At 37.8% G+C, this 72,089-nt stretch overlaps 4 protein-coding genes, 1 long non-coding RNA gene and 1 pseudogene across 6 annotated transcripts; 1 reads left to right on the top strand and 5 right to left on the bottom strand.

The window, feature by feature from the left end:
• Positions 1 to 575: 575 nt before the first annotated feature.
• Positions 576 to 2,169, bottom strand: LOC121804350 (E3 ubiquitin-protein ligase PUB24-like). The gene has a single exon (XM_042203835.1). It carries the CDS (start codon positions 2,020 to 2,022, stop codon positions 775 to 777), a length of 1,248 nt encoding a protein of 415 aa, XP_042059769.1. The 5' UTR covers positions 2,023 to 2,169; the 3' UTR covers positions 576 to 774.
• A 29,274-nt stretch (positions 2,170 to 31,443) lies between these two features.
• On the bottom strand, positions 31,444 to 34,756 carry LOC121743351. 2 transcript variants are annotated; one of them, XR_006038243.1, is made up of 2 exons: positions 34,618 to 34,756; positions 31,444 to 31,655 (listed from the first exon to the last, which is right to left on the bottom strand). It is a non-coding gene; the product is annotated as an uncharacterized LOC121743351 (long non-coding RNA). The 2 variants fall into 2 exon arrangements; XR_006038244.1 differs by lacking the exon at positions 34,618 to 34,756 and adding an exon at positions 33,542 to 33,680.
• On the top strand, positions 31,654 to 34,964 carry LOC121743342 (aluminum-activated malate transporter 2-like). The gene is made up of 6 exons (XM_042136629.1): positions 31,654 to 33,182; positions 33,330 to 33,470; positions 33,550 to 33,822; positions 33,910 to 34,025; positions 34,109 to 34,252; positions 34,410 to 34,964. The coding sequence occupies exons 1-6, from the start codon at positions 32,900 to 32,902 to the stop codon at positions 34,854 to 34,856; spliced, it is 1,404 nt and encodes a 467-aa protein (XP_041992563.1). The 5' UTR covers positions 31,654 to 32,899; the 3' UTR covers positions 34,857 to 34,964.
• An 8,977-nt stretch (positions 34,965 to 43,941) lies between these two features.
• On the bottom strand, positions 43,942 to 46,643 carry LOC121799884 (annotated as a pseudogene).
• A 3,578-nt stretch (positions 46,644 to 50,221) lies between these two features.
• LOC121797684 (aluminum-activated malate transporter 2-like) lies at positions 50,222 to 52,230 on the bottom strand. Its single transcript, XM_042196342.1, has 6 exons — positions 51,957 to 52,230; positions 51,738 to 51,878; positions 51,392 to 51,664; positions 51,150 to 51,256; positions 50,929 to 51,072; positions 50,222 to 50,854 (listed from the first exon to the last, which is right to left on the bottom strand). Exons 1-6 carry the CDS (start codon positions 52,222 to 52,224, stop codon positions 50,444 to 50,446), a joined length of 1,344 nt encoding a protein of 447 aa, XP_042052276.1. The 5' UTR covers positions 52,225 to 52,230; the 3' UTR covers positions 50,222 to 50,443.
• Positions 52,231 to 57,140: 4,910 nt separating this feature from the next.
• LOC121803833 (aluminum-activated malate transporter 2-like) lies at positions 57,141 to 69,676 on the bottom strand. Its single transcript, XM_042203426.1, has 4 exons — positions 69,344 to 69,676; positions 69,147 to 69,287; positions 58,097 to 58,197; positions 57,141 to 57,876 (listed from the first exon to the last, which is right to left on the bottom strand). Exons 1-4 carry the CDS (start codon positions 69,387 to 69,389, stop codon positions 57,319 to 57,321), a joined length of 846 nt encoding a protein of 281 aa, XP_042059360.1. The 5' UTR covers positions 69,390 to 69,676; the 3' UTR covers positions 57,141 to 57,318.
• Between the last annotated feature and the right edge of the window lie 2,413 nt (positions 69,677 to 72,089).

Here is a 72,089-nt window from a genome sequence, read left to right as displayed (position 1 = left end):
TAAATAGGTAAATCGACAACTAACTATAGTATGTCATTTATTTTGATGTATATTTTAATTGTGATGATAAATATTTTATATGTATATATATATATATATATATTCATTTTTATTATAATAATATCATCACAATACAATTATTTTAAAATACTTTATTGATATTATTGAAAGTAATTCATTACAGTTTTGGTACAAACCAAATCGTTTAGGATTTAGTCAAATAATCTAACTTTAATTTATGAAGTGTATTCAAACAATAATTTCATAATCATATATTTCGATTTAGCCAAAGATCTAATAAAGCAGATACTATTGTCAAATAATATTATTTCAGTTATTTTTTTACTTTCTGTGTTATAATACTTTGCCAATCTTGTATTATTAAAATTCGTGTCTATCTTCAGAAACCTTATTTAAAAGTTCAATTTCGCATTAAATTTCTTCATCAAAACTAATGTCTATATACTATATGTTAAATTTCTCTTTCTAATAAAGTAGTGTCATTTCTCATTAACAATATTTATGGGCTATTTTTAATTTTCTCATATTATATTAAAATTGGTATGGAATGAAGTTGAAAAGGCAAAATAGCCAAAATCTGGAAAATGGAAATTGCTGAAGTTACAAATCCATTTGTAGCCACATCAAATAAGTCGATCTGTTGAATTATACTAGTAATTAAACATACAAATCCAAAAATCAGAGTAAAGTGAGCAAAATTATATAGTAAATCGAAAAGTTATTGGAGATGAAGATATAGAGTTAGATTTTTAGCTACCTAGAATACCTGGTGAAGAGATAAAGCTGTATGCAAGGCGAATTACTCCACACCTTAGAATGCAGTTTCAAAATCTCCCTCGCTTTCTTCTTCAAATACACATCACAATCCGCCTGCATCATCATGCACAGCTTCGTGACTCCTCCCACCGTCAGCATCTCCCCCACCACCGCCCTCGTCCCCGAATACCTGGCGATCGACTCATATATACACATCCCTCTGTCATCCGTCGCCGCGGACACTCTCATCAGCCTCTTCGCCACCATTCCCACGCCCCCCGCGTGCTTCAGAAACTCCTGCCTCCCCTCCGCGCACGTGCACACCTGCGCCAGCAAGCTGAATATCAGCTCCGTCGTCTTCTTCTCCTTCCCGCCCATCTCCATCTCGATCGCCTCGAAAACCGCCCCCGCCTCCACTATCTTCGCCTTGTTCCTCCCCGCCGGGCAGCTCCCGATCAGGATTTTCAGAATCTCTCTCTTCGCCGCCGCTGCCGTCGATTTCAATCTCAAAATCCTCACCATCTCTTTGAAGAAATCCGGCTTCAATTTCTCCAAAATACTCGAATTCGATATTTCTACTGCGTTTTTTAGTAGAGTTAGAGCGTCTGTTTTTGTTGAATCTTCAAATTTGCTATTCAAAATCCATAGAATCGATTGGAAAAGGTCGGGTTTCTCCTCCACGATCTGCTTGTTCTCGGCCGTCGGAGACCACACCAGCCGCAGGATCCTCAGCGCGAGATCGACGCCGGCGAGATTTCCGTCGTCGAAGCGTCTCATCACGTAAGATATCATCGATTTCGCCGCGCCGGCCTCCGCCAAGCACTGCTGATTCTCATCGTCGACGTCGCTCGCGAGCTCGTCTAATTTCCTCAGCGCCTCCAGATTCTCGGCGCCGCTGCGGCGGCTGCCCACGGCGCGGATGAGCTTGAGCACGGCTGAGCGGTGGAGAGGAGACTTGGGAGTGGGGATCCTGTCGATCCCGCTCTTCGCATTGGCGATGCACCACGTCTGAATCAGCCGCCGGAGCATGTGGTTTGGAGTCAAACCGGCTGATTTCGATAGCGGCAGCTTCGTCACCGGACAAACGGCGGCGGAGGAGGAGGAGGAGGAGTTCTCCGCCGTTGAGAGCCATTGGTCGATGCTTTCACGGTCGTATGTGATGCCGGTGACGGTGGCGACGGGGTCTCTCATGATCTGGAGTGAAATGGGGCATAGGAAATATTGAGGTATATCGATTTCATCCATTTTTATTTTTAATTTCTCTTTTCTTATGTTAGAAGAAATAATATAATGAAATCGGAATGTTATATAGAAAGCAAGATTGGAGAGATATTCATATAAACGTGTGGGAGAGGATGGAATGAAATAATGAGGAGTTTTTCTAGTATTACAAAAGTGGTAAGAGAAAGCTGCTGCTTTATTTATTGGTGCTTTTGAATGGAATAAAGACTATACGAAATTTGAAGAAATGTATTGCATGAATACTCTACCTTACCTCGTCAGTATTGTCGTTGATTTTGTATATATATATAATTATATATACACGCCATGTGATTCACTATGAATACGATGACTGTATTCTGCTGACTCAACGATAATTAATCAAATATGAGTAATTAGTGTTATAATTAAATTGTTGGTAAATATCACATACACAGATACAATGATGTATGTATATACATTACTACGATATTAAATTAAATTGATAAGATCGAAATATAAATTTACAGAATATGATACAGGCATTCCCATTTGAAATTCTTTAGTAAGTATTTCCCATAAAGGAATGATGCAATTAATAGAATGTAAAGCATACACATGTTTTTACACTTTTACTATTATTTAGCCCTTTTCTCTGGTCAACGCATGAGGAACAGTGTAAATTACGTCGAGTTTGACATTCTTTATGATACGTATCAATCTTCTATTGGTAACAATGGCCGCTGACGGCGCACTAACTCAATCTTCTATTAGGCCATCCACAATAGAAATAGCCCAGCAATAGCCCAGCCATAGCCTAGCCACTGCCACATCATCAGCACTAAAAATCCTTCTGCCACATCATCAAAACAAGCAAATAGCCCAGCAATAGCCAAGCCATAGCCTAGCCACATACTATCCACATCACTATTAACAAATATATACAAAATGCAATAATTAACAATAACGCAATAAACGAAATTTAAGTTACGAGACATATACGGGAAAATTCACTAATATTAATAAAATTTAAAAAGTACATAATTAAAAAAAATTACATAATTAAAAAAAATTACATTAATTAAATTTACAAATGAAAATTTAAAATAACATTACAACTTAAAGTTAAAAAATAAAAAAAAGACATAATTAAAATCTTAAAAAAATAAAAATGACATAATTTAAAATACAATTTTATAGAAAATCCTTGAATGAGATTGTCTCACATCGAAAGTGGAACATAAAACATTCAAGGATATCTCTCTATAAAAGAGAAACATCCTTGAATGAGATTGTCCCACATCGAAAGTGGAACATAAAACATTCAACGATATCTCTCTATAAAAGAGAAACATCCTTGAATGAGTTTGTCCCACATCGAAAGTGGAACATAAAACATTCAAGGATATCTCTCTATAAAAGAGAAACATCCTTGAATGAGATTGTCCCACATCGAAAGTGGAACATAAAACATTCAAGGATATCTCTCTATAAAAGAGAAACATCCTTGAATGAGATTGTCCCACATCGAAAGTGGAACATAAAACATTCAAGGATATCTCTCTATAAAAGAGAGACATCCTTGAATGAGTTTGTCCCACATCGAAAGTGGAACATAAAACATTCATGGATGTCTCTATAAAATAGAGGCAACCAAGAATGAGTTTGTCCCACATCGAAAGTGGAACATAAAACATTCATGGATGTCTCTATAAAATAGAGGCAACCAAGAATGAGTTTGTCCCACATCGAAAGTGGAACATAAAACATTCAAGGATGTCTCTATAAAAGAGAGACAACCAAGAATGAGTTTCATAAATTCGCAAGCCCATTAAATATATATGGGCTATTACGAATTTCTAGTATAAATTTATTTATAAAAATTGATTTTTATATATAGAAAACAATTTTTATAAATAAATAATATTTTTTTATATTTGATTTTTTTTTAAAAAATTTGAATTTCAAAAATTCGAATTTAAAAAAAAAATCGCGCTGGGCGATCCGGGCGCTGCAATAGCGCCGAGCGGATCGCCCAGCGCACCGCCCAGCGCCACGAAACCGCCCAGCGCTGCGCGGTTTCTCTCTCCAATCGTCCGCTGGGCGGCTGCAATAGACCGCCCAGCGAACCGCCCAGCGCCGGCGCTCGGCTGGGCGGTCGCTGGGCGCCTATTGTGGATGGTCTTAGCAATATTACTTTTTACTACTTTTAATAATGGAACTCACCCACTAACTCAATCCCTTCACATTTTATTATTCTATTTATTCCACTAACTCAATCCCTTCACATTTTATTATTCTATTTATTCCATAGTAGTGGAAACATTTTTCCATTTCGGGACGTTCTACCATATTAAATTAAAGTCTTTTCTCTATTTAGCAAAAAGTAACTTTTTCCCTCAATTACTTTATTCCCCCCTCTTACTTTATTCTATCTACTTTTCGCTTTTTCCTACTTTATTACCACTTCACTTAATATATTTAATATTTCTTTCTTAATTTCCGTGCCGTAAAGAAATGACTTTACTACTATGGAACGGATGGAGTATAAAATTAATACTCCATTCGTCCCTTAGTAGATGACACACTTGGAGAATGACACGAGATTTTAGGAGATGTTGTTTTGTGTGTTAGATGGAGAGAAAAAATAGTATATTTATATTAATGTGAGAGGGAGCTTTTTCCATAAAAGAAAATGTGACATCTTTTGTGAGACAAACTAAAAAAAGAAAGTGTGACATCTACTATGGAACGGATGTAGTACTTAAAAGTAGGACTCACGTTCTACCTACTTTTTCCACCCACTTTCCACTACATGTTTTAAAACTTGTATCAAGTCAACCGGTGTCAATTAATGAGGGACGGAGGGAGTAATTGAAAAGAAAAAATATATATTTTTACATATTAATCTGACAAAAAGCTTTTATCCGAAAATGAAAATGTGATATCTTTACTAGGGCCAACTACAAAAAAGAAAGTGAGACATCTTTTTATGGAACCGGAGAAGTAGTGCTTATAATTAGATTCCTTCGTCCCATAAAATAGGGACTTTGAGGACGACATGTGTTTTAATGTGAAATTGGTAAAGTATGAAAGAGATAGAAAAAGAAAGTTATTAAATTATTGTTATAGGAGAATGTGTACACCTTATAAGAGAGAAAACTTACTAAATATAGAAATAAGCTAATTTTGTGAAGTAGACCAAAATGAAAAAAAAGAACTATTTTTATAGGTCTAAGAAATAATTACTAATTTATTGAGAAAAAGTAATTTATTAGCTAATTGGAGGATTAGCCTTATGACTATAGTTATAATGTATGATCCACGACCTAGATACTTAGAGAAACGGTTTCGCTTTAGTAAAAATTGAGTCATAAATATATATTGAGTAAAATGAAAGTTCAATAAAAATAGATAAATCCCATATATATATATATATATATATATATATATATATAATTGCTCTAATATTTTTCTATATAGAGTGAACTACATAAAATGTCTCTACGTTTTCATTTGTTTCACTCCAGACCCATGACTAAAAAAAATATCGCCACAAGTCTCTGGCTTTTAACATAATCACATATCGTATATTTGTAGCCATTTTCCGGACTAAAAGACCCTTATGCCTTACAGGACATTTAAGACATATTACCCTCTCTTTGTAGGCCTACTCTGCACGAGGTTGCACTTTTGCAGACATTAGGTCTTCACCTTTGTGAACTCAAATTTGATGTGTCCCAATGCCATGTAATGCCTTCTACTGTGTATCTATATTTTAAGTGTGTGAAATTAATTTTCTTCTTCCTTCTTTCTCTCACTGTAATTCAACCTTCCATCGTGTTTCGTCGTTTGAACTCTACCGTCGTATACTCTGTTGTAAGATCCCAATTTAGGTAATTTCTTCTCTCGCACTGAAATTCGTCCTTCCATTGTCTCTCGTCGTGTTATCCCTACCGATTTGGGTCTGTTTTTTGGGTTGAATTTGCAGCTGAATTTGGTTGTATTCAAAGTAGGGTTTATGTGTGTTTGGCGGGGTCGTGCAATTTTTTTGGGATTTCATTTCAAATCAAAGTTGATGTTCGAATTAATCTGTGTACTTCCCTCTACATTTTAAGGATATGAAAGTATTTTCTATTCTCTCACCTCAATTCATCCTCCCATTTTCGTTCGTCTAATGCGTGTGATCTTTGCCGTCGTATACTCATTTTTCAATTCATTCTCTATAACTGAGCTTGAGATCGCAATGTTGGTAACTTGCACTCTGACCCATTTGGGTGGATTTTGTAGCTGAATTTGGGTGGATTTTGCAGCTGAATCTAGTTGTATTCAATTTAGGGGTTATGTGTGTTAGGCTGTGTCGTGCATTTTTTTTGGGACTTTAATTTCATAAATAATGACGTATAAGTTTTGTAATATGTTTGGGTTTTAATTTCCAATTCCAACTCAGGTCGTTCTTGCAATGTCTTCTTCAAGTTCTCAATCGTTCAGGTCAAGTTTCAATTGGGATTGGCCTCGTCCACAGATTGTGAACTGTAATCACGATCTCGAGGCTGAGCTTGTGACATCTAGGACGACTGCTAATCCTGGTCGACGTTACTATCGTTGTCCAATATGGAAGGAAGATGATTGCAGATTCTTCCGTTGGTTTGATGCGGGTCTTTCGCTAAGCCAAGACACTTACTTTCAAAGAATCAAGCTCGAACGAGACAAGTTTGAAGAACAACTCTGATGCAAGAATATTGTGGAAGGTGTTCTTGAAGATAAATTGCGCATGAAAAGTGACGACTGTGAAGATCTGAAGTTAAAATTGAGCATGAAGACTAAAGAGTGTGCACGTCTTAATTTAGAAATTGTTAGAACCAAAAAAACGTCCTGAAATCTAAAGATTGTAATATTGTTTTTATGTGTTGTAATTATTTTCCTAATGTAATGGTAACACTTTCTTTCTTCAAGAACTAAGAGGGGAGTTTTTGGTATTAAACATTTGAAGTTCCACTGTAAGTATACGGGGTGAATAAGTGACACTTGAATTATTGTACAGGAATGAAGTTACACAGTGACGAATGGAGTTCCCCGCATAGGTACATTAAATTAACACTTTGAAGTTTTAGTTTTATAATCACTACTGATGTACGCATCTTCTGGTGAAATACCACCCTGCGTATAAAACTTTTTGTTGAATAACACCCGACATACAAAACTTTTTGTGAAATACCACCCCACGTACAAAGTTAAAATATGCAGTACAAGGGTCTTCTCATATAGCATAGAAAAAAACATAGTCATAATGTTTGATCCCTAACATGCATAGTAAAGACAAGTGCCTTCCCATGATGATCCCTAACAAGCATAGTAGGTAATATCTGAATAATGTTTGACAAAAAGCTTCAAGACACCATTGTTTACAAGACACAAACAAAAACCAACACCATTGTCTCCACTTTTAAGGTTCCCAAACTTGACCACCGAGCGTATTCAATCCTGATCCCCTCGACGGCCACAGCGTTGCGGCTGTGTCCTGGTCCGACGTGTGCTAGTCCTTAGAACAGTGGGATTGGTCTACAACAAACAACAAACCGGTCAGACTGACTGGAATTTTAGGAAATGAAAAGTGAAAGATTGAGCTTGAATACTACCTCCTGGCTTGACCGCGTAGACTGACGTGTGCTAGGCCTTGTACCAGTGGGATTGGTCTACAACAAACAACAAACCGGTCAAATTGACTTGCAATGTTTATGAAATGAAAAGTGATCTTGACTACTACCTCCTGGTTTGACCGCGTAGACCGACGTGTGCTAGATCGTTCTCGCCGAGGTAGAGTGGTCTGTAACATACAAACAATTAAAATACACAATTAGCGGGTAGGGCATTCATATAATCATAATGAATAATACCTCTTCATTCTGAAACACGTTAGCCAACTCAGTCCTGTTACCGCCGTCCGTTGTGGGTGGGCCACTGGGCTCACTGGGTTGTGAACTATGTCCAACTTCGGTTCGAGCATCTACACGGGGATCATTAGTGCATGTTCTTCGGTTATGCCCATCTTGTCCGCACCGACGACATCTGAGTACAAAGGTTCGTCATAGTGACTTAGATCCATTCGCGTGATGACGAACCTGGGGTTCTTCACGCCTCAGTTTATTTGGTCGTCCACGTTGTCGCTTTTTCCCCGGGGGTGCCAGTTCAAATCCAACTTCAGAAGTCTTCGGCCAATTATCCATCCCATTGATTGGGTAGAGGACATTCTCGTACAGAAGTGTCATTGTGGACCGCAAATAATAGCGGGAGACATAGTCTGCTACATCCTTCCTATTCTTGTTGATTGTAGCGATGGCGTGAGTGCATGTGATCCCAGTCAGCTGCCATAATCTGCAAGAGCAAGTAAATTCACGCATGTTCACTACATATTGGCCTTACGGTCCCGACACTTGGTACGAATCCTCTCCGTTCCATGTCGATCTCCTAGAAGAAGCCCTCACGAACAGCTTATCCACAATCTCTTTGATAACGAGCGGCAGTGTGTGATCGTATGAGAATGATCTCTCTGCACATTCACAACCACAAAATTTGTATTGTTGTGGGTTTCGATCTTCCGTGCATACACATACCATTCACATGCCTTGCCTTTACAAATGGCACGAAGTCTCTTGCCATCATTTTTGGATACATGTACACGTCGTCTGGTCATTATCGCGTAGTGGCGAACGACCTGATAGAAAAAATCCCGATCCTTAAAAAAATCACCAGGCTTCCATGCTGGAACCTCATTTGTCAGCTTGAATGGGGTGTGCTTGATACCTTTTCTACGCAACCCTTCCAAATCCTCTAGATCTTGTAGCTCATCAACTGTTTCTTGCTCGTATAGAAGGTTTGCATCCGACGTGTTCCGTTTCTCCACAACAGGAGAAAACTTTCACTTTTTCTTGGACCCTCCGCTGCCCTCACCAGACAGCTGTCCAGACCCTTGTGGTTCGGTCTCCGGTTCCGCCTCCTGTTCCTGTTGTTGTTGCCGACATAATGACTCGTAGTATGAGGTAAACATCTGTTCATCGCGACACATGTTGGCCAACGAGATAAAATGGCCGACCTCATTAGTATCATCATCTTCATTACTTCCCTCATTATGAAGAGACATCCGTCGGGAACATAATCGAACGAAGGACAATAAACATCAGCTTCCTCCACCTGATGGGGTACTTCTCCCACCACTGGTACGCGTTGTTCAGACCCTGCTTCAGTTTGAGCTGACTCTTGCACATGGGTGTCAGCTTCAGACATGAACAATTCATGTGTAATGTCCTCAATGATTGGAAAGAAATCATTGTCTACACGTATGTCCGGCTGTGATTGACAATCACCGTCCATGACCGGTTTGTACACGTCTTCATCTACAGTTGCAGGTTCATCAGCATGGACACTTGGACCAATCGGCTCGGAATGGTCCACAGATGAAGCCTAGCTACATCCTACAATACACAAAATCACAAATGAGGGACACAAAAACGTATACAAATGAGATACACTAACTGTTCATACATTCACAAATGAGGTACCAAAACAATTATGTAAATCACAATTCATTACCTCTGGTACGTGTGCATGCAAGTCACCACCTCCAACTTAGCCTACTTTTCCAACATATCCTCCTCCAACTTCTGCTATACGTTCAACGTCTGGAGTTGCAACGGGTGCTTCTCCAACCTCAGACACTGGGGCTTCGGATGGTACTGATTCGGATAATACTGCTTCAAATGCATCCGCCAAATTTTGACTAGCTACCTCCACGTCCTTCTTCCTCTGAGCACGATCATCTTCTAAACTCTTCGTAAGATATTCCTCAAACTCAACATCCCTATCATACCAACCAATCATCAAAGGCTTACTCCGGTGCCCTTGGAACTGACCTCATGCCTCCTCTTCGTTCTGGGTTTTTGCACTGGCATATTTGGCTCGGTTTCTTCGATCTCTTCAATAATGACTCCTGGGGGTTTCGCCGCCCTGACTCTGAGAAGCTCTTGCGCTTAATCCTTCATTTTTTTTCAATATAGCGTCAGCCAGGGTTATCTCCACAACGTAGACGTGGACTAACTTTATCGTAGTAGCCGCCACTTTGAGGAAATCATCCAGATGTGTATCCTCAACAATGGGCAACAAAGGGCCGCGATTATAACCCCCTTGCAGTCATGACTGTACTTTGGATCACAATAATAGAACTCACATATTATCTTCCTATCATACTTCAACTTTAACACCATACTAGAGAGGTCTATGAGCGTGAAATGGTTTATGTTACAGAAATCGAAATATGTCAAATACCCACCAACATACTTTTTCTTATCTTTAGTACAGAAGAATGAACCTCCATGATGGAAGCAACCGAAAACTTTCCAGGTTCTTCCCCTATTAAGAAAAATCAAAAATTCAACCAAAACATCCAAAAGAAAATCACAAAACATTCAATTTTCAGAGCCCTAAATCACAAACCGAGGATCAAAAATCAATTTCCAGTGGACCAAAAAATATTCCCAAAAAATCAATTTCATAAACCCTAAATCACAAACTGAGGATAAAAAAACACAAACTTACTGTATTCGTCTTCTGGGACGAAAAAATCCAGCCAAGGATCTCGGATATCCCAGGTTTCTTCTTCCACATCTATGACCACCAGTGCATGTCGCGGTGGTGGTCGCCAGTGTGGTGGCGATGGCGGGGGTGTGGGTTCCTTTTTACAGCGAGACGAATTACGTCCCGACGATGCCCCTGGCGATCCAGTGCGCTTCCGTTTGGGCGCCAATCATGCAAGGTAGATTTTTCCAGAGGGGAGCAGAGAGAATGAAGAGTGAAAACAATGTTTGTGGAGTTTTTAGGCGGGGTGGGAGAGTGGTCAAGTCCGAAAACAATGGGTTGTGAAATTTTTGAAATGTATTTGTTAAATCACAAATGGAGTATGGTATACGTGGCACGTATATGTGGTGTCTCGGTACACAGACCGCCGCTGACGCACAACCATCATAATTGACGGCTGACGCACAGCCGTCAAATCGCGTCAGATCGCAAGCCGCCACTGCAGAAGTCCGTGTGATATGCCCATAATGCCCTTTTAGGGCTGAAGGGTCTTTTAGTCTGAAAAAATATGATATGTGATTATGTTAAAGGCCAGAGACTTGTAGCGATATTTTTTTTAGTCAGAGGTCTGGAGTGAAACAAATGGAAACGTCAGAGACATTTTATGTAGTTCACTCTTCTATATATGGTCATGCTAAGTTTTCACTATCGAATAAAATTTATTGATCTTCCAAGTGAAGTTAACCAAAAGGTCAGTGAATCGATCCTTGCTTTTGGGTATGAAGCAACTTTAAATTCTTGGTTAGGTGTCTCTTCCATTGAGGTGCCTACCAGTGGCGGACGTAGAAAAAATTGTTGGCATGGGCTTAGACTGAATAATTTTAGACAATGCAAAAGTGATTTTTATTCAGTTTTTAGTTCATTTTAGTAAGGATGACTTAAAACGATCTAAAAATGATCTCTATGTTTTTCAAATCCTGATTTTTTGAAAATGAACTTATAATGAACAAAAAATTACCCCCACGTTATCTAAAAGTGACAGTTCTGCGCTGGACACTACATTTTCTATTGATTAAAAACGCTACAAGATATGTATGTTACGAATCACTTCAAAAACTCATTAAATATACGCAATGAAAAATCTTTTAGTTTAAGAGATATGGAGTAATATATAACAAGTAGATTAAAATTTATATTAATTCAATAATTCAATGGATTAATGAAAAACGAAATATCTTTTAGTTTTGACCATTTTTGTGAAAGTACTTCCTAAATTTCTAACCAAACAAATTGAGGATGACACTCTTATTAATATTAAAAATAAATAACTTGTTATACAAGAGATTAAAACATCTAATAAGTAATAAGCAGTTTAAATATAATGCACTCCAAAGAGGAAACAAATTTTAAATCTTTTAATAAATATTTCATCAAGTTAAATTGATAAAACTATTATTGTAAGAAATTAGAATGCTAGATGAAACGTGTATAACACGCGAGGGAAATAGCGTGAAAAAGGTTTAAGAATTTACTTTAAATAATATTTTATACTCCAATTAAGTAACTTTGGTTTGCTTCTTCTTCATCAAACGATTGGCAGCCATTGTTGATAGTTGATACTTTCTCATTCTCTAATTTCAAATTTCAGCCCCTTCCAACTAATCACTTTTTAATAATTTAATCTTTAATGACACATTTTGACAGGGGCTAAACAAGATTTTCAACTAATCTGAAAATAACAATGGTAGAAAAAATGATTAAAAATATCTTTTGGGAGGGGCTTAAGCCCCTCATTCCTTCTTCTTGTATCCGTCAATGGTGCCTACAAATAGGTCCGCATGTGGATACCCTTGGTAATTATTAAAAAAAAAGGTACATTTTTTCGACATTATAAATCAAACGAAAGTAAACTTGATAAATTCTGGTGTATGAATAGAGCTGTGTACCTTCTTTAACTTTAGTCCTCTTTAATTTCAACAGCGCTCTGTCAGTCCTTATTAACTTGATTTTTTTTATAAATTGTTATCAAGCTTGATTTTGTGATGACATTTGTTAAAATTATTGCCTACGTATGAAGTCAAGGATATTGTTAATGAAATATAATTAATTATCCATATATAAGTTTTTCGAAATTTCTTAAGGGTGTAAGTTGAGTATTATAAATGGTAGTGTTTGTTGAATTTTTATCCCTATGGTATTTTTTTATTAGCACTCCATGGAATCGATGAAATTATGTATACTTTAATACTCCTTGTTAGAGTGTTAAATTAGGATTAAGCATTATTGCTGCTACACTAATTCGTTATATGTTACTTCAATATTTTTTGTATGAACAATTCTCTAGTGTATAATATGGTTGTCTCTGTACGCCCTTTTCTTATTTTGGATTTTTATACATTACATCTTGGCGTTGTTTTGTTTTGTATAATCTTTTAGCTTTTGTTGTGTCAGCTATTCATAATTGTATTTAGGAATTTATTCCAAAATCAATAACTCTAATAAACCTAAAAAGTAGTACTCCTTATTTAAATGTCATAAACATGCATCTTTTTTAATAGCTTCTCAGTATCTCCATCCTAGTCGCACAAGATTAAGTTGAATTAGTTGAACACAATAAATATTTTCCTAAATAATTTCCAATATATAAAAAAGATAATCAAGCATTTATGGTGGAGGAGTAACGTAATTTGAATTGACAAATTATTTGCAATATGTGATGGAAAAAGAGTTCATGGCTGTCACGTTGGTCTTCAAGGCTGCCCAACACATTTGGACCACAATTTACGCCAAAGCCAATACATTGAGACGAACAATTAAAGTTTCAATGTTTGTACATTTTCTGCATGGATCCAAAATAGACTAATTTTGAAATATTCGTGGATTACCATGTATAGTATAGTGACTCCAGTCAACAAATATTATTTCGTGAGTATTTCATTAACATATTTGTAACGGTAAATGATAATGACCTTCCCATTAACTACTATGCCTGATTTGAATCGCTGCCATCTTCTAGAAAAATATATAGATCAATAATACTACTACAGATAATGATAATAACTACTACTACTGGAATCATCTAATAATTTAGGGTTTCTTCAGATTATATAATTATTAGATCCGATTTTTATTTTCAATGTAACACGCAAGGCATCTAATACTTTAGGGTTTCTTCATATTAGATCAGATTTTATTTTCAAAGTCGTATTCTTTCCTCTTTACTAACATTACTATTTTCCAATTTTGTATATTTCCTGCTCGCGGGTCAGTACGGAATGATCCGATTTCAACTATCATATTTTCATAAATCATTCAACACTATGAATTTTCCATCTTATTATTTTCGGAATTGAAAGACCTCGAAAACTTCCCCACAATTCAAGTCTTGCGCAGTATTACTAATTAAAGAAATGGAGTTGATTTTATAGATCCACAACCTTCTTAGTAAAAATTTATGAAATACTAGTAAGATAACTGACAACTATGTCAACAAGGTATGTTTTCTATGGACATCTATATTTATGGATAACTGTGTTTTTTTCCTATTTACTTTTTTCTGGTCTAGAGTAGATTTGCAGTCATATAATTCTTGCGGTGCTATTTCAGTTTATTTTCCGTTTCACGAAAAATAAATAAGTTTAGATGCAAAGATACACCTAATATTGTCGGGGTTAATTAGCTGCTCATAAGCAACTAGTTAAAAGGTTTTGATTTTTGCAGTTTAGATACAAAGATATACCTAATATTGTCGGGATTAACTAGCTGCTCATAAGCATCTAGTTAAAAGGTTTGGATTTTTGCACTAGTAGTTTTATTAATAATAAATAAAAAAATTCAAATATTACTATGACAAAGAAGAACAGATTTACGGTGATATACTTAGGGAGTATTTAATTGCTAACTCACTCTTTAGTTGCTAACTACAACTAATTTAAGATTATAGAATTTTAAAAATCTAGTGGTCTAAAATTTGCCACGTGTAATTTTCATTTTTATTCATTAAATCAAAAGAGATAAAAAAACTACCAAATTAGGGTTTTGGATGAAAATGTCAATATAGTGTTTTAAAAATATCAACACAATGTTTTGAAAATGTAAACACATTGCTTTAAGAATGACATTCTACATGTATTATATTGACATATTTTATATACTATGTTGACATTTGTTGTTTTACGAATAAATTGAAATTTTTTTATTTTTTTTCAAATTTTAACATCGGAACATATGTAAGTGAGATCTCGTTAGAATCCTTACGAAATTATCTTTAATTTGATATATGTTGTGTGAAAAAAAAAATTTAAATCGTGAAATTTATATGTGTTTTAAAGTTATGTGATATTTTTCAAAAGTTAGTTACAACTGATTTGTTGTAAATTAACCTTAATACCCTTATTGACTTTTTTGTTGATCGTATTGACATTTCAGGGCTGATGATCTAGACCCTTGATTTAAATATCTAAGGGCTATCATTTAATTGTAGTTAGCAATTAAGTATTGAGTTAGCAATATAACGCTCCCCAATATAGTTATGTTTTGATTTTATAAACCATTACTAATTTAAGTAGACGTCATTTTTTGAAAAAAATCCTAACCTTGTTATCATGCTTTTATATGGAGTAACTTATGTTTTGATTTTATAAACCATTACTAATTTAAGTAGATCATATTTTGATAAAATTCCAAACCTTGTTATCATGCTTTTATATGGAGTATATACTAAATAAAAATATACTTATGCAATTAATTAATAATGACTAATGAGCATGTGATAATTTCTTTTCGTGATATTTTTCTGATATAACAGGCGGAGACGGATATAGTGTATAACTAGACGGGGCATTTGCCCCACCTTAATTTTCCATATAATATAGTATATTATATTCTGTTTGTCCCAAGGTAGTTAAATTATTTTCCGCTTTTATCTGTTTCAAGGTAATTGAATAATTTCTTATTTTAGTAAAATTTTATTCCCTTTCTTACTTTACTTTCTTTTCATCTCTCTTACTTTATTCCATCTTTTACTTTACTCTCTCCACTTTAAAAAATCAATTTATTAAATCTTAGAGCATTAGAGCATCCGCAATGGGGCGGACGATAGGCCGCCAGATGCCTCGGGCGCGCCATCGTCCGCCCAATGTGGGTGCGCGGACGATACTCGATGCATCGTCCGCGCCCTATAGATCGTCCGAGGACGATAAGGCATCGTCCGCACCATCATCCGCCCACTGTGGGCGACGCGGACGATGGCGTGGACAATGCAACGCGTTTTTGTTTTTTTTTTTAATTCCAAAAAATCTATTTATATAAATAACCCCTACCCCACCTTCATTTGTAACCTTTCCATTCACTTTTCCACACTCAAATTATACTATAAAATGGATTCCGGTGAATACCCAAGTCCGAATAGTCCGATGTTTGGGGGTGCACGTTGGTCGGGTACAAACCCTGACGAATATCGGCCGTTCGACTCCAACACGCAGTACGATCCCGAATTCAGTACGCGGAGTTGGCAGCGGCCGCCAACCGGAGGGCGTTGTTGGACACGCACAACGCCCTCATGCAATGTCAGGACCCGGCCAAAGCCGAATACCTCCAGGGGATGATCGATGAGCTGCGCCGCAAGTTATGACTTTTGTAGAGTAGTCAACTTTCTTTCCATTTTTAACTCTTGTAAAAAAAAATTTTAATCAATGTAGGATTTGCCGTTTTTAATTAATCGTATTATTTTTTAATTATTTTGCATTGACACATTCGAAAACATTTAAATTAATTAACAAAACAATAATAAAACCTATAGGGTGGCCTTTAGGGCGGCTTATAGGGTGTCCCACTGCAGGTGGGAGGGTATGAGGATAAAATGTTGACGTGGTGGTGCATAGGGCGGGCTTTAGGGCGTCCCTTAGGGCGCCCCACTGCTAATGCTCTTAGCAATGGTGACCTATCTCCGGAGCCCATCTCAGAGCATATCTCCATTTTTTCTTGCCATGTCAGCAGGCCCATCAATCTCCCTGCAATGAGTGCTCATCTCAGAGCCTATCTCAGAGTCCATCTAATTTCCACATCATCATTATTTTAATATATTTCACTTGTAATTGTTGGTGTAAATTAAAGACAATGTAATATACGAAAAAAATAAATTCAATAAAAATAAAATAAAACAGCATATATTAAAAAAAACAAAAACAAAAAGATAAAGATAGAAAACATAATAAAAAACAACGGAAGCACAGCCGCAGAAGCACTCAAGTTCCGACTCATCCTCCCCGATACCACCCATTAACCCTATGAATTTGTGGCAATTCTTCAGTTGCAGATATATTTCCCAATACTTGAACCCTCTAGCATTGCCATCGTAGAAATCGTGAAATTTAGCACACTCATACACTAGGCGTTTCCAATGCTCGCGTTGATCGTCGGGTTGGTGTGTCGGGCCCCCTGCGGGCTTTACTTGTTCGTATCTTTTCGTGATACGCCCCCAGAAACCGCCCTCACAATTGTTTGCTACAATCGGGTCCTCAGAGATCTCTGTCCAACAATGAGCAAGAGCAATCGACTCCTCTATGGAGTAGGTACTCATCGTCCGCCCAGCTTCAGACGCCTCCCCGACTGTCTCCTTCTTCCCCTTCATGTCGGGCACCTTGTTGTTGAAGTCCATATAATCGTGGAGAGTAATAAAATTGAAATTGAGATTGGAAAGGGATGGATGTGAATTGATGGAGAATAGAGTATGTATAATGGATTAAAAATTAAATTAAATTTTTTAAAAATAATTAAAAAAGTGGATATCGGCTTCATCATCGGCTCGAGCCCCCGCAAAGGAGGCCCATCACAGGCCGATGCGGAGCCGATATGCCATCGGCTGGGGCGATCACTCGGCGCAGGGGCGGAGGCGTTGGGGGTGGAGATGGGCTCCCTCCCCACAATGGTGACCTATCCGAGCTGATAGGGGGGCCGATCGATCGGCCCCCATTGCTGGTGGTCTATGCCCAAAAGAAATGCCCTAATTACCTTATAATGAAGGGAGTATTATTATAATATACTACGTCTTCACACTAATTTACCCCTCTACATTTAATATAAAAAATATTTACTTCCCCTTCCCTAAAATACACGCTACGCTGCCTTAGAGCATCCACTATAGAGGCGGCGCGCCGGCCGGCCCAGAGACGGCTAAGCCGCGGCAAGCTATAGTGGGCGGGGCGTCCGCCCCGTAGCGGACAGAAATGGCGGGGCGGATGGGCGATCGGCGCCGAGTCGCCGAGGACGCGCCTACCGCGTCGCGAAGCGCCAGCCTATAGTGCGGCCGACAGTGGCGCGCCGACCAGGGGCGGACAAATAATTTTTTTTTCATTTTTTTAAATTCAATTTAATTTACATATAAATACACCTCATTCCCCTCATTATTTTCACACCATTCGAACTCTTCACTCATACTTTCTCTCACTAAAATTTGTGGATTCCATTGGTATTAAAAATGGATAATTTGTGGAATGACGCGTGGAATTCTCTGATTCAAGAGGTGCAGAACCAAGCCGACAAGGAGGACGCGGCGCGCGGCGGAATTGGCGGAGGGCGCGATCCCTCGTGAGATTACTCATCGTCGGACCATCCAACGAGACCATAGCAGAGCCCACCAGCGGCTAATGTAAGACTACTTTGTGGATAACCCCTGTTATCCACCCGAGATTTTCCGTCAGCGTTTCAGAATTTCGCAACGGCTCTTCACCCATATAGCGACGAATTTGGTAGAGCGGTACCGGTGCTTCACCCTCCGGAGTGATTGCACTGGCCGGGTCGGGCTGTCTACTTTCAGAAATGCACCGCTGCAATTAGGCAGCTTGCCTATACCGGACCGGCTAATATGTTCGACGAGTATCTACAGATGGGTGAGACCACTAGCCTAACGGTGCTCAGACAGTTTTGTAAGGGAATCCGGGAAATCTTTGGTCCGGAGTTCCTACAAAAGCCAACCTCTGATGAGTGCCAGAGACTGCTAGATATGCACGGTTCGGTGCACGGTTTCCCAGGGATGTTAGGGAGCATCGATTGCATGCGTTGGGAGTGAAAAACTGCCCGGTGGCGTGGAAAGGCCATCGATGATTCTGGAAGCCGTTGCTGACTACCGAATGCGAATATGGCATGCGTATTTCGGTGTTGCAGGTTCGAACAACGACATCAACGTTCTGCAGTCATCGCCTCTCTTCAATGATGAGTGTCGGGGGGAGGGTCCAGAAATCAGCTTCGTAACCAACGGAACGCAGTACTACAGGGGATACTATTTGGCAGATGGGATATACCCTCGTTGGCCCGTATTTGTCAAGACAGTTCGCCAACATGTTGGACCGAAAATGCAATATTTTGCGCGAAAACAAGAGGCTGCTCGGAAGGATGTTGAGCGAGCTTTTGGTGTGCTCCAAGCGCGAAGGACCATTATACGGTGTCCGACACGAGTTTGGCACGAATGACGCCGCGAATATTATGTTAACATGTATCATATTGCACAATATGATAATAGAAGATAAAGGCTTTGCTGCGGAGCGCTGGGCACCGGAAGATAATGCAAGTTCAAGTCACGGTGTTGCCTCCGTGCCGATACAGATGGGTGTACCACGTAGTAATGAATATTTGCTCCAACGTTTCACTGATACGCGCAGGAGCACATCACATACCGCACTCCAGGCCGATTTGATTGAAGAGGTATGGGCACGTAGGGGAGGGGGCGCAACGTGAAGAAGTGGTGTGGTTTTCTGTAGATTAAATTTTCGTTGTATAATTTTCCATTAGTTTAATACGGTGAAAATTTAGTATTTAATTTTAATTTATTTAATTGTAGCCATTTTTTCTAATTATTTACATTCCGATAATTTTAATTACAATTGATTTAAAATAAACGAAAAATTAAATAAAATGAAAAGTGGCTAAAAAAGTGGGGGGGGGGGGGGGCTATTGGAAGTGTCCGGCTTATAACTGCGGACCCTTTTTTTTGTGGGCGCGGACAAATAAACTGGGGCTGTGAATAAAAAAGGAGGCGGGACTATTGGAAGTGTCTGCCTTACAAGGGCTGTGAATAAAAAAGGAGGCGGGCCTATTGAAAGTGTCCGCCTTACGGTGGATGCTCTTAGTCCACTAAATAACATAGGAGAGCCATAGGACCAAATTAAAATATACAAATATAAAATCTTAAAAAATTGAAAATCCTATTTTATATAATTTGTCTTCCTTTTTTAGACCACTGCGGAGGTGGAGGCTCTCTTCATCCGCCAAGGCCCAAATTTTTTCCATTATATTTATGAGTATTTTATTACTTCCTCCGTTTTTTAAAATAACTACTATTTCTATTTTATGCCATTCCTTAAAAATAGAAACTTTAGAATCTTTTTATTTTAGCACATAGATCCCACAATCCCCTAACTCTATTTTCACTAGTTTTTACTTTCTCTCTATTACTTTACTCATTTTTTCTTTTCTCTCTCTTACTTTATTAATTCTTCTCATTTACTTTACCAATTGTGCATTAAAATCCGTATCATTTTAAATATTTTTATTTTTTAAATACGGAGGGAGTATTATTTAATATTTATTTATTAATTTGTATGTGGAGTAATATTTTTGTCCTTCCTCGGTTCCTCCGCCTATAATTTCCTGGTTCTGGTCCTGGTAATAGGCATTCAATTGTTTTACTAAAAATGGCTTCCAAGTACTGAACTAGCTTGATAGAATAAAACTTAGATCACGAAAAGCATTGACCACGTTTCAAAAGAGAATGACAAAAAGACGATTTTCTTGACACTTAAATAATAATCCCTCCGTCCAATAAGAATGTGCACTCTTTCCTTTTTAATCCATTCAACAAGAATAAATTCTTTCTAATTTTGAAAACTATGTTCTCTAATGAGGTAAGACTCATTCTCTACTAACAATACTTTAATTATTTTTTCTTTCTACCTCTCTCTTACTTTATTAATTTTGCATTAAAACTCATGCCGAATTCAAAGTAAAAGTAACAAAAAAAGTATTCCCTTCGTCTCACTTTAGAAGATCCTGTCACTTTTCTGCACCTGTTTTATAACAATAATAATAAATAGATAAAGTAGCGAAATGCTAAAGTAAGAGAGAGAATAATATTAAAAAGACAATTAAACCTGAGTAGTACCCCAGTTTAATTCAATATTAATAAATACTAATACCCCGGTTTAATTCAATATTAACAAATACTAATATTACAAATGAATCATTGTACTAACCAAGTATCTAACAATGAATAATAGTGCACTATACCTCCGTCTTGCATTAACTACTCACATTTACTTTTACTTTTTTGCTCTCGTTTTGTAAAAATAATACTCTCTCCATTTTTTAAAAATAGCAACTATTATCATTTTGTGTCATTCCTTAAAAATAAAAACTTTAGAATCTTTCTATTTTGGGACATGGAATAAATAGTTAAAATAGAGAAATAGTAAAACAAGATAAAATAATGTAAAGAAGACTCTTCTCTATCTTATTCCCTCTCTTATTTTACTATTTCATTACTCCTTCCGTATTCAAAAAATAGAAACATTTGAAACGACGCGGGTTTTAATGCACAATTGATAAAGTGAGAAGAATTGGTAAAGGAAAAGAGATTAAAAGAAAAATGAGTAAAATAAGAGAGAAGAAGAGAAAAAGTAGTGAGAGTAGAGTTAGTGGATTGTGGGGTCCATGTCCTAAAATAGAAAGATTCTAAAGTTTCTATTTTTAAGGAACGACAGTTAATGTGGGACGAAGGTAGTATTATTTATGTAAACATGTACTCGCTCCATCCGCCATTAAGAGTCTCGGTTTACCATTTTAGTTCGTCCGCCATTAGGAGTCCTGGTTCACTTTTACTATAAATAGTGGGTACACCTCACTTTCCACTAACTCATTACACTCACATTCTATTATAAAACTAATATATAAAAATAGACTACATATTCTACTATCTTTTCTCACCCAGTTTTCTCTATTTTCTTTATATTTCATAAAAACTCATATCGAACTCAAATGAGACTCCTAACAGCGGACGGAAGGAGTACTGTAATATCGACAAGATTTTCAACAAGAATAATTTATTGGTTTAAAAGTTCGGTAACAAAAATACTTAAAAAAAGTGATTTCTAATTACTTATTAAACGAATTCTAATTGAGGAGGAAACAAAAGATATATGATCACTCGTAGATATAGAAGAAAACATATTGATAACTAAAACAAAGATAAATTATTTCCCTTTTCATAAACTCTAGTCTTACCTAAAAGTGTTATTTTCTGGCCCGTAAACCTCGATTATTATATAATTATTCATTTATCATTTTTTATATCATAGTTTAACTATAGATTGATCTCTGGAACACTGCTGTTTTCTGGGCCATAAACCTCGTTTAATATTATATAATTATTATTACTCATTAATCATTATTATATCATAGTTTAGCTTGTTGGAATCGTATGTGCGGTCAAAAGACTTTGACCAAGAATAATTTGCACAAGAAATTTAATTTTGTAAAATTAAATGATATAGCGTGGATCTACGTTCGGAGTAGATGACCGTGGTATATTCATTTTCTCAAATCCGATTCTCAGTGAGCGAGAAATTGTCAAGACATATTAGAAGATATTCTTTCCAAGAAGAGAAGATTGCAGAATAATTCATTGATTGCATAAATCTCGTGATTACATAGATTGATTACAGTAGTAATTGTATTTCCATAGTTAGACAAGTATGGTGCCTATATAGTAAACACTGTAAATCACTATGAAACATAATAGAGAAATATATCGATCTCAATCTTCTTCTCTTAATCTTTCGCCATTATGCACCATACAAATCCCACCTCTCTCGATCACCATCGTTAAGATGGTATCAGAGCAGGTTTATCCCGGGATCAAGACTCAGAAAATTATCATCATAGTCTCAGTACCTTTTCCAACCTTTTGAAGCCTGCAAACAAACAACCGAAACAATGTCAGACCATGATCGACCAATAACCCTTTCAGCAGAACAATTTGCTGAATTCTTGAGACTAAATGGGTCTAAAAAACCATCAAACCAGGAGCCTTCATCACATCCAGAATCACTAGGCGAAGTACACATCGCCACCAAGCTTGATGGGGATAACTACCCCTTATGGGCAAATTGATGAGACGGGCAATCGGTGGAAAAGGTCTGGCGTCTCACATCTCTGAAGTTTCAGACCCACCACAACCAACCGACTCAAATTACAACCGATGGCAGCAACGAGACGACTGTTGTTTCAATTGGATAATCAGCAACATCGACGCTAGCCTCGTCAATGAGGTATCCCAATACGCAACGGCTCACGACTTGTGGGAAAGCCTGGCCACTACGTACGGGAGCGGTGCGGATCAATTCCAAATCTCAGATTTGCACAGGCAAGCCTACAGCCTGAAACAGGGAACACTATCGTTAGAAAATTTGTGGCAAAAACTTCAAGATCTATGGATCTCCATCGACACTCGAGATCCAAACCCAATGGATACCCCTACCAGCATTGAAAAATATAACCAACACATTCAGAGGCACAGGTTATACCAGTTTGTATGGGCCCTAGATGATCGATATGACAAGATTAAAAGAGAGATCCTAAACATGGATCCAATACCAACTGCAAGACGGACTGGTCCGACGAGAGTATGTCAACGAACGACTGAACCCAGCATCAAAGGAACCGGGAATCGGCGTAGGACTAGGAGTGTTCAACCGAAGCCGAAACCCCAATTCTCAGAACCCGCCGCCTCCACCGCCTTCCAAATCCTACCGACGGGAAGAGGACAAGAGCAAATTGGTGTGCACCCACTGCGGGGGTAAGAAACACACGAAAGATACGTGTTTTCACCTCCATGGATTCCCGGAGTGGTGGGAGAAGATGAAGAAAGCTCGACAAAACCGAGGCTTAAACCGGAATAGCAGCAGCGGTGGTAGTGGAAGAGCAGCAGCAGCCGTGGCGAGTGGGGATCGAGTTGCCTACACCGGAACTCCGGTGGGTAACATCGATCCATTACCCATAAACAGCGGCGAGGACTAGCTCAAGACGACGGGGGAGAAAGCCGTAACTTCGGCATCGGTGGCAAGGGCGTGGTCGGAAGGTACGATATTACCGATCACCCACACCGTCGGTGGCGAGGAGAGGACGGCGGAGGAAGCTAGGGTTCCCACTCGTGGTGAGGATACGGCGGCTAGGGATTTCCGTCGTCTCGGACCCCCAAATACTCCCTTTTCTCATAAAACCCACATCAGCCCCACCAAAACACCCAAATATCAATCCCTACCCACCCAGAAAATTCCATCTCACAAAACACCCCAAAATCCCTTAAAATCCCTATTCGACCCCCACACTTTATCAAATTCCCACAATCTTCCCCAGACTATTGACCTCTTACAAAATAACCCCCAGATTACCAAAAAATCACAAATTGCTCCTCAGCCTTCCAAAAACATGAAATTACAGCCATCGATACCTTGTAAAAATACTTTCGAGACCCTAGCATGTTCCTCTACATCCACATCAGGCCCGAAAGATCCCCATTGGATTTTTGATTGCGGAGCTACGGACACTATTTCCTATGAGGCCTCCGATTTTTTGTCTATATCCAAATCCAAAAAATCCTATGTCCAAACCGCCAGCGGGGACCTAGCACAAATTCACGGGGCAGGCACAATCAATATTTCGCCTACTTTATGCCTCTCGAATTGTCTTTATGTTCCATCAATGTCACATAAGCTGTTGTCTATTAGTCATGTGACTAAGGAGCTTAATTGTAAATTACTAATGCAACCCCAATTTTGCATGTTGCAGGATATCAAGACGGGGACGATAGTTGGGTGTGGCACTGAGCGACACGGACTGTACTATGTGGACGAGAGAGCCCAACAGAGTACTGCGATGATGCTCACTCACGGACCGACCGAAAGGCAGGCTTGGTTATGACATCGTCGGTTAGGACATCCATCTATTGGATACTTTCGTCTTCTTTTTCCGCACTTAGTTACTTCTATGAAATCATTCCATTGTGAAACTTGTGTGTTGGCCAAAAACCATAGACATTCCTTTAAGTTGAACAATACTCGAATGAAATCACCTTTTGCTTTAATACATTCTGATGTGTGGGGTCCGGCTCCTATTACTGGGGGCCAGGGTTTTAGATATTTTGTGTTCTTTATTGATGATTACTCTCGCATGACTTGGATCTATTTTCTGAAAAACAAGTCGGACGTTTTTGATAAATTCGTTGATTTTTATAACCTTATTCACACACAATATAATCAACGCATTCAAATCCTTAGATCTGACAATGGGTGGGAATTCATCAATACTAGAATGCAAGTCTCTTTTAGGACCAAGGGATTAGTCCATCAGACACAATGTGCTTATACTCCAGAACAAAATGGGGTAGCAAAGAGAAAAAATAGATATATTCTTGAGATTACTCGGGCTCTCTTAATTGAGTCCAAAACACCAAAAACCTTTTGGCCCGAGGCCATAACTACTGCAGTATATCTCATGAACCGATTATCCACTGGAATCTTGAATTTCAAAACCCCTCTGGACATTTCTTCAAACCATTTTGAAATCCCATCAAACTTGTCTCTAGAACCTAGGGTGTTTGGCTGTTCAGTCTTTGTCCATATCCCAAAACATGAGCGTACCAAATTTGATCCCTGTGCCCTTAAGTGTGTCTTTCTTGGTTATGGGAAAAATCAGAAGGGGTATAGATGTTATGACCCGAAGACCCGTCGAATGCACACCACCATGAACTGTGACTTTGTTGAAGGAGAATACGTTTACAGCCAATCTAGTGGTCAGGGGGAGACTCTACATTCGGACAATAATCCAAACAATGATCCACTAAATTGGCTGCCCATACCTAATGATGATTCCAAAAGAAACCACTTGGGGGGGAGTCACAACCAAGTCCTGTCACAGACGTTGGTCCAACAGAGGAAGTTAGCAGCACCGTCGGGCCGTCACTTCCCATAATACAGGATGAAGAACAAAGTGACATGAATCAACCACCAAACCCGTCTTCGATTCCAGAGGTAACCAATTCTGATAGTGAAAATGTATCTTTGGTGAACACTAACAGTGATAGGAACATTGGAGAAGAGTGTGAAACCAGTGAAGAAGATGAAGACACTGGAAACCCATATGAGTTGCCTCCAAGGAGTACTAAAGGGATACCTCCCCGACGATACTCTCCAGATTGGAAAGGGAGGAAAGCGAGATATGCAGTATCAAACCTGGTGCAAGGCCCAATGACAGAAATGGCCCGAGCCTTCGAAAGTGCACTATATGAGGAAGAGGATATCCCACAAACTTTTGAAGAGACAATAAAATACAAGCACTGGAGGGAAGCAATGAAGAAAGAAATTGACGCCCTCATAAAAAACGGTACATGGGAGAAATGCACCTTGCCTAAAGGAAAGAAGCCAGTCGAATGCAGGTGGATATTCACCATTAAACGAAGAGCAGATGGTTCGATCGAGAGATACAAGGCGAGACTTGTGGCGAAAGGATACACTCAAGTGTATGGAGTGGATTATGAGGAAACCTTCTCCCCAGTTGCCAAGTTGAATACCGTACGAGCCCTACTATCCGTTGCAGCAAGCAAAGATTGGCCCCTACATCAATTCGACGTCACCAACGCCTTCCTTCATGGTGAGCTAGAAGAAGATAAAGAGGTGTATATGGATGTTCCCCCGGGTTTTTTAGAAGAATTCAACGTACGAGAGGTTTGTCGACTAAGGAAAACATTATACGGACTGAAGCAATCTCCGCGAATTTGGTTTGGAAGGTTTTGTCAGGCGATGTTTAAACATGGATTCAAGCAAAGCCTATCTGATCACACACTCTTCACAAAAAGGAGAGATGGCAAAGTGACATGTCTAATCATTTACGTTGACGACATGATCATCACTGGAGACGATACTGAAGAAATCCAAAGTCTAAAGGAAAACTTATTCAAAGAATATGAGATGAAAGATCTTGGAGCGCTGAAATACTTCCTAGGAATAGAGGTGTTAAGATCGAGACACGAAATATTTCTAAGACAGAAGAAGTATATCCTTGATCTTCTGACAGAAACCGGTCTTCTCGAATGCAAACCCGCAGAAACTCCAATGATCCCTAATCATGGATTGAAGATGGAAGATGGAGCTGATCTCGCAGATAAAGGAAGATACCAACGACTAGTGGGAAGACTGATCTATCTCTCACACACCAGGCCTGATATTACATATGCTGTTGGAGTAGTGAGTCAGTTCATGCATCGACCACAAGCTAATCATATGGAAGCCGCTTTGAGAATAGTGAGATATTTGAAGGGAACTATAGGTTATGGAATATTCCTACAAAAAGGGAATGACCTGGAGGTCGATGGATACACCGACGCGGATTGGGCAAGTAATCCGGAGGATAGAAGATCAACAGGAGGGTACTTTACCTTCATTGGGGGGAACCTAGTGACTTGGAAAAGCAAGAAACAAAAGGTTGTGGCCCTATCTAGTGCTGAAGCCAAATTCCGAGGTATAAAAAGTGGATTGATAGAGATTCTATGGCTAAGAAGACTGTTGACAGAAATCGGCTTTTCGCCAACCCGAAAGAGTCGCTTATTCTGCGACAACAAGGCGGCAATCAGCATCTCCGAGAATCCAGTACAGCACGACAGAACAAAACATGTGGAAGTTGATCGCCACTTTATTAAGGAAATTCTTGACGGAGGTATCATTGAATTTCCATTTGTTCGTTCAGAGGAGCAACTTGCAGATATAATGACAAAGGCAGTTCACCCAAGGATCTTCAAAGAAATATTGGGCAAGTTGAGTATCGGAGATACAGGTTGCTCAACTTGAGGGGGAGTGTCAAGACATATTAGAAGATATTCTTTCCAAGAAGAGAAGATTGCAGAATAATTCATTGATTGCATAAATCTCGTGATTACATACATTGATTACATGATTGATTACAGTAGTAATTGTATTTCCATAGTTAGACAACTATGGTGCCTATATAGTAAACACTGTAAATCACTATGAAACATAACAGAGAAATATACCGATCTCAATCTTCTTCTCTTAATCTTTCGCCATTATGCACCATACAAATCCCACCTCTCTCGATCACCATCGTTAAGAGAAATAACGGATTAAAGTTGAGAAAAATTGCCAGCTAATTAAATAAGCTATGAGAGAAGCCGTGAGATTAATTAAGAGAGTTAATTATCTCACATTGAAAGTAACAACCTTATTAAACTAGTAGAAGTATTTAATAAGAAGAATTTTTACATGTAATAATTATAGAGGACTAAGATGGGCTGTATAACCCACACGCGCGCACACGCCTACCCTGCTGCGAGCCTTGAGCTCATGGATCTTGGTCTTTGGGTGGTCTTTAGGCCTGGTCGTGGGGCTCGGTGTTTGGGTTTAACCCGAGGCTAGTATAATCTTTTTAGACCACCAACGTTTCCACGTCAACGAGCCAAGTGGGATAACACCTCGCCAGTATGACGCAGTGAAACCAACGTAGCTGACACATGATGAAGTCCACGTCGTAAACAACCCTAGACGCGCAGCGTGTCCCGATACGTCCGTCCAGGATCAACGTCTCCAGCTCTCATAACGGCTTGGATGACACCTCGCCGATATGACGCGGTGAAACCAACGTGGCTGACACGTGATGAAGTCCACGTCGTAAACGACTCTAGACGCACAGCGTGTCCCGATACGTCCGTCCAGGATCAATCTCTCCAGCTCTTGTAACGGCTTGTAACGCTTTGTAACGCCCGACGGTTACAATCTTGCAATGACGACAGCCATCATGGCTGGTTGACCCCTGCAGTGGAATAGGCTAGTCATCCCATGCATCAACACACCAATTCACAAAACATACACAACGTAAGCTCTCCTTCCTCTGCATTGTTTTCTGTCGAAGCTCTGCTCTCTCCTCCATCCAGTTCGTCGGAGCTCTGCTGATAGCGGTGTTGCTTCATCAGAGACGTAGCCATTTTATCTTTGGGGACGACACACCAATCCGATAGCACTACCAGAGCATATCTCGTCTTGCAGAAAGATGACTCCTCGACTCAGTTAACAGTTGTCTACGGTTTATTGTTTAGATTTTTCCATTGTAATTTCGTTTCAGTTTTTCATTCTGCATTCCTTCTTTATGTAAACATTATGTAAACATGTACTCCGTCCATCCGCCATTAAGAGTCTCGGTTTACCATTTTAGTTCGTGCGCCATTAGGAGTTCCGGTTCACTTTTACTATAAATAGTGGGTACACCTCACTTTCCACTAACTCATTACACTCACATTCTATTATAAAACTAATATATAAAAATAGACTCCACATTCTACTAACTTTTCTCACCCAGTTTTCTCAGTTTTCTTTATATTTCTTAAAAACTCATATCGAACTCAAATGAGACTCCTAACATCGGACGGAGGGAGTACTATAATATCGACAAGATTTTCAACAAGAATAATTTATTGGTTTAAAAGTTCGGTAACAAAAATACTTAAAAAAAGTGATTTCTAATTACTTATTAAACGAATTCTAATTGAGGAGGAAACAAAAGATATATGATCACTCGTAGATATAGAAGAAAACATATTGATAACTAAAACAATGATAAATTATTTCCCTTTTCATAAACTATAGTGTTACCTAAAAGTGTTATTTTCTGGCCCGTAAGCCTCGATTATTATATAATTATTTATTTATCATTTTTTATATCATAGTTTAACTATAGATTGATCTCTGGAACACTGCTGTTTTCTTGGCCATAAACCTCGTTTAATATTATATAATTATTATTACTCATTAATCATTATTATATCATAGTTTAGCTTGTTGGAATCGTATGTGCGGTCAAAGGACTTTGACTAAGAATAATTTGCACAAGAAATTTAATTTTGTAAAATTAAATGATATATCGTGGATCTACGTTCGGAGTAGATGACCGTGGTATATTCATTTTCTCAATTCTGATTCCCAGTGAGCGAGAAATAACGGATTAAAGTTGAGAAAAATTGCCATCTAATTAAATAAGCTATGCGAGAAGCCATGAGATTAATTAAGAGAGTTAATTATCTCACATTGAAAGTAACAACCTTATTAAACTAGTAGAAGTATTTAATAAGAAGAATTTTTACATGTAATAATTATAGAGGACTAAGATGGGCTGTATAACCCACACGCGCGCACACGCCCACCCCGCCGCGAGCCTTGAGCTCATGGATCTTGGTCTTTGGGTGGTCTTTAGGCCTGGTCGTGGGGCTCGGTGTTTGGGTTTAACCCGAGGCTAGTCTAATCTTTTTAGACCACCAACGTTTCCACGTCAACGAGCCAAGTGGGATGACACCTCGCCAGTATGACGCAGTGAAACCAACGTAGCTGACACATGATGAAGTCCACGTCGTAAACAACCCTAGACGCGCAGCGTGTCCCGATACGTCCGTCCAGGATCAACGTCTCCAGCTCTCATAACGGCTTGGATGACACCTCGCCGATATGACGCGGTGAAACCAACGTGGCTGACACGTGATGAAGTCCACGTCGTAAACGACCCTAGACGCACAGCGTGTCCCGATACGTCCGTCCAGGATCAATCTCTCCAGCTCTTGTAACGGCTTGTAACGCTTTGTAACGCCCGACGGTTACAACCTTGCAATGACGACAGCCATCATGGCTGGTTGACCCCTGCAGTGGAATAGGCTAGTCATCCCATGCATCAACACACCAATTCACAAAACATACACAACGTAAGCTCTCCTTCCTCTGCATTGTTTTCTGTCGAAGCTCTGCTCTCTCCTCCATCCAGTTCGTCGGAGCTCTGCTGATAGCGGTGCTGCTTCATCAGAGACGTAGCCATTTTATCTTTGGGGACGACACACCAATCCGATAGCACTACCAGAGCATATCTCGTCTTGCAGAAAGATGACTCCTCGACTCAGTTAACAGTTGTCTACGGTTTATTGTTTTGATTTTTCCATTGTAATTTCGTTTCAGTTTTTCATTCTGTATTCCTTCTTTTGGGTTGTATTACGCTCGGTGTATCTCTTGTAATCCAGAAACCAACATAGCTAGCCTGATCTCTGTAAAACTGTAACACTTTGCTCTCTCCATCTGGATATTTGCAGCTTATTTTGATATGGATAGAGAATGATTAAGACTATTTTAATCATTACTTTATTATAATCTTTAGTTATTTTAACTGTTAGAGCTTTAATTAATTTATTTTAATTATCACGTGGGTCTTAATCAACATATTAGAACATTAGCAATAGACGCCCTTCTCGGCGCCTAGCTGGACGGCGGTCAGGAAGGGCTCTATTGCGAGAGCCAAGCCGAGTGGGAAGGGGAGGGCGCCTGAGAGCTAGGGCATGCCCAAGAGCAGTTGGGTGGTGGGACGACACCTATTGTGCGCCGACCGCCGAGCCGGGCCGATTTTTCATTTTTTTTTTATTTTGTATTTATATATACAACTCATTGCACTTCGTTTTTTTAATATTTGATAAACACCAACAATTAAAATTAATTAAATTGGAGGGCTTTTGGAAAGGGTGTTCTTAGACGCTTTTAGACGCTTCCCTGCATCACGTACGTATTGATGACATCGTATTTACAGAAAACAGTATTATACAAAGGAGATAAGTTTTGGGTTCAATCTTAAAATTAGATCTGGACCAAAAAGTTATGAGCATCGATATTTATTGGCTGAGCCTGACAGGAGAACTATATCTATTGAAATAGACTGCATCAAATACCCTATAGCTCAGTCTAATTATACATGAAAGTGACAGACATATTTATAGGGCATTACATCCTTAATTTCTGAGGAGTGAGAGTCATATCATTTCAAACACTTCACATTATGCAAGAATTTTTCTGTTTATTAGCAATTCAGCATGGCAAAATATAGACCAAGCAGGAATCAGGTTCACCAGCATATATCTCCTCACTACACAAATATTCTTCTTTAATTCTCTGGTAACTTTACCTGTCAAACTGATGGTTTTCTCCTCTTTTTTCTCCGTCTTTCAACTTTCCAGAGCTCTTCTCAGTCTTAGAATACGAAAACATAAAAAATAAAGGTTAGAAGTTGAAGGGCAACAGACATAAAGTATGTTGAACTTTAAGGTCTAATCAGGCTCTTGAAAAAGTGAACATTGAACTGATCTCTCCAAGAGCTAGATGCTGCTGCATGACAACTGTAATTAACGGTGCAGACTGATTTCAAACTAAGAGTCTCAGACGTAACCTGGAGGATAGGATACAGACTAGATGTATCGCGCAGCAGAAATGAATGATGCATGACTGAAAACAACGTGCATGATAAACTTTAGATATATGTGTTGTTGATGGAGATGCAGATATTCTATTTGCAGGGCTCAGACCCAAATTAATTCATAGTGCTGATTATATTTAAGATATAGCAGATAAGGAACATTTTCAAATGAAATCAGCATCATATGCACTACTTTTAGTATGTATTTTTCAGTAAAACTAGATGCGTAAAGCCAGAAAAGACCCTCAGATGCTGAAGTCAGTATTGATCTTGAGACACGGGCGAATGGTAGGACTGTATGGCAACCTCACCACATTAGGCTTGACAGTCATTAGAAAACATGTTGAAAATGTTCCAACAAAACTCTAGCTATGTAGGAGAGATGAAGTGGTAGAGCAAGTACATTGCACATGATAAACTTGATGGAGCTTACTACTCCAAATGGTTAAAGCTTGATATAGGTAGAAGCATAGGCAAAAAAGAACAAAAGTTCTTGTCTCACATAACACAAACAACCAAAACTTGTAACATTCATTGAATACAGGATGGAATACCGAGTATACGGCGTGTAAGTGTTTATAAAAACATGCGCAAAAGTATTTACACACTGTGGCAAAATGTAAATAAACCTAAAATTACACCTGCTATTCCTGGTAAAGCTCCTAATATATAATGCCTCAACCACAAGAAAACTGCTATTTATTGGAAAATTGTAAAAAATATCTTTTAAATCTTTCTCTCCTATTGATGAGCAACATGTCTTGTAATAATTATGAAACCTCACTTCGATCAACCAGCTAAAGCAGCCTCATCTTTTCACTAAATTTAGTACTTGTTTGGTACAACTCCAAAAAGGCACAAAGACCATTCTTTTTCACAAATGAAACGATTCCTATGATTATATTCCTCTATGCATTATGTTCCTATATAAGTAACTCATTCCATACAGCTCTAATTAAAGAGCCAGCTTCACACCTCCATTCCACGTTAAACCTGTTATAGTCATAATCATAAGACACCAATGATGGGGCCAGAAAACTCAGAGAAACCTACCATTCTTATAAGGGGGTGGTTGTGGTTTAGAGATATTCCATCTAAGCCACTAGCTACAATACGTGGAGTAGCTAGGCAAGCAATAGAGCTAGCAAAGGACGATCCAAGAAGATTGATCCATTCCCTCAAGGTCGGACTTACAGTAACATTAGTATCATTGTTGTACTACCTCCAGCCCCTGTACAACAACCTTGGTGCCTCTGCAATGTGGGCTGTCATGACCGTGGTGGTTGTCTTTGAATTCTCAGTAGGTATGTTCCTATATCCCTTAAACTCAAGCACACCCTACTTTTAACATGTCAAAAGCTTAGCAAATATACTAACATAGACCAAAATATCTAGTCAATGTCACATACTAAAAGAAACCTAAATGGCTCACGCATTTATGTCCTTTTTAGGCGGAACAATTGGAAAATGCCTGAACAGAGGATTAGCAACCTTGGCAGCTGCTACTCTTGCTCTTGGAGCTAATCACTTGGCCATCTTGAGTGGGGGGGAAAACAAACCATATTTGATTGGACTATTTGTATTCATACAAGGTAAATAATAATATGCAGCAAGGAAGATACAACCCTAAAGTTTCTGATCCTATTACTAAAATAGCATGTACCTTTGCAGCTGTAGCCATGAGCTTTGTACGATTCTTCCCCAAAGTGAAGGCGAAATATGACTATGGGATACTTATATTCATTTTGACATTTAGCCTTGTTTCCATATCTGGTCTTCGAATGAATGAAGTCATAAAGTTGGCTCAAGCGAGGCTTGTAACCATAGTCATTGGTGCATTAACTTGCCTGGCTGTCTGCATCCTCATCTACCCTGTCTGGGCCGGTGAAGATCTTCACACGTATGTGGCTAAAAACATAAGCCAACTTGGAAATTTCCTGGAAGGTATTCTACGATATTACATCACTTAATACAGATATGATGTTGGACTTACTCCTTAACATGATCATTCAATTTTCACTATCAACACAGAGCACATGGATCAGTGTTTCAAAACATCGTGCAATGCACGGATAGAGATAACAAACCCATCTATAAGCAACCTAAACAGTATCCTTGTTGATTCAAAAGGAAGGGACGAAACATTGGTAAGTGAAACAACTTCCTGTCAAACTAGGCATGTTTTAACTGTGAATCTTCCATCATTGATAGGGAATTCCACATTTTACAGGCAAATCTAGCCAGATGGGAGCCGGGGCATGGTCAGTTCTTGTTTCGCCACCCATGGAAACAATACCTCAAAATAGGAAACTTGACAAGGCAGTGTGCCTGCCGACTTGAACCAATCAATGGCTACTTAAACTCCAACATTCAAGTGCATCCCCAACATTTTTCTAGATTCAACGATGCTTCATCTCATGAACAACACTACACTCATTAATAAACACATAATTTCAAATGCATACATCAGTATATCATTCATAAATCGGTCGCAGAATTAACTACAATTATAATTTTTGCCACAACTACAGGCACCGCAAGAGATCCAATGCAAAATCCAAGAGGCCTTTTCAGAATCTGGAAAGGCATTAAAAGAGTTAGCATGGGCAATAGAAACAATGACGAAACCATCATCAGCTAATCCACGCATCGCAAACCTAAAAACGGCGTCGGCAAATCTAAAAATTCTACTGCGATTGGGTATTAAGGGAGATGAAAGCGATATTTTGCAAATAATACCTATTGCCGAGGTGATGATCGATATGGTTTCTAGCGTGGAACAGATTGGTGATGCGGTTAACGAGCTCAGTGTGATGGCGAAATTCAAGAGCAAAAATGGAAATGGAGTTGAAGGTGAGTCGGAGATCGGTCTCGACAAGAACTGTATAGAGATTGGAATGGCGGAAATTCCGAGCTTAAGTGTTGCGATTGATGAACGAACTGAAGAATTTTCTGCTGATGAACAGATTTTGATTTGATGGTATTTTAAAAAGATATAGTACTAGAAATTTTTTACCGTTGTCTTGTCGAAAATGATCAAATACTGTAAATTATAATTAATGATAATTTTCTTATTCTCATGTCCATTCGAATTCAAAGTTTCAAACTATATCACTTGCTTCTATCAACGTTTATAAATAGATCAACACTTGTATAACAACTTTTTAACATACTAGTATAACCTATTGACTTCATCGATTTAGTTGAAACGCGCCATGTATAACGGTATAAGTGATAGTATTAGAATTTTATATATTTTTGTCAAATTTATAATAAAACTAATTGTAATCCAAAATGTAGTATTTTCAATTCTACTTCTATATAGCAACAGGGAGAGTGCTCAATTGCTAACTCACTCCCTAATTGCTAACTATAATTAATTTAAATTCATAAGATTTGTAGAGATCAAGTAGTCTACAAATTGTCATGTGTAATTTTGTTTTATTATTATTTAAATTTAAAAAGATAAGAAAACTACTAAAATTAGGGTTGTAGATCAAAATGTCAACATAGGGGGGTGTTTGGTTTACAATATTGTATTCGGGATCAAATTTGTAGTGTGTTTGGTTCATGCGATTCAACCTCACAACTCAATCTTATATGTATAATCATGGGATAATTAGTCATAGCTAACACATATGACTAAAATAATCTTACAACTCAATCCTAGCTTGTATCTTGGTATTATTTTATCTTGGAAACCGAACACCACCATAGTGTATTAAACATATCCATACGATTAATTGAATATGTCAACACAATTTAATATTGACATTGTATATGTATTGTATTGACATATTATCATATGTACGTTGACATTAACCTCCTACAACAAAAATTCAAAAAAAATTAAATTTTGACATCGGAACATATGCAAGTGAGTTCTTGTTAGAATCATTATAAAATTATCTTTAATTTGATATATTTTGTGTAAAAAATAATATAAATTGAGATAGTTATAATCATTTAAAGTTTTGAGATAATTTTTAAAAGTTGGTTATAACTAACTTTTGTTAATTGACATTAATACCTTTAATTGACATTTTTTTTCATCGTATTGATATTTGTGGATAAATGATCTTATACCTTGATTTAATGATCCAATGCCTATCATTTAGTTATAGTTAGCAATTTAAGAGGTAGTTAGCAATATAAAACACCCCATATAGCAACAGTATAAAAATTATCAACACAAAGATAGGAGAGTGTTATATTAATAATTCAATACTTAATTGTTAACTATAATTAAATAATAGCCATTAGATATTCAAATCAAGGGCCTAGATCATCAGTCCCGCAATGTCAATACGATAAAAAAACGTCAATAAGGGTATTAAGGTCAATTTACAACAAATTAGTTATAACTAACTTTTGAAAAATATCTCATAACTTTAAAACGCATATAACTTTCTCGATTTAAATTATGTTTTCGCACAACATATATCAAATTAAAGATAATTTCATAAGGATTCTAACGAGAACTCACTTGCATATGTTCCGACGTCAAAATTTGAAAAAAATTTCAAAAAAATTCAATTTTTTCATACAACAACAAATGTCAACATAGTATATAAAATTAGGGGTGGGTCGATACGAGATATCGTATCGAAAATGTTGTATCGTATATCGTATCAAAAATATCGATATGAAAGAATTTTATATCGTTATCGTATCGAAAGTTTCGATATTTTGAATTTCGATATATCGAACTTTCGATATGGATAATATCAATATCGTTATCGTATCGATATTTCGATATATCGTACCGAAATTTGATATATCGATATATCAAATTTCGGTACGATATATCAAAATATCGATATCGTATCGAATACCTGTATATCGAAAATTATAATTTCAAATATGTTTCAATATATACGATATATTCGAATATTCAATATAAAACGATATATCGAAAATATCGATATATATCGTATATTCGATATAAAACGATATATCGAAAATATCGATATATATCGTATATTCGATATAAAACGATATATCGAAAATATCGATATATATCGAATATTCGATATAAAACGATATATCGCGATATAAGGAAATTCATATCATTATCGTATCGAAAACTTACGATATGGTATCGTTTCGTATCGAAAATTACGATATATCGAAAATCCGATAATTTTTCGATATTTTTCAATACGATACGAGCGATATATCATTTTTTGGATATTTTTCCCCAGCCCTATATAAAATATGTCAATATAATACATGTAGAATGTCAATATAAGCAATATGTTAATATTCTCAAAGGATTGTGTTGATATGTTCGAAACACTATATTGACATTTTCATCCAAAACCCTAATTTGATAGTTTTTTTTATCTTTTTCGATTTAAATAATAAAAAAAATTACACGTGGCAATTTTAGACCACAAAATTTCTAAAATCCTATGGTCTTAAATTAGTTGTAGTTAGAAATTAAATGATGTGTTAGCAATTGATCACTCCCCCACAAAAATATAACTTTATTAGTAATACATCATGTAAATTTAAATATCAACACAAAGACATAAATATATCAATAATTTTGTGTTGATATATGTTATAATTTTAACATACAAAATTAAAAAAGTTCTAAATTAGAAATTAAAAATTAGTTAACATTTAATGACATCCCTATTTATGAATAAACTGATTATAATTTGTGAACTACTCAACAAGATAGTATGATACCATTATTGTTCAACTAGTTCATCGGTATATTCACTAGAGGAGTCGATTACATAATAACACGGGTGCTTACTATTTGCCCTATTTTCCATGAAATATAGTCACATTTTTATTTTATTTTTGATTGATCATAAAAAAAATAATCTCGTCCAAAAATAAAAATTCTTTTTTATTCTTTACTTACTTAATCCATTTTTTCTTATTTATTTTATCTACTTTTTTTTTCTTACGCTGCCAATTTTTCATTAAAATTTCTACTCATGTAGTTACTACCCCTATTATATATGACACGTACCATTCACCAATTTTGAACAGTATAGATAGAAATGTACTACTCCCCATCAAATATATTTTGAGATGTCCGTTCATAGTTGTGAACGTGATCCTAAAAATATGCTCTCAGTTAAGTTTATAAAAATGTGACTGTGACCGCATTTGTGATTGGAATTTGCACACATAGTTGATATAAGTGATAGCAAAAGTGATCCAGTCACTATGTGTAATGTCAAGTTGTCTAGCCTTGATGATCAACGTATGAGTACAGCATGTGGTGCACGAGAGAAACCAATCACCAACCTCACACGAGCTAAAGTTGAGAATGAACCAAAAGTGACAGCTAAGGTGGAGGACCACCCTTGTACTTGGAGAGACGTGTTGATTAAAGGATTGAAGAAGAAAGATGATTTATAGAGTTAGTTTTGATTAAGTTTATAAACATGTTTTAATCTTGTACTGAGTAGATTAGAGTAATATTCTAGATAGTTCGAATGTGGAGTATATGTATGTGTTCTTGGAATTTTGTTTGATAGTTCGAATATGGAGTATATGTATGTGTTCTTGGAACTTTGTTTGAATCAATGAAATACAACAACTTCTCTCTCAATACATTTTTAGCATATTGTTGTTCATCTTTCTTCTTCATGGATTCCACAGCATGTTTTCATGGTATCAGAGCAGGATCTTGTTGATCCTTTCTCTCCTACCCTATAACATAGTTTCTTTGTTTCTTTCCAAAAATGGCAGAAGCCAACGAATCCATACCACTGGCAACACTGCCACCAATCTTTTCTCAATTGCCACCTATTTCAGTTAAGTTGGGTGATGGAAATTTTCTCATGTGGCAGCAACAAGTAGATGTTGCAGTTTATGGCTATGGCTTAAAGGATTTATCACAGGAGAGACTGATCCTCCTCCACAGTTCATCCCAGACCAAGATGAAGAGTCAATGGTGTCAAATCCAGCCTTCATAACTTGGCAGAGGCAAGATAGAGAGTAGTTGGGTGGCTTCTATCCTCATTATCAGAAAATGCTCTAACCTTGGTGGTAGGGCTCAGATCTGTAAGAGATATATGGAGTGCATTGGAGACTAACGTTGCAAGCCGCTCCACATCCAAAGTGATGCAATACCGGCAACAGATGCAGACTTTGAAGAAGGATGGATGTCTATGACTGAGTATTTGGGTAAGATGAGAACTTACTTTGGTTTGCTTGGATCTGTTGCTGTAGAATTTCAGAAGCTGAGCAAGTTCTGCACATCTTGGGAGGACTTGGTCAAGATTATCATCCTGCAGTCTGTGCAGTGACATCTAGATCAAATCCATGGAGCATTGGAGATGTTAGTGCTTTCTTACTAAGTATTGAGTTCAAAATGGAATCAACTAGAGCTCAATCCATTAGCTCAGATGGATCTCAACCTTCACTGAACAGGGTCCAGCAGCAGTCTGGACAGAAGAGGGAGCAACACAATTTCAACAAAAATAAGTTTGAATCAGGAAGTGGAAGATGATTTGAAGGCAGAAATCAACGAAGAGGCCGAGGTGGGAGAGGCTATGACAGAGGAAGTAACAAAATTGTCTGTCAGCTATGTGAAAAGCCTGGCCTATCTGCAACAAATGTTGGAATAGGTTTGAACAGAACTACACACCACCTCAAGTTCAGTTCAGAGGAAATGCTCCACAACAGCAAAATCAAGGATTCTTTAATCCTTCAGCTCACCTGGTTCAATCAGTGCCAAGATCCACATCAAACTCCTTTTCTGTTGGAGCTCCATCATAGTTCAGTTATGATTCAAATGCTTCTTCAAGCTGGTATCCTGATTCAGGAGCAACACACCATGTGTCTAATGATCTCAGCAACTTTAACATAAGCATTGAATACAATGGAGGTAAAAATCTCTTGCTTTGTAATGGGGCTGCTGTTAATATTACAAATATTGGAGAAAGTGTTTTTAAATCTCACTCAGCTAGCTTTTCCATAAAACTTCACCCTAAAAATCTCTTGCATGTTCCTAACATCACAAAAACCTCCTGAGCGTCTCTAAGTTTGCTCAAGATAATTCAGTCTTTTATTAATTTCACCCAAATTTTTGTTTTGTTAAGGATATGAGCGCCAAGGAAATTGTGCTCAAAGGAACCCTTGAGAGAGGCTTATATCACTTCCTAGTAGATCATACCCCAATCAAGCGAGGCACTGTCTCCATCTCATCTTCCAGTCCAGAGAGTCCAGCTGTTCATTCCCTGAGCTTGGCCAACTCAAAATCCAGCAGTAGTTCCAGTCAATCTCCTAGTCTAGATTTGTCTTTATGGCATAAGTAGACTAGGACATCCTACTCTAGATGTAGTTAAAATTGCTCTTAACAGTTGTAATATTCCTTATCATGCAATGAAAGTTTCCTCACTTTGTTATCCTTACTGTGTGTCAAAGGCTCACAAACTGTCATATCCTCAGTCTTTTTCTCAGCATAATTCACCTCTTGAGTTTGTTCATAGTGACCTTTGGGGTCCATCTCCTATTAAATCTAGAAATGGATACTCATATTATGTCTCATTTGATGATCACTTTTCTAGATTTACTTGGATTTTTCTTCTCAAAAACAAAAATGATGTTACTGCTATTTTCAAGTAGTTCAAAGCCATGAGTGAAAACCTTTCGGGATCAAAGATTAAAATTCTACAATCTGATTGGGGAGGTGAGTTTCAAGGTCTAGTTCCTTTCATAAAAGAGAGTGGGATTGTTCATAGAGTTTCTTGCCCTTATACCCCACAGCAAAACGGCCTAGCAGAAAGAAAACATAGACACATAGTTGAAACTGGTTTGGTCTTATTAGCTCAGTCTTTCATTCCTCAAAAATTCTGGGATGATGCATTTGTAACAGTTGTGCACTTGATAAATCTCATGCCATCTAAGGTCATTAACAACATTTCTCCATATGAAAACTTTTTTCTTAAGAAGCCTGACTATTCAGTTTTGAAAGTCTTTGGATGCCTGTGTTTTTCTTATACTAGCCCTTATAACAAACATAAACTCCAATTTAGGTCTGTTAGAGGGACTTTTCTAGGATATAGCCTCTCTCACAAAGGGTATAAAGTTCTTCTGCCTGATGGAAAAGTGATTGTTACTAGAGCTATTGTTTTTTATGAATATGTTTTTCCCTATCAAGTTGTTTCCCCTGCTTCAGTTGTTCCAACTCCAATAACCTTGCCTTGTCATCACTCATCATTTCTTCCTATTCATACACCTTCTGTTCCAGATCAAGTAGCACCTTCTGTCTCTGATTCATCAAATTCTTCCATCCCTAGCCATTCCATCTCAGAACCTGATACCAACCCCTCACCATCAGGTCATCTTGATCTTGATGTGCAACCACATGATTCACCTATATCAGTTCAGTCTCATTCATCTCTTAATCCATATCCACCTGCCACTCAACCAACACATTCAATGACAACCATATCAAAATCTGGTATTTTCAAGCTAAAAATCTTCACCCTCACTGTGTCACCTTCTCTTTTACCTAAGTCAGCTCTAGAAGCCTTACTTATTCCCATCTGGAAAGCTGCTATGCTGAGTGAATTTATTGCACTTCTTAAAAATAAAACTTGGATTTTAACAACACTCCCTCCAGGCAAGAATCTTATAGGTTGCACGTGGATTTTGAAGATTCAATTTCATTTATCTAGTGCTATTGCTAGACACAAAGCTAGATTGGTTGCTCAAGACTTTTCTCAACAACCTGTATTTGATTTTAATGAGACTTTCAGCCATGTTGTGAAGCCTACTACTATCAGAATCATACTCAGCGTAGTTGTATCTCTTGGATGGACAATAACACCTCTTGATGTGAACAATGCCTTTTTGAATTGTGAGTTAAAGGAAGACATTTACATGAAGCAACCCCTTGGTTTTGAACAAGGTGGACCTCATATTGTATGTAAACAAGGCTATTTATGGGCTAAAGCAACCTTATAGAGCATGGTTCTTTACTGTGCATTCTGTTTTGCTCAACCTTGGCTTCTCTCAATCAAAAGCATATGCTTCCATGTTCATTAGGCAGCGAGGTGATGAAATAATATATCTACTTATCTATGTAGATGATATGCATATTACAGGAAATTATCATGCCTCAATACAGAAGATCATCTCTCAGCTAAACTCTTATTTTTCTTTAAAAGATCTTGGGGAGGTGAGTTTGTTTCTAGGGGTTGAAGTAGTCAAGACTACTGATGGTGGTCTTCATCTTTGTCAGTCCAACTATATCAAAGATCTTCTAAAGAAAGCTAATATGATAGGTGCTAAAGGTTTTCCAACTCCCATGATTTCAAGCTCATAACTGAGCAAACATTCTGGTGAACCAGTGTCTGATCCAAAGCTTTACAGAAGCATTGTTGGTGCCTTGCAGTATGCAGCCATTACTAGACCAGATATCAATTTGGCTATAAACAAGGTAAGTCAATGCATGGCAGAACCATTAGACACACATTGGAGAGTTGTGAAGAGAATTTTGAGATATCTCTCAGGAACCTTAGATTATGGTATTCAGATTAAAAGGTCTACTGGTGAGATTTCAGCCTTCTCAGATTCAGATTGGGCAGCTGATATTGATGGTGGTCTTCATCTTTGTCAGTCCAACTATATCAAAGATCTTCTAAAGAAAGCTAATATGGCAGGTGCTAAAGGGTATCCAACTCCCATGATTTCAAGCTCAAACTGAGCAAACATACTGGAGAACCAGTGTCTGATCCAAAGCTTTATAGAAGCATTGTTGGTGCCTTGCAGTATGCGGCCATTACTAGACTAGATATCAATTTTGTTGTAAACAAGGCAAGTCAATACATGGCAGAACCATTAGACACATATTGGAGAGTTGTGAAGATAATTTTGAGATATCTCTCAGGAACCTTAGATTATGGTATTCAGATTAGAAAGTCTACTGGTGAGATTTCAGCCTTCTCAGATTCAGATTGGGCAGTTGATATAGATGATAGGAGATCTACCACTGGAGTTGTGCCTATCATGGAAGAAATCTTGTATCATGGTGTGTCAAAAAACAAACTATGGTAGCTAGATCTAGCACAAAGGCTGAATATAGAAGCTTAGCTCAAGCAGCTGCAGAGGTGACTTGGCTATCCTCAATGCTTGGTGAGTAGAAGATCAAGAAGAAAGGCAACCCAATGATTTGGGTGGATAACATGAGTGCCTTGCTTTAACATCAAATCATGTGCTTCATGCAAGAACTAAGCACATTGAGTTGGATATGCATTTTGTTCGTGACAAAGTTCTGAGTAAAGAACTTGAATTAAGACGTGCCAACTGCTGATCAGATTGCAGATATATTCACTAAACCCTTCAGCCTTCAACCCTTCGTGAAGCTAAGACAAAGACTAGGTGTGATATCTTTAGCCTCACTTGGTTTGAGGGGGCGTGTTAGAAGTGATAGCAAAAGTGATCCAGCCACTGTGTGTAATGTCAAGTTGTCTAGCCTTGATGATCAACGTGTAAGTGTAGCATGTGGTGCACGAGAGAAACCAATCACCAACCTAACACGAGCTAAAGTTGAGAATGAGCCAAAAGTGACAGCTAAGGTGGAGGACCCTTGTACTTGGAGAGACGTGTTGATCAAAGGATTGAAGAAGAAAGATGATTTGCAGAGTTAGTTCTGATTAAGGTTGTAAACATGTTTTAATCTTGTACTGAGTAGATTAGAGTAATATTCTAGATAGTTCGAATATGGAGTATATGTATGTGTTCTTGGAACTTTGTTTGAATCAATGAAATACAACTTCTCTCTCAACACATTTTTAGCATATTGTTGTTCATCTTTCTTCTTCATGGATTCCGCAGCATGTAGTCATATTTTCAATTTCGAACCTCGAATATAGCATCCCAAAAAATAATTCTTGGTTAAATCGAAATAGGGATTTTTTTTATTGAATAACCATACTATTAGTAATATATTTTCTTGACATGTCAACAACCCTAAAAATTGTCAATCGATAGTTGAACGTTGTTTTCCTTTGGCTTTACACTATCCAAAGATTATTTCACAAATCAATGTGTATGATTATGAAACAAATCACATTCAAGTTCCAGTCACAAACATATGAATTCACTTTTTAAGAGAGAAATCTGCATTGCTAGTGGTGTGATTGTGAAGGAGCATCCAAAGCAGCAACCGTCTTCCTCTTTCCAGCTCCTGACCAACTCTGGAATAGGCATCCCCGACCTAGTGCTAGAGCACCGGCTCATCCCCTCGTGCGGTCTCCACCAACTGTGCCAGCACGCTCACCGCGTACCCCATGTCAGCGCGCCGACTAGGATCCTTCACCGTGCAATGCCCCGTCAGCTCAGCAACCGCCATTATGCTATCATGCCCATCCTCATCCACATTCAAAGCAGGATCCACACAGGCCAGCAGAATTGCCCTGTCCTCTTTTATCCTCCAGAACCAATCCACCAAATACTGCTTCTCCTCCAGTCTCTGCTCGTCCACCGCCACTAGCCCCGTCACCAGCTTCATCAGTATCACTCCAAAGCTGAACACATCCACCTTCGTAGTGATCTTCCTCGTCACTACAAAAAAGCTCATAAATTAGATCTTATTTTATAAGATTCTACAAAACTGAAAGTTCAACCTATAAATTTTGATGCACACCAGCGTATTCGGGGGCGAGGTAGCCAAACGTTCCCGCCAGCCTGGTGGCGAAGGATGTCCCTGTGTCGAAGGCCAGCTTCACCAATCCAAAATCAGAGACCTTGGTGCGAACTCATGATCCAGGAGGATGTTGGAGGACTTGAGATCGCGGTGGATGAAGGTATAATGCGCCATGGAATGCAAGTACTCAACCCCTTTAGCAACATCAAGAGCAATTATGAGCCTTTTACACCAAGATAGAGGCTCTAAATGCATCATCTCCCAATAGAAAAGGTGTCTGCTTAAAGCGCCTTGAGGCATGTACTCATAAACCAGAAGCCTCTCGTTTCCCTCCCCAGTATAGCCTAGGAGGGAGACGAGATGGCGGTGGCGGACAGAGGAGAGGACTGCAATCTCTGTTTGGAATTCGCTTGTCCCCTTGTCGCTCATCACCCTGGATTCCATCCTCTTAACAGCCAGCATAGTGCCATCTTCGAGCTTCCCCTTGTAGACGACACCAAAGCCTCCTCTCCCCAAGACGTTCTCCTGCACGAAATTGTCTGTCACTTCGCGCAGTGATGAGAGGGAGAAATTTGGATTGGTGCTGGCCTCAAGAGTCTGGATCCCACCAGTAGCCTCTTTGGCAGAGGATTCCACATCACCATTTTTGCGACGTCTTCTCTTCATAAAACAGAAAATGATTGCAAGAACTGCAACAAGAGTGAGTAGTGCAGCAGAAGCCAAAATGATTCCGAATCTTGATTTTGTCGAATGTGAAACATTACCATCAACATCAACTTCAACAAAAGAATCAACATCACTTGTTCCATGAGGACTTGGAGAAGAGGGAGTATCATAAACTACCTTAACATTGGTAGGGAATTTAGGAAGTGGCACCTCCAAATTATTGCCTCTTAAATCCAACAGCCTATGTGATCTCAACATAGTTAAATTCTGTGGGAGTCTGCCCTGCAAATAGTTGCCTTCCAAGTGAATCTCCACAAGTGAAGATAGGAGGGAAAGCGAAGGGCTAACCTTGTCATTAAGCATCATATTCTTCATGTTCACAACAGAAACCTCCTTCCTCGGGTTGCAAGAAATCCCCCACCACGGCCCTGCACACGGATCATTCCCCTTCCACTCAGAGGCAAGCGCAACCGGATACTCCACAGATTTGAGAAATTCCAAAAGCGCGTTAACTTGTGGGTCACACTGCAAACCAGGGTCGGATTGACAGAACGAATTTGAGGCATACGAAACTTTAGCAGCCCCAAGCCTAGGCATTGTCCCCATGAACATGTTATTGCTCAAATCCACTATTTGGAGGTTTAAACGGGCCAACCCCGGAGGAATTAGGCCAACGAGCTGATTTCCATTCAGATTGAGCTCTCTCAACGACGTTAGAGAGCCAATGCTTTCAGGAATGGGCCCTGTGAATTGATTCCCATGTAGCCATAACGTAGTTAACAAAACCATGCTCCCAATCATACCTATGGAGCCATTCATCCCACCATGATCTTGATTATTCAGCCACAGAATCTGCAGCAACGAGCCATAGAAGCTCGGGGGAATCTCACCACTGAGACTATTAGACGACAGCATCAACGAACTGAGAGACGAAAGCTTCCCGAAAAAGGAAGGAATCTCCCCAAGTAGGTTGCAAGAGGAGCAAGAAAAGTTCACCAAACGCGTGCAGTCGGCTAGATCAGTCAGTATAGACCATCCGAAGCTCTGATTGAAAGGATTGCTATCCAATGCTAGAACCATCACATTGCTTAATCCGCGGAAGAAATCAAGAGGGATTGTTTCAAATTGATTCAAATTCAAGTACGCATACTGCAAATTGGACAAGCCACTAAATGAGGGAAGATTTCCATTGAAACGGTTGTTCTGCAATCCAATGTTCTTGAGCTGGCTGAGCTGATTGAGATTCGGGGGCAACGGGCCCTTGAGCCCGAGGCCCTGAACCTGAATCGCGGTGACTCTGCCGTTGGAGCAGCCAAACAGGGGGCCCGCATGGATCTCTCCCTGTGTTAGGCCATTTGAGAAGATCTGGATTTTCCAAACCCTTTTTAAAATCACTCAGAATCTTGAAATCGTTGGGATTTGTGACGGCATTGGCACATCCAAGAAGGAAAAATAGGAGCACCAGTCTTTTCATTACATCAAATTTATCCGGACATTATATGGTTGGTAATAATGCGACATGAAGTGATCAAGAAATTAAGGTGAGGCGAACCTTGGTGATGAGTGATGAGCTATGACATGCATGCAGATTTGAACAATTATTGGATTGGTGGAGAGTGTTGATTTTTGGGGAAAAAGAGAAGGGTGAGATGCGGTGGATTTTGCTTGGTTTCGGTTTCTTGTTTAGGGGTTTTGAAATTGAATGCTCAAAACCTAAACTCGATTTGTGCATAAATTCTATAGCGATCACTCCTCGTTTCGAGTTTGAGTTGTTTTCATCATTTTTACGAATATATTTCTCGAGCAAAATTATAATTTTGTTAAATGAAAGTATATTGGTGTATTCTTAGTCATATGATAGTAGTAGCAAAATTACTAATTACTAACGTAATGCACTAATGCTAATCCGTATATATGCGTTAATCAAATTGTGTGTGTAACGCACACTGTTCTATTTTCCGGCAAAGGAATTAATTTAGGTATCATTATTTGATTAAATATTTAATATACTAAGTCGGTAAAAAGTATTTAATCTTTTCAACTAATTTCTTAACGAAATAGACTTTTAAAGGAGTAAATTTTGAGAAAAAAGATACAGCACGTTGAAAAGTAACCAAGGCAAAAAAAACATCCGTTGCCGGGAATCGAACGCAGGTCTCCTGGGTGAAAGCCAGATATCCAAACCACTGGACGAGAACGGAATTGCTTATAGCTTCGTATAATTATTAATATAATTATATCTTGATACAACAGTTTCGCTGTTTTGGTACACTTCAACACCGGCTGGGTGTTAATGTTTTACTCCCTCCGTCCGCCATTAGGAATCTCATTTCTAGGCGGCACGGGTTTTAAAAAATTAAGAAAAATTGGTGGAAAAAAGTTAGTGGAATATAAATCCCACTTGTATATATTAGTTTTAAATGAAATGTAAGTGGAATGAGTTAGTGGACGGTGGGACCCTATTACCATTTATGGTAAAAGTGAACCGAGACTCCTATTCGCGGACGGACTAAAATAGCAAAATGAGACTCCTATTTGTGGACGGAGGGAGTAAAAGACAGAGAGATGAAAAGATAATAAAATAAGAAAGGGTAAAGTAAGTGAGAAGAAATGAGTTTACTTTTACTAAAAAAAGAAAATTACTTCACTACCACGGAACGTACCAAAATGACAAAATGACGAATAATTATTAATGTCAATTTAGTCGATTTATGTTACATTAAACTAATTTTAAATAAAAATAATGGTCGCATCTATTTATATTCGTATGAAACATTTCCTAAAGCTATAGAATAAAATCTTATTCCATAGTTTTGAAATAATACAATACTATAGGCATTGATATATAATGGGTACAATAGATTAATTGCAGATTTGGTACTAATACTTGTAAAGGTACTAATCCATAATACTCATAAAACATTATTTGAAGTCACTAATCATTGATTATATTTATGTTGTCTACCAACTTCGAGGTTTGTCTTGTCATAATTCCATGTGGAAGAACGTGGATGAGGCAAGGCAAGACATATGTGGGAAGAATATAAATGAGTGGCTTAACTTTGTTTTGTTGGTAGCAGATTGTAGAGACATAATTAAACAACTTTTCGGTCTTGCAATTTCAACTGTCAGCACCGGCCTTTGACACCATTTCTGTCCTTTTCATACTTGCTCTCCAATTTATTCAACTCATAGAGTTATAAATTTGTTATCCATGATTTACTGGGACACTAATTAATTTTTCCTTTTAATCATTTCGATCCTATTACTAATATTTATGAAACCAAAATGTCGTTAATAGTCGCAACTGCTAATTATTTTTATCAATTCAAATAAAACCCTTCCCTCCCAATTACCTGCCATCCAATTTTTCTAATACTTGTATTAGTAGTATAATTAATGGTGTTGGATACTCCATACTAATTTATTTCATTTTAACTAGCTTATTAACAGCCGTTCTACATGCCCTCTTTTATGTGTGATTTGTTTTTTTTAAACCTACTCAAAAGATCGACTTTATTTGTGTGTTGATCAATTGATGTTGTTTAATAAGTAAGGACCATCTTCATCAGAACCGACAGAAAAAGAGAGATGATTATTTTTTAATTAATTTTAATTTTATTACAATTTTAACAATATAATATACCTGTGTATGCTCACTTGACAAAATTTATAGTACTTCCTTCGTCTTCACTAAGTTGAGTCAAAACTTTTAAGCACGAAGATTAAAAAATTGTGTTAAAAATAGGAGAGAGAAATAAAATATAAAAAATAAAGAAAAAGTAAAGTAGATGATAAAATAAAATAAGAGGAATTAGATACTTTATTTTTTATTAAAAAAATAACTCAACTTATTAGAATATCTCAAAAAGGAATACGAGTAAATTTAAATAGGTATACCTTTAAATAGCTATACAAGGTCATCACAGTAGTTATACGAGTGTCAGTTGTAAAATGTTATCACACTAGTACGTTAGTACAATTTTACCATTTCAGTTGTACAATGTCATCACACTAGTTTAAATTTATTACATCAATTAATTATACACACTAATTATATACACTATAATCACGTCAGTTTGTACAATGTCATCACACCAATATAATGTCATTTACAATACCATCAAGGAGTATTATTTGACAAAATTCATATTTATAAAACTGCAATTAAAATTTCGTTAGGATTCTTAGAAAATTATATACGCACTACATTTACAAAAGGTGTTATACTATGAGATGGAAAGACATTTTAGAAATTTGAAGTATTAAAGGAGTAGTTGAATGTAATAATGTTGATTTGCATTTTATAAAAAGGGAAATATGAATATGACCTTTTAATAGTCCCTACATCTACTATTTATAGTCTCATTTATTGTATTAAATAGAAAGAAAAAAAATATTTTAATATATTAACTGAAAGAAATAAAATATAATTGAAGTAATAACGGAGAAAGAGACGAGAAAGTGTAATTAAATGTATTAATGATGATTTGCTTTTTATAAAAAGGGAAAATATGATTTTAATACTATCAGTGTATGCCTTTTATAGTGTCAAGGACAAATTTAAGAAACTGTTTGACGAGGTAAAAACAAAACGAGAAAATGAGTTAGTGGAATGCAGATCTCACTTTTATAGTAGTATATCGATTTTACAATAAAATGCGACTCTAATGATTTGGGTGAATAGTGGGGTCCACTTACATAAAATGGGAAATACAACTTTATATCGCAGACATCCCAAAATGATAAAATAAGACATTTTTTTCACGGACAGATGAAATAGAATGAACTAAAAAGAAAAGTGAGACTTTTTTTTCAGACGAAGTAAATATTTAATTTGATTATATATCTTTTATAAAAATAATTAAAATAAAAAGTTAATGCAAATTTTAAAATTTTGATTTATTTAGGAAAGATATGGTTTCTATAATAATTAAATGATACTCCATTTCATAAGATGAAAAAAGAAATTATCAAAATTGATGTTGTGTTAAAATAAAATAAATTTTCTTTTTGCATCGAATATTAACCAATCGTTAACCAACACATACATTTTTGTTATCAATATAAAAGGACGATGGTATTATAAATCTCTAAACAAAAATTTGAACGTCCACAACGAAAATAGTAGTAGTGAGAATCAATAGATCAAAATGTATAGAATGCTTCCTCAAAACATCCAAAATTCTTTAGTACTAGGAGTTCAAGTAGTACTATACAACACAAAATGATTGTATATTTATTTGCTAAAGTCTAGGAATTCATAAACACTCATCACTCAACTAAAATATTAATATGGGATCCTTCAATACTAGGAGTTCTCTGCATTTTGTCGAAGCTTATCTCTCTCTTGACCTCGCGGTCAACCTTCTTGAATCTGGCCGACGAGGCGAGTTTGGCAACGGCCTCGTCGATCTTCATCGTACACCCCACTACTTCGATCAGCAGCGAAGCCACCGCAACTGCGGGAACTACGTCGAGAAAGTCGGCATCGGACCAGAGCCCGGTTTTCATCAAGGCCTTGAGCTTCGCAGCAGCAGATTTCGCATTCACAACGTGGATGTCACGTGATGGGGAGCATGTCATTGTCTGAATCCCCATTGCTACCTCTCTCAGCGCAGAGCTGCTCTCTAAGATTATCTTCTTGCAAGCTTCTTTAATCTTTTCCCGATGCTGTAATGGCGTCTGCACCAATACGTACTAATTGGTTTAACTTTTTAAATTACACCAATCCTAATTAAAAAATAATTTAATTTTACCTGCACATCTGAGTTGAGATAAGAATTTAGTGCCTCAATCTTGTATGCACATTGTCTAGTGAGAGAGCCAATTTGGACATATTGGTGCCATGGGTGTCGGTACCTAAATTTACCGTGTCTCGGCTCCCATTTCGCAAAATTTACCTAACGTCAAAAAATATAACAGTGTTAGATGTTAAAATTAAATTGACCATTATTTAATATAGGTAAAAACAACGCACCAAGGAGTCCTCGACGCCTTTAGAGTTGAGAACAGATTTGTAATCATTGAGCAACGCCTGGTTTTTGTCATCTTTCGCTTCTTCTTGGAAGTAAACTCGTCCAAAAACTACATTATTTTAGTAACGAAAACGCACTCGTCAAACAACAGCTGGGACATTTAAAACGACAACAAAGAACTCAATAAAACCACAGCACAGAACTGATTAATTAATAAATTACTGCACTAAAAAGCGAAGCGAACCTTCCAAGAAAGTTCCGAGTTGTTGAATGTTGGAGGCGGTGAGTTTGTGAAGATCTTCACCTGCCCAAACGGGGCATACTAATGAGCAGACCAAAACGGTGGCGCTGCAGCCCACCAAGATGGTGGTCAGCCTCCCATAAGCCATGTCCCAAACCTCCTCGTTTCGATAGCCAGACACAGATATCAGACTGAATGTGAGGATGAATATCAGTAGCCCGTAATCATATCTCGCCCTTATCTTCGGGAAAAATCGACAATATGTAGTCACAACAGCTGCACTTGAAGAAATTAGTTAGTTTAAACAATTATTTCTACTAAAAATGAAGTTGAGTGATTATTAATTTACCTATGACGAAAACAGACAAACCGAGCAAGATGACTTGCACTTTATCGCCGGTATAACTGGCTGCATCGTGAGCCGCAAAACCCAGTGCTCCGCCGAGCAGCGTCGCAATCGCTCTGTTCACCCCTTTTCCAAGCGTTGCTCCTGCAAAATTATAATTTTAAAATTAATCAATACACATAATTAAGTCGTAACGTATATAGCGTCAAATGGAAGACATACCGACGGAGAATTCGAAGACGACGACGACGGTCATGACGGCCCACATTGCGTTAACGCCGAATCCATCGTAGAAGAAGTCGAAATAGTAGAGAAGAGAAACCAATGCTAAGGATAATCCCACTTTGAACGCGTGGACGATCCTTCTCGAATCTTCCTTTGCCAGTCTTCGGGCTTCTGCTCCGACGCCGGTTATCGCATTTCCGATATTTCCCAAAGGGCATTTAATTTGGTTCACCGCTGTCACCTTTTCTTGGTTTTGTGTTTCCATTTTTGCTTCAAGTTGTTAATCGAGTGTTGAATTTGGAGAACAAAGGGTATTTATAGAGTGCGAGACACCCACAGATATCCGTGCGGATGTGTGTGTGAACATTAAATGGATCTTTACAGTAGTTCACCAGAATCAAGTAGTTTACGCGTTTCGTCTCGCCAAAAAATTGTTTTGGATTTTGCTACGCACCGTCGCACACTAGTGAACCAACCACGTTTCCTTTTTGTGCTGAATCAATACAAAAACTTAAATTTTATTTCTATGTTCCCTCATAGTTGAGGCGGAACTTTTTAGCTCGGAGTTAAAAAAAGAGGTTTAGTGTGTTAGTAGAAAGATATAAAAAAGTAAGAGAGACAAAAAAAATTTTAGAGAAAATAGAGGAAAAAGTGAATAAAGCAGAGAATAAAATAGAGAGAGTAAAGAAAGAGTGAAAAAAATAGTATTAATTATTATGTCATATATGAAAATGACTCAACTATGAAGAAATTTTTTAAAACAAAAAAATAATCTATTTTTGAATCAAAGAACAATTTGGTCCGTAACCTTTGCGGAATTTTATACTCCAGTACTTGTTACTATAATGCATTAGAATAAAGATGAATTATGGAGTAAGTATTAAAAAAACATAGTCTAAAAAGGGGTATTATTAATAGAGAAATGATTTAGAGACACGATGGCAATGCGATAATGGGCTAAGTAGTCATTTTAAATAGAATTTCATTTCTTATTAAATTAATATTTTGTAAATATACATTCTTGTCCCTGCAGCCGTTATCTCTTCTTATTAAGATGAATGAGATTTGCTACCCCTATGATTATGCCATAGTCCTAATAAGCGGCGGAACCAGACCCAGAAAATTATGGGGCATAATTTAATATTTTAATATTAAATATTTGATTTAATATTATTTTTAATAATAAAATAAATAATATTATATTAATATTAAGTAGCACTAACTTCGTTAATAAAATATAAACATGCATTAGCTTGCAAATATGTATTATTCATGCAAAAATATAAAATTATTGTAAATGTTATATACATTCAAAATCATCGTAAATATTATATACAAAAGTGAAATAAGTAGAGCAGTAAATATTTAGATTTCAAAAATATTTAAAAGTTTATTTTGTTACATAGAGAATAATTAAGATGCATGAATCACAAATTATAAGTACTTTAGGACAAAAATATATTAACACAAGATTAAAAATTATTTTAACTAAAGAATAAATATAACAACATAATATATGCAAATTAGTAAAAGTTTAGATTTCATAAAGTATTTAAAGGTATTATTTTGATAATAAGAAGAAACATGAATTGATAAAATAAAAATGTAAAAAATGAAAAAAAATATGCACTTGTTAAGGATTGAACCCTAGACAATTTAGTTAAAAATCTAACAACCAAACGACCAGCCGACCACATTTTATACGAATTTTATTGAAAACAAATTGATTTCTACACTCCACGGAAGGGGCGGATATGCTATTTTCGACTAGATTCAAGGGAAAGGTCCGAACGACCGGGAGGGGGCGACCCCCCAGATCCGCCAATGGTCCTAATACTTTCGTATTAAATAATTAGTTACAACAAATCTCCATTTGATAATTCTATTGGTTAAAAGTTGATTGTGATTCATTTGAAATTCGAAAATGTTGATAAGTTAAATTGATTAATTTTTGGTTTAGAATAATTAATAAAACCAATATTAATACAAAATAATCAAACATTTAATAATAAGTTAATTGAAGATATACCATGCAAAATGAAATAAATTAATAAAGTCATACATGGGTTTTTTTTAATCCAAATTACGGTATTAATTAGTCCAGGATATATCTTTCAAACTAACTCTATCATAATTAAATTTTATAAGTAGTTTATTTTCTCCTTTTCTTTATAGAGGAGTATTAGAGTTTTAAGCTCATTATGAAATAAATTAAAATTTGATTAAGGACTTTCGTTACGAGTTTACGATATTGATTTGAATTCTTTACTTTTTAAAGTTTAATTTCTATAAAGTGTTTTTAGAGCGTTACAGTCGAACTTTGTTAAAAAAAATTAATCACATATTTTTAACTCATTTATTTAATATTTTAAGCTATGTAGTTGGTATTTTTTCTTTTATGCTATTAAAATATTAGAGTTCTTAAGTCGGATAAAAAAAATAATAATCACATATTTTTAACTCATTTATTTAATATTTTAAGCTATGTAGTTGGTATTTTGTCTTTTATGTTATTAAATCATTAGAGTTCTTAAGTCAATTCTTAATATCATGAAACAAATTAAAATTTGATACATGATATATTAATACTGACTGAGTTTACGTATTTGTTTTCAAAAAATTTATAATTTTTATTTTAACTATTTACTTTTCAAATTCTAATTTCATTTAATTCTTATTTTTTAGTAGAACATTGTAAATGAATGTATCTATTAATCCAAGAACAAAAATATTAATTTTTGGAGTAATTTTTATACAATGATGAAGTGCAACTTAATTGATAACATGCTTCCAACTGATATGTCAACGGGTTTGAGTCATCGTATGATAAATGCAAAACGACTATTGATCTTTTAAAAGCAATACCTTCCATTGATCATAACAATAATTTTTATTCACAAAAATAATAGTATGGAGTAATTTTTATTCAAAATAATGATATTTTATATTACAATAATAATTTTTATTAGTAAGAAGAATAACTTTTATTAGTAAAAAACATTAACTTTTACTCGGAAGAATTATAATTTTAGTCATATATAATATCTTTAATATATTAAAGTAATAGAGTAACTTTTATAAAAAAAAAGTAAATTATATTTTAAAGCAATAAGCTTTAATTTTATATTTGAAAAATCATATGAGCTCTTTCTCGTAAAAAATATGTGGGTTTTAAAAATTACTTATTTAATTGATAAAGTTTATACTGTTAAGTAAGTATGCAAAGAATAAAAAGAAAATCAAATTGTCGCACCATTCCATAAAATTATAATTAAGACTTAAAATACTCTAATTAAAACTATGGATACAATAAATACTAGCTAGTTTAACTTTCATAATCTAAGCTATCTTTCTAAAATAACATTAGGGTATATAAGTCAAAATATAAATTATATTTATGGCAAAATGACATAGGGGCATTATGGCATAGAGACATTATGTCTCTAAATCACAACCCTTCCAAAAAAAATGACAATTTTTTTATACTCCGCCTTATGTAGTTGGAGTTGAACATTTAATTGTTCAGTTCATCTGTTTTACATTTACCATATATTATGCATTATAAACTATTATTCGATTAGACAAATAGTAATGAATGTTATACTCCCTATATTCGATTAGACAAATAGTAATGAATGTTATTTCGTCCACCAATAAATTTTTCATTTTGTCATTTATAATTTTGATAATACACCTCATATTCCACTAAGTTTATCTTACTCATATTTCATTATGTTGTGATAAAAGGGTTTGATCGATCCCCACGGAAAAATATTATATGGAGTAGTATTATGGTGTGATGAGAGGATTCGACTAGTCCCCGTGCGGGAGAAATGCTATGTGACATAATGAGATGAGTTTTTGATCGGTTATCATGGGGGAAAAATATTACTCCAAATTCGACATCATTTTTTTGTGTATATTCCAAATTCATAATCCAAATTATTAAAATAATAATACAGTATTCATGGATGGACCACCTAGTGTCCGCTTCTATTCAACCAATTTCTAAATTATCTGAACCTTCGCTTTTTAATCTCGACGATATTTATTCACAAGGTATAACAATGATGTAAATCATGGGCGGACTTACATGTAATGAGGGAGGGGTTTTAGCCCCTAATGAATCCAATTTTTTTATTTTTTTCTATTAAAAAATTTCTTCATATTTTGTGGAGTATATATTACTATATAAAATCCCCCTAATAATAATTTAAATTAGCTGAAAATTTATTTTTAAATAAAATTTTGAAAATTTAACCTCTACTCATGTTTATTTCTACGTACCAAACCAAAACATATCATGACTCACAAACCTATAGTTTCTGTTCCAATGTGGATTAAAGCTTGGGTATGAATCAATTGAATCCAATGGCAAAATCTATGACGCCTGCGATCACTAATCCATCAACGAAATTAAAAAAAAAAATCATCTTCTTGGGGAACCTACGAGGTCCGATTCATAATTTCATACAACCTCTCAAATTTACAATTTCATCATTTTATATGCTACTACGAATGAAAGCCCTACATCGAAATTCTATGTTACGTGTTTATTTCGCCGATTCAGCGTTAAATGTCATAAAATATTGAATAAATAAAATCTTCTACTTTCTTCTTTAAAGTGTACGACTTATCACTTATAAATGAAGTTAATTATATCTTCTACTATTAGTAATAGGTATGGACATAAGATTGTTTGGTTTTAATATGAATACAACTTGGGAAGTTAAGTTTAATTTGAAACAAATCTAGCTATTATACAATTCCTTTTTTCTGTCACTTGGATGTATAGATGTGCTTAGGAGGTCAAAAGTATCATGCCATAAGAGATCCTAAAGGGGAATTGGACAAGTTCTATTGAAAAGATTGTTTTACCCTTTTATTGAATCCCATACACCTCTATTGATTCAGTTAGGATTAAACCGAAAAACTGAACTAAAAAAATGAATAAATCGAAAAAAATACGGAGTATATATTAATATATATATAATTTATTTTGTTTTATATATACTAATATAATATAAATATATAATATAAAATTAATAGAATATATATAATACATATTATATAAAATATATTAAAAGAATATATATTATATATATGATATAATATATTTAAATTAATAGAATAAATATATATAATATTATATTTAAAATATAATTAGGTTTTTCGGTTTTTTTTTCACCCGAACCGAACCAAAAAACCGAAAAAACAGAACCGAATTTCAAAATTTCGATTTGGTTCGGCTCGGATATTCGATTTTCGATTTTTTTTTCACCCCTACGTGCTTGCATAGTGAACTACGATTCATGTTTATATTTTCCATCACATAGCTAATCGTAGTAGTACTAATTAATCACTCAAACACAATGTTAACACTAAGCGATGCTTCAATACTTGGGATCCTCTTCACCTTTTCTAGGCTGGCCAACCTGTTCATCTCTGGGTTGGGCTTCTTGAACTTCACCTTCGTCGCTAGCACCTCAACGGAGTCAGCTATCTTTACCGTGCAAGTGACAATCTCGATCAGCAACGAGGCCACTGTCACCACTGGGATTATATCGAGGAATTCAATGTCGTGCCAAAGCTCAGTTTTGAGTATGGCCTTCAGTGTCTTGGCCGCAACTTTAGCGTCCATAATGTGTTTCTCGCTTGACAAAGGGCATGTCATTGTCTGAAGCCCGATTGCGACATCCGTGAGAGCTAAACTGCATTTAGTGCTAATCTTAGTGCATAAGTCTTGGATCGTTGTACGAAGCTCTAATGGCGTCTGCACGTCCGAGTTGAGGTAACAATTGAGTGCGTCAATCTTGTATGCGCATTCACGGGTTGCGGACCCAATCTTGAGGTACTGGTCCCACGGGTGCCGGTACCGGAACTTGCCGTGCCTTGGCTCCCACCATGCAAAATTGACCTGAACGAGCAATAAATACAATCAGAATGAAGTCAGAGTTGACAATTGAGTTAATACGTATTTCGTTCTAATAAGGTGAGCCTCATTATCTTTTAACAATAATCCAACTACTTTTTTCTATCTTTCTCATATTTATCAATTGCATATTAAAACTTACGTCATTCTCAAATTTTCTAATTTAAGGGACGGGAAAACTATTACTCCATCTAGTAATACTCACCAAAGAGTCTTCAGTGTCTTTAGAGATGAGCACAGTTTTGAAATCTTTGAGTGGTGCTAGATTTTTGTCGTATGATTCTTCGAAGTATACATTCCCAAAACCTGATACAATAGAATGAAATAAACCATGTGTTCAATTGTCTAGTCGTAGAATGATAGTAATACTTTGAACCCATCCTTTAAATTTAAAGTCATTTGCCTATAAACAAAAAATTAAATAAAAGTCACATCAAATATTTGGATCTAACTCAAATTCTCTCAAAAGAAATCCAAGATTGAAAAATGAACATCAATTCCAAGTAACACCCAAGTTTCTCGATGTTGGCAGCAGTGTATCTGTGAAGATCTTTGCCTGCCCAAACGGGGCGCACGAAAATGCAGATCAAAATGGAGACGCAGCCGCCGATCAAGATGGTAGTCAGCCGCCTGTGCGCCATGTCGAAGACGACTTCGGCGCGGTAGCCAGACACCGATATCAGAGAGAACGTTAAGATGAACACCAAAAACGCATAATCGTACCTCGCCCTAACTTTTGGGAAAAATCGACAAAAAGTCGCCACAGCAGCTGCAAATTCCAAACACTTAGTACACCTTTTTTATCCAATTGCACGATTGATGGGATACGAACTAAACAACTAAACAATAATTGCGAGCCCAATAGCAGTGACGGCCCATCAGCCCAAAACCCAAGAAAGAGTATCAGTTCGGCACAACCAAAGAGTTCGGTCACAGCCTATAGCTCGGTAGTATCAGTTCGGCACAACCAAAGAGTTCGGTCACAACCTATAGCTCGGTAAAAGCCGATCTATCGAGCTCAACTCTCAGATCGGCAAAAGCTGATCGGCAAAGTTCAGCAGTTCGGTCTCAGTATTCGACCGAACAAGGAGATAGTGGACCCATGCAGGATCTCCACGACCTCCATTACACCCACGATCTATTTAGTGGTATTAAGCAGTTATCAACCCCCCTACCAGGGCTGCAAACCACGATCTTAGTTCGAATGTATAAATAGAACTTAGATCAGATAGACCAGGGTTAAGTCCTCTAGATCCGGAATCTCATATAGCAAATCAGCATTGTAATCTGTAAGCTAGATCAAGCAATACAAATTTGCCCTCTATTCTTCCCGTGGACGTAGATTTACCTCAGTAAATCGAACCACGTAATTTCCAGTGTTGTGATCTTCATTTATTACTTGCATTTATTCCCATCAAAAATTCGCTAAATCATCACTGGCGCCGTCTGTGGGAATCGAACCCACGACCAAAAAATGCGTACCAGATCACATAATACCCATACTTCCGTCCGTGATGAACGTGAGGAAGCTAGTCCAGCCCGTAGGTCTGGAAAACAGCCTCGGGAGAAATCTGCCTCCAGTTCTCACGGTGAAAGAACAAACCACTCAAAAAGTCATCGCACCGAGCCTCCCCAGCAGCTCGATTTGAATGAGGCTGTCAAGTTGTTCTTGGCTGAGAAGCAGGATGAGTTCTTAACATTCCTGCAAAAGAGCCAGAAGCCGGAGAAGAAAACGGCGGATTCTCCCTCCCCCTCCAGACATGAAAGTCACTACCGCAGTAGTGTCGTATCTTCCAGGAGAAAGAATCCTCACCACCGATATGTTCCTTCTCCTCCTTGTTACCGAAATCACAGGAGAACTCCATCTCCACCATACCGTAGAGATGTCGGATTCGCTATGTATGGAGCGCTGAAGACTCCATTTTCGGATGATATCACCAGAACTCCGTTGCCACAGAATTACCGAACTCCGTCAGTGACTTATGACGGGTTAGTGGATCCTCATGATTTCCTGGGACGCTATCAGTATAATATGGCGAACCAAGGTCTCAATGAGGTTCATATGTGTAAGCTGTTTCCCGAGCTGCTCATCGGGAACGCAAGAAGGTGGTTTGATAGCCTCCCTCAAGGCAGCATTAGATCTTACAGAGATCTAATGGATGCTTTTCATAGGAGGTTCTTCCAGAAAGCTGAAACCCGAATCACTTCGGCTCAGCTGCTTTCTATACGTCAAGGTCGCGATGAAAAGATTAGCGACTTCATGACAAGATTCCACAAGGAATGCCTACAAGTAGATGATCTCAATGATCTACTTGTCATTTCGGCATTCCAAAATGGAATTCTGCCAGGAGCTCTCTACAGAAAGCTCGTTGAATGCAGTCCGCAAACAGCTCAAGAGATGTGGGACATTGCGGACCAGCTTTCTCGTGCTGATGAGGCAGACCGTCGAAAACGGTCTTTAGACAGCTCTTCCAGAGGAGACAAGAGGAAGCCCGATCATAGCGATCAGGGACATCCTCGCCGAACTCCTTTTGAAAGAATTCAAAGGGCACCGGTACAAGACAGATTGGGACCACGTCTCAATCCTGAGAAACCACCCGCTCAGTTCGTACCATTGAACAAGTCGAGAGCGGAAATTTTCGAACTGCATTCTGATATGTTCGGAAAACCAAAGCCGATGACAAAATCGGCCACGCGCCGAAGTCAGGATAAATATTGCTCCTTCCATCAAGACCACGGTCATGATACCGAGGAGTGCCGAAATTTGGCAGCAGATATTGATGTTCTTGTGAAAGCAGGGACGTTAAAAAAATACCAAAGCAAGCCGCCGAAAAAGAATAAGAAACAGATAAGTGCGAACTGCGCTCCTCAGGATCCTAAAAGGCAACAGGATCCCGAAGACGATGACGAGCCGCAATATGATGGAGTGATCCAGACTATTGACGCTCTCCCAGCCGGGAAGACTAAATCGTCTCTAAAATCAGAGCGCAGAGGCTTCAATCGAGAGGAGCTAACACATAAAAGGCTGAAGAAGGAGGAAGTAATTACATTTTCAGATGCAGATCCCGTCCCGGCCATTTCTCCTCATCAAGACGCTATTGTCATTCAAGCTGGAGTGGCAAACAAACTGATCCACAGAGTGTTTGTGGATACAGGAGCGTCGGTTAGCATTCTTTTTAAAGAATGTTTTGATAAACTGGAAGTGGATCCAGCTCGGCTCAGTCCGGCCCCACTTCCTCTGAAAAGTTTCGCCCAGGAGGACACCCGCCCTGAAGGTATTATCAGCCTTCCGATTACGGTAGGAAGAGCGCCTACTAGCTCTAGTACGGTGATCGAGTTTTTTGTGGTAAAAGCTCGATCCCCGTATAACATTATACTGGGAAGAGACTGGCTCAACACAGTTCGGGCCATTTGCTCTACTTATCACCTCACAATCAAGATCCCCACTAAAGGAGGGATAGCAGTCATCCGAGGTGATCAAAAGAGAGCAAAAGAATGTCTGCAGATTGCGCTTAAAAGTGCCGAACAATCAGATCGGCACCATCAAGCATAGCAATCACAGCAGCCGGAGTCAGAGGCAGGCGAAATGAACGAAGTCACACCGGAGCCGAACTCGATGAAAGTTCAGTTATACGAAGATGATCCATCCAGAACGGTCAAGATCGGTTTCGCGGGAACACCTCTACTCCGGGAAAAGACCATCCAGCTCCTCAAAGAGTACAAAGATGTCTTTGCGTGGTCTCCGTTGGACATGACTGGAGTGTCTCCCGAGGTAATTACACATCGGTTAAATATTGATCCTTCAGTCCGGCCTATAAAACAGAAGCAAAGACTCTTTGCGGCAGAAAGAAATCAAGTCATCCATGACGAAGTCCGCCAATTACTGAAAGCGGATGTATTATTTGAAGTAAAATATCCTTCTTGGGTGGCCAATCCTGTGATGATCAAGAAAAAAGAAGGAGGATGGCGGATGTGCATAGATTTTACGGATCTAAATAAGCACTGTCCTAAAGATTGCTACCCCCTTCCCAACATAGATAAAAAAGTAGAAGCTCTGATAGGCTTCGAAATTTTCTGTTTTCTTGATTTGTATAAAGGATACCACCAAGTTTTAATGGATGAGAATGATGCTTCAAAAACGGCTTTCATTACTGACTTCGGTATTTTTGCTTACAAAAAGATGCCATTTGGTTTAAAGAATGCCGGAGCCACATATCAAAGGATGGTAGATAAGCTATTTCGGCACCTGATCGGAAAAGAGGTTGAAGTATATGTTGACGACATAGTTGTTAAAAGCAGAAGCACTTCGGAGTATGAAAACAATCTCAAATCCACTCTCGACGTGCTCAAAAAAGCCAACCTCAAACTCAATCCCCAAAAATGTACCTTTTTGGTAGATTCGGGAAAATTTCTGGGTTGTTGGGTTTCAAAGGAAGGACTCAAGGCAAATCCCCTAAAGGTTCAAGTTGTTCAGAACATGGCAATGCCGAAGTCCATACATGATGTGCAAAGGCTAACTGGATGTCTAGCCGCACTGAATAGATTCCTTTCCCAAGCAGCCGAAAAGCAAATGCCGTTCTTCAATGTTTTGAAGAAGGCACCAAAGTTTGAGTGGGGAGCCGAACAGAAAAAGGCTTTTGACGAACTCAAAAGTTATCTAACCGAACTTCCTACTCTCTCTGCTCCAACAGATGCCGAAGTGATATTCTTATATTTGGCAGCATCAGATCAAACCATTAGCGCGGTGCTTGTACGAGAAGAAGGCCTAAAACAGCGTCCTATCTACTTTACAAGCCGAGCATTAAGAGGCCCCGAAACAAGGTATCAACCTCTGGAAAAAATTGCTCTGGCATTAGTAAATGCAGCAAGGAGACTGCGGCCATATTTCTATGCTCACAAAGTATGCGTCTTAACCGATCTTCCACTTCGGCAAGTTTTGACTAAGCCAGAAGCATCAGGCAGAATTGCCAAGTGGGCCATAGAGTTGGGAGAACATTCAATAGAATATCTACCTCGGAAAGCCATCAAGGGACAAGCCTTGGCAGATTTTCTTGTAGAGGCAAAGTTCGATCAGGCAATCCCTATTATTGCCGAACAGAAAAATCCTACCAATGATGAACTAACACAGCCCCAGAAACCCGAAGTAGAGCCGCCGGACTGTTGGATTGGATTCGTAGATGGAGCTTCGAATAAGACAGGAAGTGGAGCTGGTATTCTACTTATCGCTCCCGACGGACACGAAGTAACTTATTCACTTCGGTTCTTATTCCCAACCACTAATAACGAAGCCGAATACGAAGCCCTTCTTGCCGGACTTCAGTTAGCGCAACATCTACTTGTCAAATCTCTCAAAATTCATTGTGATTCACAAGTCATAGTGAATCACATGCTGGGTACAAGTGAAGCCCGTGGTGAAAGGATGAAAAAATACTTGGACAAAGCGCAAAGTATTAGCCGAAATTTCTCTTATTTTCGGATAATCCACATTCCCAGAGCGGGAAATAGCCGAGCAGATACTTTAAGTAAGTTGGCCTCATATCCGAGCTCAAAGGTGGAGGAATTACCGCACAGAAGCATTGATGAAGCTGAAGTACACTCAGTAACCAGTTCACCAAACTGGATGACGCCAATATTAAAGTATCTAGATCAAGGACAACTGCCCGAGGATAAGAGAGAAGCAAGGAAAATCACATGCCGAGCACGTCGGTATGAACTTCATGAAGGAGTCCTATATAGAAAGTCCTACCTTCAACCGTTATTGCGATGTGTAGGACCAGAAGAGACGGATTACATCCTTAGAGAAGTTCATGAAGGATCTTGCGGTAGCCACATCGGAGCTAGAGCATTAGCTAAAAAAGTTCTGAGATGGGGATATTATTGGCCAACTTTGGTACAAGAAGCAGTACAGCTAGTTAAGAAATGTACGAAATGCCAAATCCATGCAAATATCCCAAGGACGCCGCAGACTGATTTATGTGCTATGCAAAGCCCTTGGCCTTTTATGCAATGGGGCATAGACATAGTAGGACCACTACCACAAGCTCCCCGGCAAATAAAATTCTTGATCGTTGCCGTGGATTACTTCACAAAGTGGGTGGAGGCTGAACCATTAGCTACGATAACAAGCTCAAAGGCATTAGATTTTGTCTGGAAGAACATAGTTTGCCGATTTGGCATACCCCATATCCTCATTTCAGATAATGGGACTCAGTTTACTGACAAAACATTCAAGAATTGGTGCCAAGAGTTGAATATTCAACAGCGGTTCACTTCAGTCTCTCACCCACAAGCAAACGGACAAACGGAAGTAACAAACCGTACTTTGGTGAAAGGATTAAAAACTCGGTTAGAACAAGCCAAAGGACAATGGGTAGAAAATCTTCCTCAAGTCCTATGGTCTTACCGAACTACGCCAAAAACCTCCAATGGTGAAACTCCGTACAGTCTAGTGTACGGCACTGAAGCCGTAATTCCGGTTGAGATCGGCATACCCAGCCCCCGAACTCTTAATTTCTCAACAGAACTGAATGGCGACGGACTGAGAGCCGAACTAGATCTTGCCGAAGAAAGAAGAGAATTGGCCTTCATAAAAGAAGCCAAGTACAAGGAGCAAGTAACCCGGTATTATAACCAAAGGGTGAAAAAGCTGCAGTTTCAAGTGGGAGATCTCGTATTGAGAAACAATGAAGTAAGCCGAGCAGAAAAGCTGGGCAAACTTGAACCCACATGGGAAGGTCCGTATCGGGTGTCAGAAGTCCTGGGAAAAGGGTCTTATAAATTAACCCACATGTCAGGAGAACAAGTACCCCGAACATGGCATATTTCCAACCTCAAGAAGTTCTATTTGTAAGAGACAAGGTCCGGTCAGTCTTGTGTCTAGTTCGGTCCTAGGGTTATGTGCTTTCATATTTTTATTGTTCTTGTGTCTAGTTCGGTCCTAGGGTTATGTGCGTTTTGTCTCTTACAAATGTTACTGAGGTATATTGTTCCTTAAAGGCTGATCCCCTTTTTTTTAGATCATGTATTAAAGACAATTGTGAGTCCAAGCTTCTAAGGAAGATACAAGATTCCACAATTCAGCTTAAGAAACAAGCAATTCGTCTGAAACGAACTGCAATAAGCCGAAAACCACTCCGGTTAACTAGGGAAAGTCCAATCCAAGCGATAAAACTCGCCAAATAAGGACACTAACTAAGTCCGGTCAAAGAAGAGTTTACTTCATAAGACCGAGGACGAGTACAATAAATGAAATAAAAAATCGTTGAACTGTAAATACGCAGTGATAGAAGCGAAATGAAAAAATTTCATTTACTAAGTCTTGTGGGGCATACAATTCCGCTGCCCTACGAGAATGCGTTACACCATTACAAAGGACTATTCTACTGTCTACGATTGCTAAAGTTGAGCCACCTATCCGAAAAATCCTCATGATGCTGAGTTCGGGCGTTCCGAGCAGTTGAAGAATAAGTAGGTGGACGAGATGCTCTGATCGACCTACCGCCTCTTCCCTGAGTCCGGGAAGTTCTAGCACCTCGGCGGCGAAGAGTCTCTTCACGAAGCATTCGCTGATCTTGCTCACTCATATTCACAACTCCTCTACGAACTTCAGGGCGTTCTTGTCTTGACGTTTCCGGTTGCTCCTGAGTCCGTTGCTGATTTAGAGTAGAATTTTGAGTAAGTGGATTAGAGGTTTGAGTTGGAGTGTGAGCATCTGTTAGCGGGAAACGGCTAAGGAATCTCTCGATTGAGGGACGCCGGGAAAGAATGATGTCGTACAGAGAAGCCAAGCGCCGCAATGATTTCACAACTTGTTGGCAAGCCGAGCTCTCCAGCACATTGTTCTTCCGGAGTACATGAAGCTCCTCCCATAGTTCATCAACTTGATTCTGAACTTCAGATATAGTCATTCCCCCGCGCCCGCAGATGAAATCTTCATATGCAGTCCTCTCAGCGATGACAGTATTCAGCTCGGCCTCCAGATCTTTCTTTATGGACTCTAAGTCCTTATTGTTGGACTCCAGCTCCACTAAACGAGCCAAGAGTTCATCATACTTCATCTGGTCATCTATAGCTTTTTTCTCAGCTTCATTTAAAGCCAAAGAGTATAGCCGCTTCCAGTGAAGTACCTCCAGCTCCTTAGAGTTAAGAATACGAAGCAGCTATGTCAGTTCGGCATTTCAGTTTACCGAGCAGGCAGTAAACCACAAGAGGAGTAAAAGAGATTAAGAAAAGCTATAAGGAAGACACGAGTGTAGAAAGAAGAATTTTTTTCATTCACAAGAAAAAATTTACACAAGGAGGGCTTCAAGGCCATTTTACAAATAGAAAGAAAGAAACTAAACTAAGAGAAGGGAGACGAAATCATACTCCGCCAGTTTCGTCTCCGGCTTCCCTGTGGGTTTCAGCTTCTTTCTCCTTGTCAACCTCGGTCTCAGCCTCGGCCTCCCTCCTCCCTCCCTCCTGCTCGGCGCCCCCATCGCCGATCTGCTGCACCTCTTGCTCGGCGTGCCCGTCGCCGGTCTGCTGATCCTTCTGCTCGGTCTCCTTGCCGGCCTCATTTTCTTGCTCACCCTCTTCTTTGAAAATTGAAGCGGGTGAAACAGGCCCCAAGGAGGCAAAGATGGCCTCCATGTTCTCGTCACGGTCAGCACGGCAATTACGGACTCGTTCAGCAGAAAGCAGGACCGATGAAGACGCAAGCTCCTCAAGGAGCGGCAGGCTCTGGAGACGCGCTGCAATCTCTCGGCCATACAGCGGCAAGACGACTTCGGGTTCCTGCTCAACATTATCGGTCATCAATTTCAGCAGATCACCGATAAGGGCCGAAAATTGATTGCTCAAAAAGAGTTTCTCCGTGTAAACACGGAGAGCCTCCCCCTGAGCAACCACGGCAGCCGCCTCCCTCTGTTTCGACCGCTCTCTCTGGATGATGAGCTGGTCTTTGGCACGCTGGGCTTCATCCTGAGCCGAGATCATAGCGGCCCTTGCCTTCTCAAAGTCTGTCCGAGCCTGTTCGGCCTGGTGACGAGCAGCATTCAAATTCCTCTGCATCTCATCATAATCGCTGGACGCTTTAGAGAGTTCAACTGTGACGAGTTTGCAGAGCATATTGTTCCTCTGAAAATGGAAAAAGGAAAAAGTCAACAGAGGGGCCACAAAAAAAATATACGAAAGAAGCAAAGCCAGAAAATCAAGAAGAAAATTCACCTCTACAAAGTCCTTTGGCCATAAAAAGGGCTCAGAGATATGTTCCGAAGTGGCCGTAACCACTCCTGATCCATAACCCCCCTGGACAATGTCTCTCTCTGGCGCTTTTGGGGGTTTCTGAGTCTTCGCCTTCCCCCTTGCCGAGGTCGATCCCGGCTTTTTTGGATCCGAAGACTGACTCGAAGAGGTCTTCTGCCTCTTCGGATTCTTCTCGGCATCGGACGCCGAGCTGGTGGTTTTCGGTTTCTCCGGCTCCTTTGATTCGGAGGATTTGCGACCAAGCCTGCTTAGCATGTTCACTGCCAAAAAGCAAGAAAACAAAGTTAGTTTTCGCCGCTAAAGCAGTAAAGCATAAAAAAGAAATCCTCACCCTCAGTCTCTTCGTCCGAAGACGAGGAGTCGAACACGAAGTCACCCTTGACGAGCTCAGATTCCAAATACTGTTTCCTAATCATGGGAATCTTATTGAGCCCGCCCTCGAGCTCGTCCAACGGTTCTACCCGAGGATGAGGAATTACGGACTTCGGCCCTCTCCAGGAAAAGTCCGGAGCCGCTGTCCTATTGTAAAAAAATAAGCGATTTTTCCACATCGGCCATTTGGTTTTACAGAAGGCTCTAAAGGGCTGTAAAGGGATCAAGTAAAACCAGGATCCCTTTCTCTTAAACTGAAAGAAATTAAGGATTGCCCTCAGAGACAGATCCTTTTCTAGTCTACGCAGCTCGGCAGCAAAGGCCGATAAGTGCCTCCAAGAATTTGGAGTCACCTGACCTAAAGGAAGTTGGAAAAAATCAAGAAGCTCTACAAAGGCGGGGGGAAGAGGGAAACGAAGCCCGCATTCTAAGCAGGCTTCGTAAACGGTGGCATAACCCTCCGGCGGCGAGTTAGCCCTATGAGTGTCGTCGGGAATCACCACTAACCCCCCAGGAAGAAAATATTTTCTGTGTAAGGATATCACAGTATCCTTACTCAAAATGCTGTGAAAATATTCTACCGTCTTCTCCCCGGACTTTTTCCGGTCAGAAGATCCCTTACCCCCCTTCCTACCACTACCTGATTCAGAAACAGTTTCAGAAGAAGAAGACATGATTCTTACTCTTTGATGGTCGAAAGTCTCTGAAGAAATTTTTGAAGAAGCGGAAGAAAATTTTACGAAAAAGAGAGAGAATGCAGAAGAAATAATCGCAAAAGTTTTCCAATGATGAAGAAAGGAAATATTTATCAGATTCGCAGAGGCGTTTCAAATTCGTCGCACCGTTTCAAATCCCACTTTTTCTGGGTTCTCTGGCCGGATTTGCTGTCACATTTAATGCAGACACGTGCAGAGCACGTCCCCTGACGTCAGCCTCCCCCTTACACTTATCCAAAATGCCGAAGTGATTCACTTCGCTTTTCGGGGGGGGTGGTGATGGGATACGAACTAAACAACTAAACAATAATTGCGAGCCCAATAGCAGTGACGGCCCATCAGCCCAAAACCCAAGAAAGAGTATCAGTTCGGCACAACCAAAGAGTTCGGTCACAGCCTATAGCTCGGTAGTATCAGTTCGGCACAACCAAAGAGTTCGGTCACAACCTATAGCTCGGTAAAAGCCGATCTATCGAGCTCAACTCTCAGATCGGCAAAAGCTGATCGGCAAAGTTCAGCAGTTCGGTCTCAGTATTCGACCGAACAAGGAGATAGTGGACCCATGCAGGATCTCCACGACCTCCATTACACCCACGATCTATTTAGTGGTATTAAGCAGTTATCAACCCCCCTACCAGGGCTGCAAACCACGATCTTAGTTCGAATGTATAAATAGAACTTAGATCAGATAGACCAGGGTTAAGTCCTCTAGATCCGGAATCTCATATAGCAAATCAGCATTGTAATCTGTAAGCTAGATCAAGCAATACAAATTTGCCCTCTATTCTTCCCGTGGACGTAGATTTACCTCAGTAAATCGAACCACGTAATTTCCAGTGTTGTGATCTTCATTTATTACTTGCATTTATTCCCATCAAAAATTCGCTAAATCATCAACGATGATTATCTGAATTTAGTTACCTATTACGCAAAGAGACAGGGCGATCAAACCGACCTCCACTTTCGCCGGCGTCAGATTGGCCAAATCGTGCGCCGCCATACCTAGAGCTCCGCCTAGCAAGGTCGCAATTGCTCTGTTGACACCTTTTCCCAGCGTTGCTCCTGAAAATTAATCAGTTAACAATCGACCGAAAGTGAAATTTGAAGAAGATTCTTACCGACGGAGAATTCGAAGACGACGACGACGGTCATGACGGCCCACATTGCGTTAACGCCGAATCCAGCGAAGAAGAAGTCGAAGTGGTAGAGAAGAGAAATCGCAGATATCGCTAATCCGACTTTGAAGGCGTGGACGACTCTTCTAGGATCTTCTTTGACTAATCTCTTGGCTTCTTTTCGACGCTGCTAATTGTGTTACGGATCTTGTCTAACCGCCCCTTCACTCTCTGCATCACGGATGCCTTTTCTTGAGTTTCCGCCTCCATTTTCACTAAATATTTGGGTGTTTTTATTTTTCAGTAAATATTTGGGTGTTTTTATTGGGTTGGAAGATTGTGGCGGGTGATTTTATAGAATAGGAGATTGTGTTCAATTACAGCTTGCACTATAGTATTCTGTGTATATCAGGTTAGTTTAAAAATGATTACCTCATTACAAAATTTTATTTTCGATTACATCACTTTTTAGTTTGGTGCCTTTAATTTACTTACACCGGTAATCTAGTCTTAAGAATTGGGTTACATAGTATTATGCTCGGGGTTTTCCGAGTCCATATAACAAGGATTGTGTTCAATTACAGCACTAAAAGTTTTGATTACTCATGGAAGTATTACAAAATTAATTATTTACAGTACAAGATTGATGGGGACTTTTACAAAATTTAGTTATTTACAGCACAAGATTGATACAGTACAAGATTGATGGGGACTTTTACAAAATTTAGTTATTTACAGCACAAGATTGATAGTATGATACGGACTCTTTACAAAATTTTATTTCAGAGCAATCTCCAATAAGAAAAGGTAAATGGAAGAGATATAGTATTATCTAAGTATTTATCTTCTCAAAAATTGAAATATATCATTCTAAAAAGTAATACATTCCAAAATAAAAAGTTATATATAAAAGTAAATCATTTTTTTAAAAATTAAAATAATAGTATAAAATGCATTCAAATTGGGTAAGTAATCTGATTCCTTACATTTTAAATTTATGTGTTTGTTTCGATTTTTAATCAAATTGAGAAAGTAATCAGAATCCCGAGAACAAGGAAAGTTAGTACAACTTTCCAGGATTCTGAATCATAACTTTTCTTAGATATTCTTTTTTTCAGTTTTAGGATTCTTACATATATATACTGCAATATATTATTATTATTATTATTATTATTATTAAATACAATGTTTTAAAAATAATTTAAAATTATAAATCATACTTAATTTCAGTATAATAAATAACTATAATTAAATTTATCATAATTATAACTATATTATTATAATATTTATATATAATTGTTATTATCATAATAATAATTAATAATTTATTGAATAATTAAAAATAATATATATAATATAAATCATATAATAATAAATAATAATTATTATTATTTTGAAAACTAATAATTAATCAATAAAATCATAGTGAAATTTTAAATTATTTAATTATAGTATCCGTAAATATTATAATTATAATAATAATAATCATATTTGTTATTATAATCATTTATGATTATAATACTCCATGTAACTATGGTGACAATATTGTTATATATTATGATGGATGATCCATATTTAAACTATCCATCATAATAATATACTTATTATCATTTGTAATTAATAATTTATTAAAAATTTTATATTACTATAATTTTTATAAATAAAAAGTGATAAATAGTATATTTTTAGTTTGGTGTTTAAATCAAATATAAAATATAAAATCTTGATATTTTTCAAACACTGGAAAGTGAAGTTATTAGAAATCATATTCTCGGGATTCATTTTCCCAGGAATCATTTTCCTTGCCAACTTTACTTTCTCGTCAACCAAACATGACCAAAGTGTAATATCTTCTCCCTTATAAAATGGTTTTTCATATAAAGAAGATAAATATGATAGTTATAAGATTTTAAGCTCTCTTGATGGGGAGGTAATGTTTGGGTGAGTTTGTGCTAGCGCATATTCAGGTTTAATCTAATTATTGTTACGGCAACCTTTAATTTAATTATCCCTAAAATATTTTATTTTCGATTTCTTTACTGTTTCTTTAATGATGGGGACTTTTACGGCCATGTTCTTTTTAGCTTTATTTAATTCTCTTTCGTAATCAATCATTTAAAGGTGAAACTGGTCAATGTGTCTTACGTAACAAGGCAATTTTTTTTTGAGGGAACATCATTTTAGGTCCATGAACTTTGCTAAAGTATCATTTTAGATCCGTGAACTTTGCAAATCTTATTTTAGGTCCGTGAACTTTGAGTTAGTTTCATTTTAGGTCCTTTTTACTATTTCCAAATTTTTTTGGACGAAAATACCCTCAATACCTTAAAATATATATATTTTTAATAAATTTATCATATACTCATATTTTTTTATAAATATCTTTACAATATATTTTTTTCAAATTTTCTAAATATAATTTGACCTTAAAAAGTTATTTATTCAATTGATATAATTTTACCCTAAAAAGTTATTTTCTAAATATAATTTTCTAAATATAATTTTCAGATCTTTATTCAATTTTTTATTATTAGAGAAAAGTTATTTATTCAATTTAAAAAAAATTAATATAAAAAATTGAAGAAGCAATTTTACTTGCATGTCACAAAATTAAGTGATAATATTTAAGGTCAAATTATATTTAGAAAATTTGAAAAAAATATATTGTAAAGATATTTATAAAAAAATATGAGTATATGATAAATTTATTAAAAATATATATATTTTAAGGTATTGAGGGTATTTTCGT

This window comes from Salvia splendens, chromosome 1 (genome assembly GCF_004379255.2).
Source record: "Salvia splendens isolate huo1 chromosome 1, SspV2, whole genome shotgun sequence".
Classification (NCBI taxonomy): Eukaryota; Viridiplantae; Streptophyta; class Magnoliopsida; order Lamiales; family Lamiaceae; genus Salvia; species Salvia splendens.
The sequence above is the reverse complement of the archived record's forward strand: the minus strand, read 5'-3'. Positions and strand labels throughout refer to the sequence as shown.

Coding starts and splice junctions, on each gene's coding strand:
- LOC121804350 (XM_042203835.1), bottom strand. CDS start 2,022: ATGGATGAAATCGATATACCTCAATATTTCCTATGCCCCATTTCACTC.
- LOC121743342 (XM_042136629.1), top strand. CDS start 32,900: ATGATGGGGCCAGAAAACTCAGAGAAACCTACCATTCTTATAAGGGGG. Junction 33,471..33,549: donor ACTATTTGTATTCATACAAG/GTAAATAATAAT, acceptor GTACCTTTGCAG/CTGTAGCCATGAGCTTTGTA. Junction 34,026..34,108: donor AAGGAAGGGACGAAACATTG/GTAAGTGAAACA, acceptor CACATTTTACAG/GCAAATCTAGCCAGATGGGA.
- LOC121797684 (XM_042196342.1), bottom strand. CDS start 52,224: ATGGAAACACAAAACCAAGAAAAGGTGACAGCGGTGAACCAAATTAAA. Junction 51,879..51,956: donor CGTCTTCGAATTCTCCGTCG/GTATGTCTTCCA, acceptor ATAATTTTGCAG/GAGCAACGCTTGGAAAAGGG. Junction 50,855..50,928: donor ATCTCAACTCAGATGTGCAG/GTAAAATTAAAT, acceptor GTATTGGTGCAG/ACGCCATTACAGCATCGGGA.
- LOC121803833 (XM_042203426.1), bottom strand. CDS start 69,389: ATGTGGGCCGTCATGACCGTCGTCGTCGTCTTCGAATTCTCCGTCG. Junction 69,288..69,343: donor CGTCTTCGAATTCTCCGTCG/GTAAGAATCTTC, acceptor ATTAATTTTCAG/GAGCAACGCTGGGAAAAGGT. Junction 58,198..69,146: donor CCTGTCTCTTTGCGTAATAG/GTAACTAAATTC, acceptor CTATTGTATCAG/GTTTTGGGAATGTATACTTC.